We start from the raw sequence: 72089 nt of genomic DNA, 5'->3' as shown, positions 1-72089 counted from the left end.
GGGGTGGAGTGGGGCAGACGCTGAGAACTCAACCAACCATCAATAAAACAAGATCTAACCTATGCTTTTATTTAGAAGAAATTCTTTACTTCTGACACTCAACATAATATTGTACATAACTCAAGAGGGTACTTCAACGGGTACAGTTATCAGGGCAAGAATTCCTGGGAACTGGAAGACAGACTAGGCTACTCTGCTAGGACAGGTGTTCAATGATTGTCAGAGGCAAGTCAGGACAATTGCCCTCCTGGGGTAATTTGTGGGTAATGATTGTATGTGGCTCGCTTGGGTTCTCTGGACCCCTTTCAAGAGATATGGGGTAGGTCAGTCTCACCACTTGCACTGTACCAGTCTTTCCTCATGGTCTTGTTTGCAGGCTTGGCCTGCATGTGCCTGTGGCAGTCATGGGCAGCGTTGCTGCAGGTGATGTGTACCCTCATGGGCCCACCAAGCACCGTCGCATTGACAGTTACTTGGCTTGGATGGCATTGTAGTAGTCAGTGTCTGATTCGCACACCCTAGCTTGTCAAATTGTTATTGTAATTGCATTTATATAGGGCTTACTACCCATAAAGAGGTGTTGAAGCGCTTTTTCAAAGAGTAGCACTCTACCTTGGAACCCATAAGGGATTAGTGGTGAATTAGTATAGTGAAGTATGAAAGTAATTTGAGTGGTGGATATGTTAGTCAGTTATTTGGATTGAGAAGGATAGTGGAGGGATAGAAGGGGGAAAAGGTTGGCATTTATATAGTGCTTGCTACCCCTGATGAGGTGTGAATTGCTTTTTTGGCGAGTAGCACGCTACTCTACAACCCATAAAGGATTAGTGGTGAAATAGTATAGTGCAGTTTAAATTAATTTTAGTGGTGCAGTGCCTACACAAGTGATGACGAGGCTTCACTTGGGTTGCAGCAGCACTCACTGTTGTAAATCGTTCTTGGAGGATCTTCCTTCGGCACAACGCACATGGTCAGCGTGATAATCAAACTGAGAGCCCATCCTGGGTCACAGTGGTGGCTGAGAAGTGGTGGATAGCAATGACTGTGGAGAGTGATCCCATCCTGGTGCTGCCACCTCCCAATGCTTCAGTCCTTCAGGTAGGACTGCTGAGGGCGGTCATGATTTCCAGCATCAGACACAGATTCTGTCTTCTTCGATAGGTACAAACGTGATGCATGTCTATACTTTCCATGGGCGACCTACAGTTATGCGGGCTTCAGCTTCTGAGTATGCTGGTGGGATACTCGGATTCCCAGGCCTTACCCTACAGCCTAGAAATGCTGGTCCTTCTCTCGAGCCACAGCCGGCAGCTTCCATCTGCCACTTGCAGTGCTCCTCATGCAAGAACAACTCCAGTGTCCCTCAGAAGCGGCCAATCAGCATTGGAGATAGACCAAGGCTGCTCCTCCTGGCAGTCTGTAGAGCATCCCCGGCTTCTGGTCCCCAACCTGGAGAAGAGGAGTTGGTGGTCAGTACCCCAACCTGTACACCCTAAAGGGTTCTTCCATCACCACTGCTGAGACCCTAGATTCTGGGAGAAAAGTTTTGGCACACTGGCTGGAACCTTATGTTCAATGCTTATATCCAGTTTACAGGCTGCATGTGTGTATTCCACAGGTCCTCCGCCTCTGGGACCGGTTTCAGACAGTTCCTGACTTTTACGTATCTCTCATAGACTGGTACAATCATGGTTTTTGTCTTGCAGTGTCAGCAGGAAAGTGTGGTGGAGTTTGAAGTCTCCTGTCTCAGAAGACCCAACACAAAGACACAAAATAGGGAGAGGCTTCCCCACTTAACCAACGCTCTACCTGGCGTGCGTAACACTTATGGCAAAGAATCAAGCACAAAGGGGCAAGGGTTTTCCCTCCACTTCAAAGGGGCCCTCTGCCTCCTGTCCTCCACACCATGAAGTCTGCTGAATTCCAAAGGGCCCCTGAACATTTGCTGAGAAGTCTTGCAATCACATTGGTGTCTTGGACTCTCCGTTTCAGGTCCTGCGGTGGTCCAGGCCATTTTCTAGGCACCGTCTTGTCTGGACACCATTGCGTCATCCTCTTTAAGACATCCGTCCTCTATTTGAATCCCAGCCTCCACACAGGCCTTTAACAGGAATGTCTATTTGATCACATCTGAGGTTCTCACTGCAGAAAGCCCCTGCTGGGTTTGTGTTAAGTCTTTAAAAAACCTGATCCAAGCAGGAGAGATTGTTTTTATTAATTTCCAGACCAAAACATTGATTAAATTTCACAGTACTGCTTTTTTCTTCTCGATCGAAGGCCTTCATATAGTTCTTTCAGCGCAGCTTATCCGCTGGAAAAGGCTTGCATCTGGCGGCTTCTATCTTAACATGCTGCACAACATTATGATTTCTTTTGTTGGACTTCATAGCTTGAGATCACTGGCGAGAACTTTTCTTGTTGCTTTTGTCCAAGTCCATGCATTCATCAAAGAAGCCATCCTCTTATTGAAATATCGTTTAATCTTCCCAATCTGCTTTCCGACACTTGTCTGCCCTACATTAGAAGGAATTTTGCAAATTCACGATTTATGCCTGCCTTGAGAGAAGTCTCAGATTTTCGCTTCTTAGTTCATTGTCCCACAAATTTTTTGTTTGAAAGATACTGTGCAGATATTGAATTATATCACAATCATATTTCATCTAAAACCTCAAGGTTGCTTTGAATGCTAAGTTAACTATTATTTATTTATATTTTTTCATATAGCGCTCCGTCACCAACTGGCATCCTGGCCTTAACGGTTAGAGGTGATTCAAGAGAAAAAGAGAGAAAGGACCCTAAGAGAAAGACAGATCAGAGCTCCAAGGAGAGGGGCGACTCAATACTAGTTACTTTGGAAAAAGCCAGGTCTTGAGCAACTTTCTAAACTTTAACAGATCGGTCATAGCTCTTAGGAAAGGAGGAAGTAAATTCCAGAGCTTAGTTGCCAGGACCATACAGTAAACCTGGGCGGAGTTCGCAGAGTTCCAATACGCGGAACTCCGCGAAGTGCAAAGCAAACTCTGCTGCGCTACACAGAGCTCCGCAAGTGGCAGAGTTTCTTTCGATAAATGCAGGTTGCGGTGATTCTCAGTGCCAGGTGCTTGCCTGCACTGTGCAATCATCGTGAACAGCACCATGCACAGCGAAAGCGGGCGCTGCTTCCTTTCTGTGAGCAGATTTTTACTTGAGTGGCAGCTTCTCAAGGCAAACGGACGGTTTCTTAACACGAGCATAAGCGACCACTTGCAATGAGAAATCTGACCGCCCACGTTGAGAAATCTCGCCAGGAGGTTGATTTTCCACGCTCCCGCTCGCCAACTTGATGCGGACGATCGCGAACGAGGAAAAATCTCGCCAGGAGGTGGATTTTCCTCGCTCGCCAACTTGGCATTTTTGAACTCTGCAAGCTCCGCGTAACGCGGAGTGCAGAAAACTCTGCAAACTCCGTGAGCAGAGCGGAGTTCACCGTCCAGACTTACCATAAAGGTCCTGCCTACTTGCCTGAATTTCCTAAACTTGGGCTCAAAAAACAAATTAGCAGATGCGGATCGAAGAGATCTGTGGATATATCTCAATCTCTTATGAAAGTGGGCAGGGGGGGCTTTCTCTACAAATGTGTATGAGTGTACGTATGTATGCAGTGGAGTGTATAGAACATGAACTTAGCAACAGAACTACCAGTTGTGGTGATGCTACAATATTGTGTAAAGAAAGCTTAATACCAGAGGGATGGTCAATCTCATCTAAATTAGGCCTAGGTGGGAAGAGGGATGAGAAGTCCCTATTGATGAGGAATGAGATGGTCTTTGGGTGCAGTCCTCTTTAGAGTTGTAGGAATGAAGGTGCAAGCCTGATGCACACGGGTATGTAGTTCCATATTCTATATTAACGGGAGAAGTTTTGCCTCTGAGCTTTTTCTTTCATGTGGAACTTCGTTCCTAGTCTGGGAATGTTGCAGTTCCTTGCCTTGGGCTACCCCGGTGGATGTTAAGTTTTCAGCCTGACAGTGTAGTACTTTTTTCATTCATGCTTTGTATGTGATTAGGCATACTAAGTTCTTTGGGGGTGGGCGTGATTGGGCAGAAGGCTTCAGAACTTTGATGGGAAACGGTGTGGCTCATCCTCGTCGGTAGGGTCAGGGTGGAACCCAGAACCCCGATGAGATGTCATTGCCACCATCCAGGTGTTGCGGAACCTTGGCTTAACTTTCGCTGCAGAACTATTTGCAATGTTACAGTGAGGCGTGAGGAGAGCTCTTGGAAAATCAGGGAATGTGACTTTTCATGGAAACCTGTGATGGAACCCGGGCAGGAACCCTTTGGCAATCCAATGTAACAACAACATTTCACTTTGGTAACAAGTCGATATCATAATTCTCAAGAAACAATCTGTGTGCTGAAAATAAAGAAATCTAGAGCCTGTTTCTTGGCAATTATTATATATACATGCACCATGATGAAATATTGCGGTTGACACACCTATGTCGTCAACAACTTCTGTGAATGTTGATATATATTTGGCCAACAAGACACAGACACACTAAAAATAAATAAATGCTATACTAACGTTCCATGGAGGGAGCACACACACACACAGAAAAACAAAAGGCAAACTTGTTGTAAACTGTCCAACAAATATTTGTTATGTAAGAGGTTTATTAAGAAAAAACTTTCTCTTTCAAACACTGAATCCTGCAGCTTGTCTGTTCGCCATCAGATGCATCTTCAAGCCCAAGAAAGCAATTTTCAGGAAAGCAGAGAGGCGCGAACCTCTGGTGTCTGGCAAGCGGCCATGCAGAATACCAGGCTCTGAGCCCAGAGCAGATTGCATTCATTTTCATGGAAAGGTCTATCTCACAAGTGAATTAATACACACCAATCTCCACGGGGATAATCTCAGGTTGTTAGAAAGCAGCAGAGCTGAAAGAGAGCTGGAATGATTTTTTTGTCGGGCTGCTGGCCTTGTGCCTTCCTCTTGAGAATACCGAAACGGCACAATTAGCTTTCTGGATCAGTGGTTGCGCCTATTGATATGCACGCATTTAATGCTGGTAGGTTTGATGTTGATGAAGGGCGAAGCAGGTTTGGTTGCTGAAAAGGGTTCTTTGAAATGCTAATTTCTCTGTGGTTTTTTAATTAGCGCTTTAGGACATAGTGAGACTCGCGCTCGCGCGATCTCATCGGCTTTCGCTAACCGGCAAGTTGACTTCCGAAATGGCAGCCATCTGTCTATAGGCCCACTAATGGTGTGCGCTTGCACAACCTTTAACTCGTAAGCAGAGAGGTGGTGGGTAGGCCGAAGTATCAATGTAATCACAAGAATGAGTTCCGCAGCGCAAAGACTCAGAAAAGAGAAACAGACGGTAGACTTTTTCTTAATCTTACAGAAATTATCTAAGGTCCGGAGTATGAATGTTACAGTATTTCTGCCAAGCTCTGCCTTTTGCTTTCTCACATTAAGTGCGCCAGGTATGCCCAGACGTGGGTCCCGGGCTCACTATGTCACTGGTTTCAAGCTATCCTGGCTGATGATGGGTGAAAACCCTGAAACTGGCTGTAGGATGCTTGTTTCCAGTCCAGGGAGGACTTGGCTTGGCAGTTCGGGCTGGACTGTTCTCAAGAGCCACAGGGTCAAGACTGATTTGCATATGGCTGGGTCCAAACTGGGGTGGCATGGTGAGCAAAAGAACGATTAATTTAACCCAGATCTCTTGGATGGGTGTGATTTTTTTTTCTGCGTTCCATCCTTGTGTGTCTTGAAATTTCCTTCCTACTCATGTGTTTCTTCTTCATTCTCTTTAATTTGCTCCTTTTCTACTTTTCTATTACGTACTTTACTGCCCTCTCTTCCTCTTTACTTTCCATTCTTCTCTGCTTTCTCCCTGTTACCTTTAGTCCCTTTTCAGCTGTACCGTTATATTTTTCATTTCTCCTCCTTTTTCCAATTTCCTCCCTCCGCTTATCTTTTTCTCTAGCCTTCACTTTCCTCCCTTTCGGCGCATGCATTTTCCTCTCTTCCAGTCTCCCCTTCCTTTCTCAATTATCCCTCCTACACTCTGATTTTCTAAAGTTCGCCCTCATGCTCATTTCTCCCTACCGTCTGATAACCCCGCTCCCTCTTCTTGGCTTATTGTTTTCCTCTCCTCTTTCCCCGTGCCGTTTTCTCCCTTCTTACTTATATTCCTGCCTCTTGTATTTGCTTTCAGCAGTTCTCTCGCTTTTCCTCCTCTCTTCCAGTTTCTCCCCAACAACCCCCCCCCCTCCTCCCCTGCACCTTCTTTCCTTCTCCGTTACCCCCTTCTCCTACCTCTATTCTCTCCTCTTTATTCACCGCTCGCCCCCACTTCCGCCTGCATGACGTCCCTTATGTACGCGTGCCGCGGTACATCCGGCTCTGTTCATCATTCACCAGGCACAGCTCAGAACACACCCAGGGTACAAAGATGGTCAAGGAAGATGGGTTATTGCAGCTCCAGCCTCCTCGGGTCCCAGGGGAAGCAGCTTATCTGCTAGAAATTCCAACTTGATCTTATTTCCTCGGTCAATTTGAAGAGGCCCTTTAATTATTCATATTACTGTTAAATATGGGTCGAGCTGTAGGTTTGCTCTTCAACAATTGTGCCTTAACCTAGCAGATTCTGAATTAAAGTCTGCAGTTTCGCAGAGACCCGAACAAACTTTAATAAAGCGCCAGGTGTCACTACAGTGAAACTGACAGTAGGGTCCCACTTTTATTTCCCATAGGCATGTGTAGGGTGAGCAGATGGGACTAGGACACGCTTTTCCATTCCTGGACTTTGCTTTTATATACCATTGTTGGTTCAAGGAAAGTTAATGAAGACTACAACTCCCAGAATGCACTCTGTTAAACCCAAACCAGAACTGGAAAGGTTATGTCACGGTTACATGAAGTCTACTTTGTAACCCTCCGCCCATTGAAAGTGCTGACCCAATACGTTCTAAGCGGCACATTGAATGCTGGTGTCTGACCCCCATCTTCTACCCGTATCACATTCCCAGTACGTTATCACCACCCACCAATAGCCGTAACTCTGTGCTTCCCGACAAAAGCAAAGGGGAGGCTCAGAAATATGGCAAAATATTCAAGGACATGATCATTCACAAAACTAGTCCCAGTCTTTGGAAATAAGTGTTTTCAGGTGTCGGCGCCACTGTGAAGCCAAGAAGGAACAGTACAAATATTGTTATTGAGCATGCCTGGTACGGTTGCATCAAGTGAGGTCGTATGGCATTGAAGACTGGTAGTTTCAACATACAGAACACCAACCTATAGATGCTCCAACCAGAAGACAGCCATCTTGTGCAAAGCATCACACCCTTTTGTGCAGTGCCGTAAGAAGGAGACATTTCAAGTTCAAAGTCTGTGCTAGCCCGCATTTGGCATCCAAACATCCGTGAGAAGATCTCTATCTATCTATCGCTAAGTACAGTTATAAGGTCTTACTTTTGGTTAAAAAAATCCAGAATTTCAACTTTGCTTGGGATAAAAAACACCAAACACAAAATTTCAAATGACATTATAGTTAGGCATGGTAATAAGATTTAGAATATGCAGAAAAACTGAAATTCACAGAAAAAAACCAAAGGTTAAAGTGACGTTATATTGAAATGAGATCAAAATTAACCTTTAAAAACGAAGGCAACACAGACGATCACCAGTTCTAGTTTACAGAGCTAACTAGAACTTGCACCCCTGCCATGCACTGCTTATAACCTCACATATTGCATTACTCATGACATGTTAAATGACATCGCTGATGACATCAGCGTCCTATAGTTTGCGTCTGAGAGGTGCAACCCAAAAGGCTGCTTCATGGAGCAGAAGGAATGGCCTTGCCCTATGCAGGGGAAGCACAGATTTGTGCTGCAAACAACACTACATCCAGTCTTGCATGAGCCAAAACACACAACACGTTACACCACATTTGTTATTGTATGGTTGGCGTGGGTGACTTGTGCTTTCACCACAAACCTACCCTTTAACCAGGGGGTCGAAACTTAGGCCTGATCACAACCGTTCGCCAATCATAGGATTAATCAACAGAGTAACACGACTCCTATGTATATGTGTATATTGGAACTTCAGATCTAAATACAGACTGTAAAGGGTTTATTTTATTCCACTGTGATTGTTTCTAGTCACAACCACCTTTACCCAGTCCTCACGTGTTCCCCATCACACCTATCCTACCTAACTGTTTCCCTATTTCTATCACTTTGAGCGCGACGTTCATGTAAATAATTGGTGTACAACGTTTGTCTTGTTTCTTTATATGAAGCTCCTAAATGGTATATTCGTATGAGACCAATTTCCATTGATGCATATATGATTCAATGACGTAATTGAATAATTATATTTCTTTTGTCTGCATATAATGATACTCCTTGTATCTAGATACCTGTTGAATTGAACCAGGTACCTGTTAAATACTGTGCTGAATTGATGAATAAATAACATAAGCGCACCTTGGCATACAACATCATTTTGTTCTATACCTGATTAATTGCTTGTTTAACATTTATTGTTCTGAAGAATCGATAGACTCTGACCATTGTTATTGTAACTAACTTCACCACAAATCAGACATGTTAGCCCACTCACTTGGGCATTCAGATTGGTGACAACAAAGTTATGCTTTCATCTGCATAAGAGAGCAAACTAAAAGACGCAGATGCAGACTAGGGGAGGGAAAGAGGAAAAAAGGGGCTACCTAAAAATAGAAGAATGAGTTTCGCACAATGATGCCAGCTGATTATGACTGCGACACACCTCTAGATATAAAATCAGACTGTTCAAAACCCACCTAACCCATTTATGTAATAATATATACAATAGAAGAGTTTCTGTAGAAGGAATCCACAATATAAAAATACTGAAAACAGCTCAGAAAGAAACATACAGCCCAGCTCGCCCTGTGGCTTAGGGAACAGAAAGCGCATGCCCTTCTCAAAGGGCCTCAATTTCATGAAAACTGATGAGTTGAGAGACAAGAAATATTTCATGTTTTTCAGCTCCTGGATACTGCAGGGACTTGAATATTTCATTATTTTTTCCATTACCAGTATCTGTCTATGAGCTTTAAAACACCCAATTACAGTGATGTGACCCTGGGCTGCCTGCTGCCTTCACAAGTTACTTTGCTTCACCCTGTCTCCTGCAGACACAACCTGACAGAGAACACCTCTTCACCTGGAGGCCAAACCTCCCTGCCTCTGTACTCGCTGGCATTTATGTTAAGCCTGACCTCGTTTGGATGCGCATTTTGAAGGCTTTGATTAAAAAAAAGACCTTTTCCATCGCCTTATGGGGAGGAGGTGGTAGTGCGCCTACGCAGAAGACACCGCAGCAAACTAGAAAGTAGTTGGCAATGGGCCAGACATGGGAGAGGGCAGGGGGGGGCAGTAGAGAAAAGGCTGCGTGGAAAGATAGGAGGATATATATATAGATAGGAAGACAAACTCTCTTGAACCGCAGAAGTTGTGATTGGCGCAACCGTAATAACTTTGTCCGTCCCCCCCACATCAATTTGGGTGAAATTTGACAGCACAGTAATCCTGCTTAAATTGAAGCAGATTGGTCAAAGGATGAACATATTTTCCTAAAATATTGTTTGTTGGCGATGTCACTTACTGGACTGACCTATTATCTGTGTACCTAAGACAAAGCTATAAAGGCATTTCAGGAGTCAATTTAATGTGTTCCTTATGGAAAATAAAAAATGCCTTTTATAGTGAGTGATGACCATCTAAATTGGGCACATCCGCGAGTTCCTTTGTTTTGAAGACCTTTGCCTTCGGTTAAGTGTCGAAAATTGTTTCCGGTTCAGTGTCGAAAAGTGTTCCATAGGATCAACCCTTTGGTATCAGATACAAGGTGAGTGCAATCACTTTGCCAAGATTATTAAAGCACTAACCCTTGTACAAAACAGCAATCCAAGAATGCTCTAATCAAGCCTCTCCGTTCCTTCCAACACATCTCACACGATGAATTTATGGACCTAGTCAAAGTAAGCAGGCCTGCCGGCAGCCCTTCTGACACCTGTCCGCCACAAACTTTCAAGACAATATTTTTAACAACCCCTGCTGCCACTCCAGTAAGAAGAATCAACAACGATTCCTTAACTACTGGAATATTTCCAGAAGAACTCAAAAAGTCATACATACGCCCTTTACTGAAGAAAACAAACTTGGACCCGCTGAACCCTGAGAACTACAGACCCATTACAAATGGACCTTTCCTGAGCAAACTGATAGAAAGAGCAGTGTTCGCCTAGATCTCACAATTCATTAAAGAGAATGACATACTTTCAGACTTCCAAACAGGATTCCGTCCGGGAAGAGGCACTGAATCTGCCCTCCTTGTCATCTGGGATGACCTAAACAATACAGTGGACCACAACGGGGTTGCTGAGCTACTTCTCTTGGACCGCTCAGCTGCCTTTGACACGGTTCACCATGACACTCTGAAACAAAGACTTTATGAGGCCGGCATAGAGGGAACTGCTCTAGACTGGATTGCGTCCTACCGTCGAAACAGAACTAATGTCATCCATACCGCACCTTTCTCGTCCAAACCGTACTCCACAAAAGCAGGGGTCCCTCAAGATTCTATCATCTCGCCCATGCTTTTAAACATCTACATGAAGTCATTACCAGTACTGATCAATACATTTCACCTCATGTGATATAACTATGCAGTTGACACGCAAATACTCCTTCAACTGGAATGCCCCAAAGACCTCGGAAAATCACCAATTTTCAGCTGTCTCAGAGCCGTGGATCAGTGGATGACTTGGAGCCATCTCAAATTGAATACTTCAAAAACTGAAATACTCACGTGTGGCGATTGTAAACATTACAACTCGCTTGCCGCATGGCCTGATGAACTGGGGTCACTGCCTAAACAGACCCTCCAGGAATTGGCGATTTCGTGGTTTGCCGCGAAATCGGCACTTTTGTAAAAATGGCGCAATTTTTACAAAAGTGCCCACGAAATCAGCACGCTTTTAAATTTCTATGATAATTCTTCACTTCAACTCCTAAATTAAGCAAATCTTTGCACCCCCCAAAAGCTGCTGCCGCTCTCCAGTCTTCACAGTGTTATCTTTATGGCCAGTTTAATGTTGTTTAAACAACTGTGTGAGTCTAGGCGCAGAGCTTGAAGGAAAGCACAGCCGCATTTCTTGCTCACAGCCAGGTCTGATATGGCGAGTAATGCTTCTGTTATTAAGCATTATAAATAGCAAGAGCTATTACTGTCTAGTTTAATGTCACTGCACACAGCGACACAACCGGTGACCTGCAGATCCCACACAGATGTCACCAGCACCCTTTTATCTCACCGAGACATTCGACCCTTAAAAAAGTCCAGCCATCAAGCGACAGTAAAGTTCTCCGATCAAAAACAGCCAGCATTCACTAGTATGATTACAATACTAACTTGCAAGTCGTTTTTAACAGGAATGCATAAACAGAAACCAGTAAATATGAAAATAATATGAAACAAGTTATAGAAAAACAAGTCTGATTAGACTAAACAGCAGGTAACTATGATCCTGCGGAATAAGAAACAGCTTAGGGACAATACTATAAAAGCAAGCAGAATAAATAATACTATGTACTTTTCCTTAATCAAGATATCTCCAAAGGACAGCGTTTCTGAAGTTGTACAAAACAAATCCCTCTTGTCTCTCTCTGCCCCCATGGAATGGTGGGAGCTGCACGTTGTTGACTCTGGGGGTCACCAGCTGGATGAATTAACTATAATTCACATCAGAAGGAGAGGAATAACAGCAGTTAATATCAGTTTCACTAACACGGTCTGTGACAAGAAGCTGTTTTGGAGGCAACTCGAAAATGTGAAAGCAGAGAGCTAGGCATTGGTGGTGCAGAGAAGTTAATGCTTTAAAGAACTTGCACAGAGGAGACTGCTCTCCACATAGCTTTACTGTGAGCGTGCACCGAAGGTACGGAGCGCACTTAAAGCTATTGTTTTTTAAATCCCGGAAGGGCTCACAGCAGCAAGCGAATAAATTGCGGTGCCATTGCGGACGTTTCACATTTGCTACTAATTTGGGCAGGGGGCTGCAATGCAGGCACTGGTCTTGTTCGCAAATTGGGATATTTCAAATTCTCCGTGGAGACATGCGACTACACACAATCATTTGGCTGCTCTGAAGTCAGGTTTCAGGGGCCTCATCCTGAGTACGTGCCATAGCACTTCAGGGCAGAGTGCTGCTTAACAGCCCTCTGAAGAAAGCCCCTTCCCACAAAAATCAATCCCCCAGAGCATACACTAAGGTAGGTTCTAGAATGCCGTTTCCTATGGGATGCTACCAGGCCATCTTTGATGGGCTTCTCGGAACCTATACTAAAGAAAATGGAGGATTGCATTTCCAAGGGATAGCAGCCTTCACCTGCGGGCTGCTTCCTCTGTTCCATATCCCAGGTTGCCTATTTCAAAGTGGAATACTCTGCTAAAACAGTTTCCATTGTTTTAAAGCTGAAAATGAACGATTATGAGTAAAACAAAGTGCTGCAAAAATGCTGCTAAATTTCCATATTTGTGACGCTAAATTTCCATATTTGTGCTGTTAAATTTGCTAATCCATGCCGCTATATCCTGGGGGGTCTGCCTAAAGTATCCAAGGAAGTAATAAACCTCGGAATGGCCATGGATTCCAAGCTGTCGATGAATACCCAAGTGAAATGAAATTAAATGAAATTAAAAATTACACTTGTATAGCGCGTAACTACCCGGAGGCCTCGCAGCGCTTTTGACTGATTACTGTGGCGAGCTACAGGGTAGGTCAACACGCTTTAGCAAACAGATGAGTTTTCAAAGCTTTTCTGAATGACATTCGGTTATTATTCTCTCTAAGGGCTAGGGGGAGAGAATTCCAAAGCCTCGCAGCAGTGTGGGAAAAGGAGCGGCCGCCCCATCGGGCCTTGTTAATTTTGGTTGTGGTTGCTAGATGCAGTGAACTAGAGCGAAGGGCTCTAGACGGGGCGTAGGGCACCACTAAGGGGAACAGGATGGCGGGGCCTGTTCAGTGGAAGGATTTGTGCAGAATGCACATGGCCTTAAACTGTGCTCTGGCAACCACTGGGAGCCAGTGAAGTTCTTTTAAGGCTTTCTTGGCTGACTGCCAGGGGGGTATATTGAACAATAATCAGGCGGCATAGTTTTGCGTGACTGGAAGCCTATTGGTCACTGCAGCCAGGGCTCCTATATATAAAGCATTTCCATAATCCAGGCGGGAGAGTATCAGGGCCTGAACCATGATTCTCCTCGCCTGGAATGGAAGCAGAGGGAGCACTTTGCGGAGCATTTTCATTAGCCCAACACATGTGGAGGCTGTTTTAGTGGCTTGGACCGAAAAGTCTAGCGCTTTGTCGAGCCAGATTCCAAGGCTCTTTATCTGAGGTTTGGGGGGGGGGGGGGCGAGACATGTGGGATGAACTAGCAAGATCAAGCTTTGCTACTATAAAAACGCTGCGACAAATTTTCCCTCATTTAGGATTTCCACACAAGGTCCAAGCTACCATCTCCCTTGTTCTGTCCAAACTCGATTACGTCAATAACCTCTACCACGGTTCACCTTTAACGGCCATGAAAAGACTACAACGGATTCAGAACTCAGCCACCAGACCACTCTTACATTTCAAACAGCAGAGCACATCTCCCCGGCCTTGAAAGCCCTGCATTGGTCACCGGTTGCCAGAAGATCCACATTGAAGCTGCTTTTTATCACCCACAAAGCAAAACATGAAATAGGACCACTCTTCATCAGGAATAAAATCAACAAACACATTCAACAAAGGAACCTCCGCTCTAAAGGAGCATCTCGCCTCAAAATCCCACCACACAAGAAAAAAACCATGGGTGGCACATCCTCCTCTGTTCAAGCAGCCAAACTATGGAACTCTTTACCCCCCAACATAAGGTCCCCAACAACCACCCTATCTTCGGAAAACTTCTCAAGATTTGGCTCTTCCCCACATAAGCACCACACGCAAACAGAAATTTACAGCATATCCCTCTGTATATAAGCATTTGTTTTCACTATAGATATGTACCTATCTTATGTGTATTACTTTGTATAAACATGTAAAATAATTATGTTGTTAAGAAAAAAATAATAATAATAAATAAATAAAAATCATCTTTGGTCTACATGTACATACTTCCATTGTGCATCTATGTTACTTCCATGTACTTGGATCTGTGTGTATGTTACTTTTCTCCTGAAAAAGTATATCCAATGCACTACCCTATTTCTCATCCTGTGCCTCTATCAATATCTTTAATCTACATATACTTACCTCCTTTATGTATCTATATACTTTCAATGTACTTATGGATCTATATATTTATCACTTTCTTCTAATTTAGCATTTCCAATGCACTACCCTATTTCTCAGCCTATACTTAAATATATCTTCCAGCCCAACCTTCTGACTCATCTCAAACTTCTTTCTATTACTCCTTCCAATGCACTACCCTATCTCTCATCCTATACATCTATCAATATATCCTCTACATCCACTCTCTCATTTATCCCAAGCCCCATACCACTACTATGATCGCTAAAATAACCGTTTCTAGACTCTCTCCCACTCTACCCCCTCCTTGCATCATCGGTCACCTCTTTTTACTATACAGATCCACTAAAACAAACCTTTCTAAACTCTTCCCTCTGACTCCTCCCCTCCAAAACTCTGTTTTACTCAACCAAAAGCCTCCTCCTACTGCTAAGACCTTAAAAAAAATACTTCACTCTTCTATCCCTCCACGATCCTTTTCAATCAAAATTAACAGACTAACATGTTCACTTCTCAAATTCCATATTCAGCTATACTAATATACTGCCCAAATAACTGAATAACACACCTACTACTCAAATTACTTCATATTTATACTATACTAATTTTCAACACTAATCCTTTATGGGTTCCCGGAGTGGCGTGCAACTCGCCAGAAAAGCGCTTCAACACCCATCAGGGGTAACAAGTGCTATATGAATACAAATCTTTCTTCCCCTTTTATCCCTACGCTATCCTTCTCACTCCAAGTAACAGACTAATATCCACCACTGAAATTACTTCATATTTCACCATAATATTTCACCACTAATCCTTTATCGGCTTCCTGAATAGCATGCGTCAACAAGCGCTATATAAATACAAACCTTTGTCCTCCTCTATCCTTCTGCTATCATTCCAAATCCAAATAACTGACTAACCTATCCACCACTTAAAATGTACTTGCATGTTTCACTATACTAATTCAACACTATTCCTCTATGGGACCCGGAGTGGCGTGCTACCCGCTGAAAAAGCGCTTTGACGCCTTATCAGGATTTGTAAGCGCTACATAAATGCAATTACAATACAATGCAATTGCATTAAGGTGTTTTTGAACTTTGGAATTTTTTCAACGCTTGATTGGAAGTTGTGAAAATAAAAGGGAATCTGCCATAATTTCACAATACATTTATTTAAAAATGTTCTACAGCATGGGATCAATAGGAATCGCCCTGATGAAGTTCTGATGACAGAACGAAACGGGTTTGCTGGGCCGATCGAGTGATTTTTAAATTAAGTCTACGATTCGTAAAATGAGAACTTTGTCCTGATTATACTGTTGGAATCTTACAAGAGGGATCGCTGCAAAGTGAATGATATGGCTGAAGAGGATAATATGTAATGGTAGTTCACTTATGGAGTGCTTCCTCTGCATCATTGGTACTTCTTTGGCAATGTGACCTGTAGGTGGCTAAGCACCCTCAATTCCTGAATGTGCAATGCTATAAGCACAGTCGCCTGGGTTTGGGTTTCAGATTTTCTGTTTACGGTCCAAACTCATCCTATTTTTAAAGAGAAACTGAAAAGTAATAACCTACACAATGATGTGACAGGACAGAAGGTTTGTGGAGGACACACTTGCTGGAACACTATTGCTCCAGATAACTGTTACTTCCAAATAAGTTAATTGCCATACAGCTGAGGCTTATTCAGATGTTACATATCTGGAAAGCATTTGTTATACCATGAAGTTTAAACTGGAATAGCATGCCTCAGCAGATAAAAGAGACCCACGCCCATTTCCACAGCCTCACAAACAAACATGTCTCAGATCTTGCTTAAGTTCCATTTTGTGACTTTATTCCATTCATGCAAGTTCTTTTGGGATCACCCAACAGCGAATACTGGAAAGAGGGTTGTAAAATGTGCATGATTAATACGTACAGGGCAAGAGATCTGGAGCCCAGGGACAGGAGGTGCAGGACTGCTCCCAGGGAGATCTCTAGAACATGACATAAAGTCAAAGAACACAATATTTAAAAGTATAAAAACAGTGGCATGAAAAATACAGTACAAAAGTCTCCTCATCTCGATTGTTCAAACACCATGAAAAGAAGATTAGACTACTGCCTTCAAGAGGGAGACAGTTGTATCCGTGCTTTCTTTGCTTGGCTTTCCACGTTGTGGCAATCGGCTCTCCAGTGGGTTCCATTCTCTGCGTGTGCAGGCCTTTCCACCCCATTGTGGTGAGCATGGTGTTCAGGATCGCCTTTAATTGGGCGGTCCTCAGGACATGTTTTAACAAGCAGTTCAAGCTTTGTGGAATGTACTCTCTCCTCTTTTAGTGCCGGCGAGGAGGTCTCGTCTTCTTCTTTCACATGTGCTCCAGGAAGTGGCATAGTTCCTTCAACCCCATTCTCCTCCTCCTTCAAAACCTTGACTGAAGCATTGGTGGGGAGTCCAATGAGCCCTGGCTTCTCCTCGTCCTTCACCGATGTTCCTTCCGACAGCCCACCCCACTCTGGGATCTCCAGCTGCAGGTGGCTCATAAGTCTGGTCATGACGTCATCCACATATCCGTGGATTCGGATATCTGCATGCTTGTCCTGATTAAAAATTAAAATGAAATGCAAGTGTAAGGTTTCATGCCCAACAAAGTCAACCTTATATAATCAGGACATTTCCACTAAACATATATAAGACTTAGACAGATTTAATATAATTCATTGCACCAAAGTGAACAACCTCTTGCAAAATACATAACGGTGAACTATGAGCATCATGGTACTAAGAATACAAGGTTACGCCAAATCTTCACATAGATAACAAAATACTATTAATCCTGAGATCACCCCCTAGGAGTGCAGCCTACTTTGTGCTGCCCCAAAGAACCAAGAACGCTTAATATTTCTCATCTAACCTCTGGATTCCTATTGTCCATCTTACACGCAAGGAGCACATATAGTACCGCGTTTCGAACTGCAAGGTGTTCCATTTTCCTGCACAGATTAGAGCACCGGTCAACACATTCCCTGCTGCATTTTTCACAAGTAACATGCCCCCCCCGTTTTAAATGGATAATTTGGAGGTGAGCATAAATGGGTCAAGAGCCAAAAACAATACATGTCCCATATCCCCACCACTGCGTTTTCAGTGTGTTGTAGAGCAGCCACAGGCTCCACCCAAAGTAAACCCCTTACGGGGTCCTGCCAATGTTGGAAAAGCACTAGGAGAGTCGCTCATTAGAAGCCAGCGAGTTGGATTTGATGCCCACCGGCTGCCCTTTGCTTCTGGAACAATAAGGAAACCATGTGTGCCTCAGGCAGAAAACATGCAAATCTCTGTCACATGCTCGGAGATACTGCCAAGTTAGAGGGATATACTTGCCATGCGAACACCTGATTGGGGTGGGCGGGTGGTTGATCTTCATGGCTCACATAACATACGCCAATTCCAAAAGGGCAAAATTCCTGTCATGGTAGCTCCCGGACTGGCCCGAAAGAGCTACCGTATATGTTTCAGAGCTTCTGGCACTCTAGTATCAAGGATAAATATTGGTCATCTGTGTGCAGGGCAGGCCATTCACATACTTGGAAAGCCATCATGGTTCTTCTGACCAACCTCCAGAGGTGTGCATTTTCTTTGTGATGCAAGAATGCAGATGAGCCTCAGTGGTCAATATATCCACCCTCGGAGTAGAGAGAATGAGTGGTGGGGTGTCCACGCCGTAAGCTTCCTTTACTGTATCAAATATCAGTGGGGCATCAGTCCTGGACACTGGACTACCCGCAATCTCAGAATGCATTACACGGCTTCCATTTTGTAGTCTTCCTGTACAGATCACAGTGTAGTGTTTGGATTATTCTCCTGCACCAAGGTTTGCATCACAACTACCCCCAGCCTCACACTGCAGGATGTTTATCAGTGACCCACTTTGTGGCCCTCAGGTTCCAGCCGGGTAGTTTAGCATGCAGGGTGTGAAACTCACATGCTTTGTTGCTTGCAGGTTCACGATAACCAACTTCCCTCCTTTCTTTTTGGTCACGACAGGCAGATTACCGCTTGGTTTGATTTGCAGGGAGGTTCCCAGGGTGATGGCAAGGTCAGCTTTTCTGATGGAATAAACGAAGACAATCAGTTCATAAATGCACTGCAAACTACAAATCACTCCAGCACTCCACCCAGACAATTGCTGCTTTCACACCCTATGTCTAATCAGGAGACACATCACGAAACATCTCCCACTCATTTCTCTCTCCTTTTGATTATCATCGGAAAGGTCCCACCACACAGGTTAACAAATCTTCTTACAAATGAGCACAACCCCACAGCTGCAACAATCGTATCCATGAACACTCAACTCCTTCAACAGTCCGCACATGGCAAGACTTCCTAACTATTTATGGTCAATGTAAGCCGCATAAAACAATACCTAGAAGCATCTTCGGCTAAAGCGAGATCCCGATCCGGTAGCGAGTCTTCCCAATCCAAAATGGTGTCTCTTAACTTTCCTCTAGTAAAAAAAAGAAATTACCACAGTGATTAGTTTCAAACTGTGCTCTTCACCCACGCCACAGAAATAGCAGCTTCGCTCTCAGGATCTACTGGTTGCAATAGTCCTATCACTTTCTCTGCATGTACCCCAAAGGTTTACACTATATTTTCACACACTTTACCATCTAAGATTGCTCAATCTGGCTTCATCTCAAACCAATCTTTTTATCTTCTAGACGTGGCCCTCTTAAGTTTCCCCATTCCATCCCAAGCTCCATACCACTTACATTTATTATTTGTTGGGTGTAGTGAATTATCCCTGAACGGATCTCTCGGTGCCATAGCAGCAGATAACAGTTTGCAAAGCAATGCCCAGGTTAAAGATTGAACAGCCAGGTTTTTAGAAGTTTTCTAAAATAGTTAGATCAGTGAAAGAGCGAATGCAAAACAGCATCTGATTCCATCGGTGGGGAGCCAAGAAAGAGAAGGAGCGAGTGCCAAGTCTAGTTTAATGAATACTTTTGGGACACAACAATAGCCGTTTACTGGATCTAAGCTGTCGGGCAGAAATATATGGCTGTAATTTATTATTCAAATAGCATTGTCCCATTCCCTGCAAGGTTTTAAAAACCAGACAAAGGAGTTTGAAGGGGGCCCGCTTTTTTTACGGGCAGCCAATGGACAAGGCGCAGTAGTGGTTCGGATGGGGAACGGGGACGAAGATTGAGGGCGAGGTGCGCAGCTGTGTTCTGCACCACTTGAACCCTGGAAAAGAGGCCTTCGTTCATATCGACAATTAGGGAATTCTCATAGTCAAGGCGGCTCACTATCAAAACCTGGATCCGGGTCTTTCTAGCATGTAAAGGGGTCCAACTAAACACCTCCCTAAGCATGCGCATCAGGCCGAAACACGTGCCAGAAATAGTTTTAACGTGCTTATTCATACAGACATGGTCATCCAGTAGGACACCAACGTTTTTAACAAGTCAAGTCAAGTCAGAGAATTTGTATAGCGCACTACATACCCAGAGGGTTTCAAGGCGCTTAGGAAGGGGGGGATTACTTGTCAAATATCCAAGTTTTAAGTTGCTTTCTGAATGCTAGGTGGTTCTGGGTGAGGCGGAGGTAGGCGGGGAGTGAGTTCCATGTTCTAGCAGCCAGGTATGAAAAGGATCTGCCTCCCATGGTGGTCTTGTTGATGCGAGGAACAGTGGCGAGGGCTTGGTTGGAAGAACGTAGTTGGCGGGAAGGGGTGTAGAAGGACAGTCGTGAGTTGAGGCATTCTGGACCGATGTCGTAGAGTGATTTGTGTGCGTGGGTGAGCAGTCTGAAAGTGATTCTCTTATTGACGGGTAGCCAGTGGAGGTCTTTAAGGTGACCAGAGATGTGTTCGTTGCGTGGGATGTCTAATATGAGTCTGGCTGAGGCGTTTTGGATTCGTTGGAGTTTCTTCTGGAGTTTTGCGGTAGTACCTGCGTAGAGGGTGTTTCCATAGTCCAGTCGGCTCGTGACCAGAGCGTGGGTGACTGTTTTCCTTGTGTCGGGGGGGATCCAGCGAAATGTTTTTTTGAGCATGCGAAGAATGTTGAAGCAGGAAGAGGATACGGCGCTGACTTGTCTGTTCATTGAAAGTGAAGAATCCAGGATGACGCCTAGGTTCCGAGCGTGGTCTGTCGGGATGGGTGTTTTTCCGAGGGCTTCCGGCCACCAGGAGTCGTCCCATGCACATGGGGATGTACCTAGGATGAGGACTTCTGTTTTGTCTGAGTTCAGTTTCAGACGGCTTAGTTTCATCCATTCGGCAACTTCTTTCATTCCTTCGTGTAGATTAGTTTTGGCGGTGCTGGGGTCATTGGTGAGAGAGAGGATCAGTTGTGTGTCATCCGCGTAGGAGATGATGTTGAGGTTGTGTTGGCGTGCGATGGCCGCGAGGGGGCTCATGTATACGTTGAAGAGGGTGGGACTGAGAGAGGATCCTTGTGGTACGCCGCAGATGACTTCAGAGGCCTCTGACGTGAATGGTGGAAGACGGACTCTCTGGGTTCTTCCGGTGAGGAATGAGGTGATCCATTCAAGTGCTTTTCCTTGGATTCCGGTGTTATTGAGGCGTTGTAACAGTGTTTTGTGGCAGACTGTGTCGAATGCTGCAGAGAGGTCAAGGAGGATGAGGGCGACGGTGTCACCATTGTCCAGTAGAGTTCGAATGTCGTCTGTGGCTGCGATGAGGGCGGTCTCAGTGCTGTGTTTTGCTCTGAATCCGGATTGTGAGGGGTCGAGGGATTTGTTGGCTTCGAGGAAGGCGGTGAGCTGGTTGTTGACAGCTTTCTCGATGACTTTGGCCGGGAATGGTAGGAGCGAGATGGGGCGGTAGTTTTTGAGTTCGGTGGGGTCCGCTGTGGGTTTTTTCAGAAGGGCGGTGAGTTCTGCGTGTTTCCAGTCTACCGGAAAGGTGGCGGAGTTGAAGGAGCAGTTGATGACGTCTCGGAGGTGCGGTGCTATGATGGAGTCTGCTTTGTTGAGGATGTGGTGAGGACATGGGTCTGTGGGAGATCCTGAGTGGATGGAGTTCATTAGGCGGATGGTGTCTTCAGTGGAGATTGGGTTCCAATCGTTAAGGGTGTTCGTCGGGGGAGGATGATCAGCAACTGGTAGGGTGTGTTGGTTTCCGGGTTGGTTGTCAAAGCTGTTGTGGATGTCTGCAATCTTGTTGTGGAAAAATGTGGCTAGGGAGTCGCAGAGGGTTTGAGAGGGGGTGATGTCGTTGGAGTTGGCCGAGGGATTGGAAAATTCCTTGACGATGTTGAAAAGTTCCTTGCTGTTGTGAGCGTTGTTGTCAAGTCGATCCTTGAATGCTGTTTTTTTGGCCTTCCGGATTAGTTGGTGGTGAATGCGGGTGGCGTTTTTGAAGGCGTCCTTGGTGCTGGTGGTTGGGTCTTTTTTCCAGGTCTTTTCAAGGGTGCGGCAGAGTTTCTTGGACTTCTTGAGATCATCGTTGAACCAAGAGGCCTTCTTGCTGCCAGGTTTGTTTTGACGTTTTTTCAGTGGCGCTAGGGTGTCAGCGGTTTTGGATAGCCAGATGGTGAGGTTGGCGGCGGCTTCGTTAGCGTTGGATGAGAGGGCTGGGGTGTGTTGAAGGAGCGAAGCGGAGATTTGGTCCGTGGTGATTTTGTTCCAGTTTCTTTGCAGGGTAGGTTGGAGGTGGAAGCTGGGTTTTGGTTTGTTGTAGGTGAAGTGGACGCAGCTGTGGTCAGTCCAGAGGAGATCCGTAGTGTGGCTGAAGGAGACATGGTTGCTGGATGTGAAGATGGGGTCGAGTGTGTGACCTGCGATGTGGGTGGGGGAGGTGACTAGTTGTTTAAGTCCGAGGTTGGCGAGGTTGTCCACGAGGGTGGCGGTGTTGCGGTCGTTGATCTTTTCAAGGTGAAAGTTGAGGTCTCCCAGAAGGATGTAGTCTTTGGAGGGGAGCGCGTGTGGAGTGATGAAGTCCGTGATGTCTTCACTGAATTTTGCGCGGGGTCCTGGTGGTCTGTAGAGGAGGGTGCCTCTGAGTGTGGTCTTGGGGTCGATGTGGATCTGGAAGTGAAGGTGTTCCGAGTTGGCGAGGTTGGCGTCAGAGCTGGTTGAGATGCGGATTGATTTCTTATGGACGATAGCGATTCCTCCTCCTGTGCCGGTACGGTCCTTGCGAGTGATCTTATAGTCTTCAGGGATGGCAATGGTGATGTCTGGTGCGGAGGAAGCGTTCATCCATGTTTCCGTAAGGAAGGCGACGTCTGGAGAGATGGTGTCTAGTAGATTCCATAGGTCAATGGCGTGCCTGTGGTCGTAGCAGAGATGTTGTCGGTGCCGCTGAATTTGCAGGAGTAGCAGGAGAAAGGTCCATGGGTGTGTCCAGGGGCGGCTTGGACACAGTTGGGGTCGCGACCGGGGTTGAGGGCTAGGAGGGATGCGGCATCGTAGCTAAAGCGGGGGGGCTGGGCAGTGCGAGGGGCAGGGGGTCTGGCGCTGGGCGCGGTCCAGGCGCGGACGGGCGTAGACGGGCTTACCTTTGGCGCACCTTCGGCGTGTCCGAAGCGCGTGGACGCTGCGCGTGGAGTCATTGGCCATAAGTGGATGTAGGGGGGGAGGGGCGAGGGCGTCTCAGCTGGGAGGCGGGGCGGGCTCAGGGAGTGAGCAAACAACAACACCGGAGCTAAAATGGAGGGGGGAGCAAAGCAGGGCGCCGGGGCAAGTCGCGTTATAAATGCGAGTAAAGTCTGCAAATAAACAAAAGCACAGATACGCTAGCAACACTTAAAAGCAGCCAAAAGCAGAGCAGCGCTGATCACCAATACCGCGTTGTGGCAGGGAGGCAGACCAGGGAGCTACCACTCGGGCAGGAGCGACGAGGAGTCACAGCGCTTCGTGGTCTGGGGGGCGCTGAAGTAGGTAGTGGGAGGGCGTCTCAGCTGGGAGGCGGGGCGGGCTCAGGGAGTGAGCAAACAACAACACCGGAACACATTTTTTTAGGAGTCGGAGGTGGTCCCAGTTCCGGTGGTCACCAGTCTGAAGACCAAACTGAGTGGGCTTTTCCAAATAAGAGAATCTCTGTCTTATTGTATTACGTTGAAGAAAGTTAGCCGTCATACATGCAGAGATGTTTAACATGCAGTTTCCAAATTTAGCCTTAGTAAGTGTTGGATTAGTGTCCAAATTGATGATCAATTGGGTATCATCAGCATATGAGATGGTGTCACAGCCACATGATCTAATGAGCTTCACCAGAGGGGACACATAAATGTTCAGAATCGATCCCTGTGGCACCCCTTTGTCCAGAGCCATGGACTTTGAAATAAAAGAGCCTACTGCGTGGGTTGGTTCTGATAAAAAAATTCTAACCATTTTATAGCATTTCCACTGAGACCGATCTCCCTCAGACTTTGGACTAGCATCTGATAAGAGATGGTATAAAACGCCGTTGATAGGTCTAAAAGCATTAGCATGGATGCGGTCCCCATGTCTAGGGCCAGTTTGATGGTATCAGTGACTTTGGTTACGGCTGATTCTGAGCTATAAGAAGCACGGACACCGGACTGAGAGGAATCCAGCAGACAATTGGCTTCAAGAGAGAGAACACCACTAGGTGATTCATCAGTGACGCGAACATTTTGGAGAAGAAAGGCAGTAGTGAAATGGTTCTGTAATTCAACATATCCATAGGATGGACCAGACAATGGACATTAGGTCTGGCAGAGGTCAACATGAGCTTTTGGACACCCTCCCTTGTGCCCGCAGGACCTCCTCGGTTACCTCTTAGAACATACTTTCCTACATTCTACCCGGTGCTTTTGTCCTCAAATCCATACCTGCAAGCACGGAGTCCTCTAGTCTTGGGAACATCGCAGAGTCTCCCTGTTGGTTTCAGGCCCATGCTCCCCACGACAGTATCCCGCACGTACTGCCTGAAAGAGGAGACAGAATTATTTTTGGACGCATAAGCGAAGTCAAGGTTCAACAGCAGCATGTCTGAAAGACCTGCCTTACAACCTGAGGAAGTAAAGGTAGTTAAGTGTTTATGTTTTAGGATTATCATTACAAGTACTGTAGAAGAGCTTAATTCAATCTGTACGAGTACGGCTTGAAGAGTGAACTACCGTCAGATAGGTCATAATGCTGTTGTATATACCGAGGGAGGCTGAATACGTAATACAGGTGCAGTGTGATGACTAAGAATAATCATCCTGTACATCACAAGAGTTTGGTGCTGAAGCTTCAGATAGTTTTTAATTCTGGTACCTGGTGATAAATCCACAGGTGGAGTCTCCAGTATGTCATGCGGGTGGGGTCTGGAGGCTCAGGTGGAACCATGTGATGTCACAAGTGAACCTCTTAAGATAGACCTTTAAATATTACGCGATTGTGGTGTTGTATCCTCAGATGGTCTCATGTACATTGTGAGGAGTGGGTTTTGTAGCCTCACACGGCGTTTCATAAATATATCATAATGCGCTGTGGTATCCTGCATGCACTTTCATGCAGGTCACGGCAGTGGATATTGGGCACTTGGAATGAATCGCATGTCAATGATGCGTGATAGTCTCGTATATCCTCATGCACACCTTATTTCTTTATATTTTACTTAACATTTCTATGGGGCCCTACTCTAGCAGACAAGAAAGGTGTCAGTGTGCTGTACATATTATAAGCAAAACTACTGAGATGGGAACATACCTTATGCAGATGAAGTAGCAAACTTCACAGTACAAGAAAGCATATCATAGTTACAACAACTTACAAAGCCAAAAAAGATTCAAGTTTGTGTCAGGATAAAAAAAGGTGTGAGAAGTGGATAGATTTCAGAGCATAAGTGACATTTTGAGGTAATGAAGGCTAGTGGAAACTGGAGGGTGTGGGGAGAGGTCCGGGATGGAAGAGTGAGGAAACTCGTAGTTGCTGAGGACGAATGACGAATGTCAAAGTTTGACAGCAAGTCGAAGATTGGAGCGCTAACGCTAAAAAAAAAAAAAAAAAAAAAGAGGGTAAGTGGTGGAGCGCAAAATGCCATGTGAGGAGGTAGGGAATGAAATACAAGAAAAGCAAGAGATACGAGCAGAGGCAAAGAAAGACACAAAAACTGTGCATGGATTGGAACAGTAAAACACTAGTTACTAGTCCAGAATAGCTTTAAACATCATAATTTTTGTGACGTCTTCGGCCATACACAAGGGTGCCCCAAAGAGTAGCTGCATTAGGTGTTCTGAATATTTCAGTTTCGACTCCGAGTCCGACTGGACTTTGCAGATTCTTTATGCCACCAGACATTCAGGTTTTGGTTGTGGAGACTTTAAGGAAGATGTAGATGCCAATAAATCCTTTACAACGGAGGTAACATGATCATATTTTCTATTACCAGACACTTGACTGGAGAGTGATTCTAGAATGACACTGAGGGGAACTAAAGAGGATAGTGGAGTTCCCATTTGGATGGTATTCCGTAGGGCAAGCTGGGATAATAACAGAGCCTGAACTACATGGCAAAGTTCATTAGACTGCAACATGTGTTTATGTTTTTCTTTTTTTAATGGATGGAGGGCAGATCTTGAGGTTGTACTTGAGGGTGCTCAATTTGTGTGGACAGGGAAAGGTGTGGGGTGATCCACAGGCCCACTGATGTCACTTTGTTAAAAAGAGTAGAAAATAGACCATGTATGAGAACTTCTCGGAGTAATGTTGAGACAGATCGCGCAGAAGAATGACATCTATTTATTGTCGATTGAGTCTGAGAATGTTATTAGACATCTCTGTGTGGATGTGGAAGGTGGGTGTTCAGCGCCCATATGTCACAGACTAAGAATATTTTTAATAGCTCTGAATATCATCTGCACCATGCTGGTCTCAGTCTCCAACCAATAAAGGGTGGGTGCTGAGGTTTCACAAGGAGTATGCAATGAAGGTGCAACAAAGACCTGGAGACTCATGTACCTCATGAAGGTTGGGTGATATTTTGAGATAGATAGATCTTAAGTACATGACAAAGCTTGAGTATTGTGGCCTCCTAGTGGGGCACCTATGTTCATGCCAGGGCTGCTGAGTGCACAGGTTAATACACTGCAGTGAGCAGAGTACACATCATGTACAGTCCTTGGAGCAGTCAGCATTATCTGATTGGACATACCCACATATTTCCAATCCAACGTGGGATATCTCGCACATAGAATAGACTGCCTCGAATTTTAGAAGAAACCTCGGGCTTGACGTATCAGAGAACTTTCTGTTGCGACGCGATCTGGTGGGACAGTGGAAGACGCTGTTGAGTCCTTTAACTTTCCTAGCACACCACTACAACAAATCCAGGTCAGAAATATAAAATCTGAAGTAGAAAAAGCCAATAGTTTGAATGCAAAAGGGAGAACCATTAAGTTCAAAATTTAGAGCAGCATGTGTATTTTATCAACTAGTTTGAAGACAATAGTCCAATTTTCTAATTTCTCTAATATACATATTTTTACAGGTATGCGCGCATGCTAACCCTAAACCTCATGTTTGTCCCTAATGATAGCTAAATTAGTTGTCACTTGCAGTTGTCTATCCTAACATATAAATAGTTGTATACTTGGGTGATGTATTTAGTCAGTCATTCAAAAGGTGTATATGGGAGGTCACGGAAAACCTGCATGCAGCTTGGTCACAGAAAAAAAATTCAAGAAAAGGGACACGGGGACACAGAAATACCTCTAAACAGGGGTCACCAAAAACCGGTGTAGAGGATGGTCACAGAAAAATCTGTATGCAGGGGGGCAGGGGGGTCACAGAGTAATTTGTAAACGGGGTCAGAGAAAATCTTGTATAAAGGGTGATAGAAAATCTAGTACACAGGTGGTCATGAAAAAACGAACAGATGATGGTGAAAAGCATGTATACCAAAGGACTTGGAAAATCTTGAATACAGTAGATTATGGACAAACTTGTACAAAGCGGGCGATGTGTGCAAACCATGTTTTGGGATGCATTTGAGTAGCCTGCTGGCTTAGTCAAAGATTAAATAAAACATGAACAGTCCTTCAACAACGGACTACCTCTTATGTGAATGGAACCATTATACCTCTGAAATATTGCATGGCGTGCTACAAAAACTCAAAATTCTCCTTCCCCCTGACAAGAGTGATGATTAACGAACATGAAACGGTACTCGGAGGCAAGCGAAAGAGGACACAGAGTACTCTACGAGACCTCTGAATAAAAGAATTGCTTTGAAATGGTAAAAGCCAGAGTGTACCTGTAGGGGCTTGAAGCCTTATATTTGCTCGTTACACACGTCTCTGTGGTGAGCATATTAACTCACGAACACCCTTAAAAGCGAATCTGCTTTCCCTTCAAAGAGGATTAGATGCTGTTACGACATCAAAAATGGCAGCCATGCTGGGCACCTGGCGAGAAGCCTGAGGCCAGCCCTCCAGCAAGGTTACGCGCTCTGCTGAGCAGCTCGTCAGCTCTACTTCAGCCTTCATCTACTCAGAATTTGAATTGCAGGTTTGTGTCCTCGGGATGAGCTTTGAAACATCTGCAATTAGTCCAACAAGCGCGCGGAGTGACGTATATGCCTGCCAGTTACTTCTTTCCTAGCACGCGGCGTTATCCCTCAATGCCTACAGAGGTGCTGGTGAAGGCACCTAGAGATGGCATCAGATTGCTTTCAGTGCCAAAGAGCAGCATGCTCAACTGGACAATTGATGAAGTCTTCTGGTCTTCTGTCTTGCAGAAAATCAGCAATAATTCCTCACATTTTAAAGGTAATTTCACACTCCGCCAGTTCGAAGGCAAATCAGTGTTCCATTATGGTCCTGAAAGATTTTCCTTTCTCCCCAGAAAATCTAATAAGGGTTTTTCAAAAATCTCATCATTTGCAGTGGATGAACCCCAGGGGAACAGACCGTGGCGTTTTGATGCAAAAAACAGCTTGAGCTGCTCAGATATTTTGTACTCGTTAAAAGGTGCCTCTGTGAATGGATCCACATCTTTATCTTCAGGTACAATATGAACAACCGCTTAAAGATGGGCCAGGGATGCTAGCCGGAGCACTGTGCATGTAGCAGCCACAAGAAGGCTCTTCAGGCGTGCCATCTTTTATAATGAACAGGTCTCACAGGTCGGATTTCTTGAGTGAATAGCTGAAAATTAGCTGCTATCACAACACTGTGCACATTTATCAGAAGGACATGTCACCGTACCTTGACTTAATTTGTTCACTCATTAATTCCAATATGAGCAAAGGTACTATGTTACTGTGCCTTTTCCATTGTGTATATTTTAGCCACATGCTGTTCAATGCCTGAGTTCTGACAGTCTAATGGACTCCTTCTTTTGTTATATATTGCCCCACTTTTATGTTTCTTTCATTCTTTTCTTTCCATTCAATCGACTAAAATATTCTATTGTGAATGTAAAGCATAGGGTGCACTGTAATTCTGTGCTGTGTTACTTGACACGCTCGCTTGTAAGGGACCGCGGTTCCTCTAGAAACGACAGTACCACGCAAAAGCGCTTTTTTCACATAAACAATATAACAGCTGTGACAAGTTGTCGAGTAAACCACTTTTCACATTCATAGCATCTCAGAAAGTAAACATTGCTATGACAGTATACATACTGGTCCCAACACATCATGCATGGGGTTCATAGACACAGATCGAAGTAGAATGTCCAGGGGTCACAGATCCTAGCATGTTTGTTGAGACAGGTCTCCCCGGGTGCATTGCCTTTTCCATAATGGTGCATCATACCATCCTCTTGAGCTATTTTCGCACTGGTGGGCGTTGAGGAAGAGCCTAGGTTTAGCTATATCCTGTCTAGCTACTAGGAAAGCCGACCTAATCACATCTTGGTGTTTTTTGGAAACCCTCCTCTACCATCATTCCCCAAAGTACTAGTTTGGGGGGTAAAGTGACAGGAATTTGCCTTGGAGAGGGTCAGAGCTATTGTAGACCAATAACGCTGGGCAGGACATGTCACAAGAAAGAAGTCCACTCTCCCAGTGCTGCATCTAAATCATGTGGGGAGGGGATCGCCCACATCTTCCATAGATGCTATGGCATGAAATAAACTCTATGAATGTACTTAAAGCACTCCAAAGCGTAGCAAGCTTCCAAGAGAAGGAAGGCATCATCGGCGACAGCATAAAACACAAACGATGAACCAAATACTGCATCTCTTACTTATCTGAAGAATTCCCAGAGATCACAAACTAACTATAAGGGAGACCAGACTATCTGACTTGGACTACCATACATCTATCTCTCCAGATCACGGACGCAACTCCTGTCACGCCAAGGGCGTTTGCCTGGACAGCACCGGAAGTTACAATTATTCACCCGGTAGAAGAAAATAAAAGTAACCAAGTTTGCAGACTCAAGTCTGTGTTCTTTCACTTCGGAGGGGAGGACTCTCGGGCACTGTCCGTTCTGAGTCGATTAAAGAGTCAAGCCTGGGTTCTTTCAGATTACGCATTCACATGCCCAGGGGCGGCTCCTCAGCAATGACGGAGGCGCATCGCCCCACTGGCTCTGAGCCAGCTGCTGAAAAATAAAACGATATTTTATCATAGTTTCATTTTTTGGCAGCTGGCTCAGCCAGCGTGTGTAGGGAGGGGCGGGGCCAGGGCTATGGGAGAGGGGAGGAGGACTGGTTGGTGCACTTCTAAGTGCGCATGTGTGTTTGTCCAGATGTCTTAGGCCGGCCAAACACACAATCGCACTTATGTTTCTCCAACCCAGCTGTACTGCACATCCTGGTTGGAGAAACAGTACAGACTCCCTGTGCCCCTCGGGCCAATCCCTGCGCTGCTCTCATAGCATCAGAGCAGTGCGGGGATTGCACGGGGAGTTTGTGATGCTGTCCCAATGTCTGCTGGGATCAGGAAGCACAGGAAGATCGTGGGGCGAGGAGACTGGCAGCTTAAAATAAATCTCCTTTTATTATTATTACTAATAAACCTCCCCAGAGCTTCCTCTCCCATTCTCCCCCTGCACCCCCACCCCTCCACTTTTTGTTTGTGGCGGCCGCCAGTGCACACGCCATTGCTTTTTCTACACACACATATATAGGAGAAGGAGACGCCCCTGCACTGGAACAGATGATGTCCCAGATACAGGCACAATTTTATCATGCAGTACAGTAGGCGCCCCACTTTACATCTTAAACAAACAAGTTGTTCAGTACTGGGAATAATACGTACCCCAAACAGAAGAGCACATGCCCAGTTTGGAAGCCTGTGGGAACCCGCAGTTAGAGAGTACGGTCTTGTGAATGTATTACCGAAAGAAACTGATATTTTTCCCGTTGTCCCTTCTTACTGTATAGAAGAGACGTTTGTCAAATTGTCATTTACTATGATGATCGTATGGTTGCTGGACTGGTTACAAGAGTTGTACTCAGGTGGGCCTCTTTTCTTTCCCGCCACTTTACTTACTTATGGTGTAATCCTGCTGTTGGTCAAAACAATGTAGGTTGTGCTACTTCACTCTAGTTGTCCAAAATAAAGTTGTAAACACATACGGTCAAGTCTGCACAAACAAAGGCGGAGAGGGCTTGCACACATACAGCACACTCATTACCAGAATCTTTAAATTGCATTTTTGTAAAATTACAATTAATACACCGAGCGTCAGCAAGGGAAGGAGATGCAAGCATGATAACCAGTTCCTTGAGGACACTACATCTAGCTTTGAGACCCACTGCACCATCATCTGGTCTACGTAGCCTCACGTGGACCTGAAATTAGGCGCTTACTGGCAGAAGCCAAGAAGTGACGCGAAGTTTACTTACTTGCCACATTTCGTACACTCTTCCACAAACATGTTCCCATGAAGTTCCGACAGTCGCTCCCTGCAGGGAGAAAAGAAACAGAGAAGTTTCAGGTCACCAGTGATTTGACATTTTATCCCAGCCGCTCAAGCCTTTAGTGGTCACCTCGATGACCCGGACAGACACATGTACAATGGACTAAACATGTTCAACAGGATATTTCAGCAACACAATGGTATGCAATGGGCCAAAGATTAAAAGGCTTATGCTCTCTAAAGATGTACTAATTCAGGATTGAGTCAGCAATGATTATACTATGTATGGTTATTATGATAGTGTGAATGTTGTATGGCTTCTAGATGTTTTTTGAACATAATAAAAAGACATTTTTAAAACAGGGCTAAGCAATGATCTTATCAATTCAATTATATTGCCCGTAGAAATAGGAGCCATGATGCTCTGCCTGCTTAGTATGTGCTGCCTAGTCTATTAACACGATTACTCAATCTTCAACAACTCTACCGATTTTTTTTCATCAAAAAGTCGAGAGGAAGCGGTGCCGGCATATACAACACAGCCAAGACCTTAACAGGAGAATATTCCGACTTAGCAGTGGGCAAAATATTATCAATATCCTGCTGATTTCTTATGTTGTCTGGAGCTTCTCATCTGTTCTGTAGTCTGATTACTAACTTCAGGTAGCTGAAAAGTAGACTATGCACTCCTGCAGAGAACGACTCATGAACCCGCTCTGGAGCTTAAAGTGGTTGGATGCACACAGCTAGGCATATCTGATAATCGAAGTAGCTACCTGTGATCAACCGAACGAAGGTCAATGTAACTGAAAACGGTGAGCAGGCTGTAATCTGGTTCCTCATACGGGTCTTGAAAAGATCTCAGGTCTAACATCGGAGTGCCGAAAACATTTAGAAAAAAACAGGTCTTACAATAGGGACTGATCCAGGGTCCACCTATTAGGGAGCCTGAAACTAACCAGTTAGTAACTAAATTAATCAATTCATGGTCAGACCTGTTTTCCATTCCAGGAGTAGGACTATTGTCCATCAGTAGTCATTTGCAGTCACTTTTCAGTGCACTGGCAGGGTAGCTACCCTAGGAGGTAGCCTCATAATTTTCAGCAAGGTTGTCCATTAATTCTGCTTCTTCAGTCTTAGCCTTGGCTGATGATTAGGCCATCATCACCCAGGGCCAAGGAGGAGAGGAAACCTGGAGATGAAAAAATGTGAAGTATCTTACTCAGTAACGCCAGAGAAAGAAATGTCCGCTCCAGCCAACTCATCAACACCCCAGAAATTATGTGTTTAAAAAGGTTCTTTCAGTGGTCCTACCATCTTAAGACGACGCAATCTATTCTTGCTCAACACTTGATTTTAGAAAAATGCCAAGAGCTATGCTCCTGCATTATCCATTCATCTATGCTCGTGCATTATCCATTCATCCCAGAGCCACTCTATAAATGTGGGCGGCTTTAGAAGCACAGACGGTCGGATGCCCAGGAATCTTGCACTCTGTGTGAGGAGCTGCAGGAAGAGGGTCACCGTCTTTCTCTTGACATCCAATGTCATAGCTGCAGCCACTGAAACTTCACTCATTACAGAAATCCTCCAAAAGTTCAGAGCAGAAGGACAGTCTTCGAAGGAATCTTCACTTCTTGGTCAGTGACGAAGCAGGAGGGTTGTGATCACCAGTGAACGAGAGGTGGGCCTTCCATGAAGGCACCACCTTGGGTCTCCCAAACTTCAAGCATTTCCTTCTCAGCCTGCTTTGGGTAAGGAGCCAGTGCGTACGCAAACAGCTGAATGAAAATCAAAAAGACCAGCAGCAAGAGGAGGTCCCAGGAGGATGGGGCAGAACATTTACCAGCAGGCTCAGCATGAGTGGACTACACAATGAGTGAATCTCAATGGAAATCCAAGATACAAAACCCTCAGCGTGGAAAGCACGCTTCAATTTGCTGGGCTGCGAAAATCTTGCAATAGTTTTAAGAGAAGCTATCAGAAATTGTCACGGTAAGTGACAATCCATATATATATATATATATAAAGAGGAGTAGGGGTATGAGCCAGCAGTAAGGAGCTGTGAGAAAAAGAAGTTCACACTGCCTTGCAGCTCACAAGGGAGCTATATTACTCACCATGACTACCAATCCAGACTTCCATTTACCATGTAGTCGCTCTATCATTACATATCTCCCCATGCTGGTTTTACCTCATCTACCAGACCTAGGTTTCATTTCACAAATGTGTCTAGAACACCACGTTAAGTAATATTTCCTCACCCACCACCTATCCCTGCTTCTCCTAGCTCTCGTCATGGCTTCAGAGCATTCTAAAGCTGCTGGAAAGGGATAGGTTGTTTACCTGATGTATCTGGTGTTGTTTCATAAAGAACACCAACATAAAAATGCAAAACTAAAATGTGGCACCAAAAAGCGCTGTTACGCTCTGCCACTGGAAAAAGACTCTTTCCTAGGTGCATCAGATGTTCTTTCGTGAAACTAAATTTATCAAGATATGATCTTCTGCAGGAAAAATCAAGCCGCCGCCCTGTACTGAAAACTTGCCAATGATAAGGCATGGCAACTCAGAACCAAAACTGCACACAAAATCTCAGACTGAACAACCTACTGCAGTAACCAGCTACGCAGACTATAGTAAGAAATACCATAAAGTAACCTGCAGAGCTGTTCAAAGCTAACAGCATACTAAAAACCACAGACCTGAGCGTCTATCTCTAACGCTTCATCATCCAACACACTGCTGCGCACTGCCTCCCATAACACAATAACCACACCTCAGTGATCATCACGCACAACATGGAATCACTTTCCACATAGGATCACGACAAAATCAACATCTTTCCAACCACACGGCCTACGTGGTGTAGCATACTACTCATGCAGGCAAGTGCGTCTGCGCCCCACATAGGACTAGTAAGCGCTATATAAATGCTGCTATAGGATAGGATAAGCAGTTATAAAGAGCATGATGCAACCGCGTCTTGGCGCTGGTGTAAGTGGGGGAAAATTGCACGGATGTCAAACTATACTTGTGAAAACAACAGAGTTTTTAAATTCTTCCTGAAAGTTCGATGATTGGGCTGCAGTCGCATGGCGGGTGGCAGTTTATTCCACAGTTGAACTGCACGATGGGAAAATGTCTTTCCACCCCATCTCGCTCTCCTGATTTTATCTACTTGCATGAAGCAGGCATTGCTAGACCTCAATGTCCTGGCTGGAATATAGGGCCTAAAAAGTCTCTGCATATCTTTGGCCCCTCTCCCATAGTACGCTTTATGGACGATCATAAGGCCTTGAACTCCACCCTTTGCTGTACAGGGAGCCAGTGTAGGGTACTAATTTCCTTCGACATTGGACTGCCTTTGGGAATATTTAACAGCAGCCTAGCAGCTGCATTTTGCAAAGACTGTAATAATGTATTATTCTGGGCTTTATCCATTCCCAGAAGCAGTGCATTACAATAGTCTAGTTTAGACAGTGAAAGGCCCACTACCACTGTCTTTTGCAGAGCCTGGCCAATGAAAGGAAAAATAATTTTCAGTTTTTTATAAGGAAAAAGCAGGAAGAGGTAAGGCTGTTTACGTGAGCTGCAAAATTGAGCTGATGACTGTCAAAAATCATCCCCAGATTTCTGACTTTAGGCATCGGCTTGGGGCATTCCCCTGCCCTTGTTGGCCACCACGCAGAGTTCCACAGGGATTGTCCTGGCTCGAATCCCATGACCTCCGTCTTATCTGCATTGATTTTTAGGTAGCCCTGGTTCATCCAGGTCAGGATCTCCAAAAGGCACCCATGGAACCTGGCAGCTGTATCCTCAGGTTGTTTAGCCAACGAGATGATTAACTCTGAATCATCCGCGTAGGATACCATTGCGAAGCCGTGTTTCCTGACAAGTCTAGCCAGGGGGGTGACGTAGATATTAAAAAGGGTCGGCGAAAGCGCTGATCCCTGCGGGACGCCACAAGGGAGACTGAAACCCTCTGATTGCAGTCCCTCCCAAAACAGTTTTTGTTCTCTTCCTTCCAAAAACGATGCAAGGACTCCCAAGGCTGAACCCCCAATACCAATATCCTGCAGCCGTTGGACTAGCACCGAATGATTTACAGTGTCGAAAGCTGCCGACAGATCTAACAAGACGAGAATCGCCTTTCCCCCTCTGTCGTGGAATGATGGGATCTAAAACCGTGTTGAGTCGGGTCCAACAGATTATTAGTATCCAGGTACTCTGTTAGAGTGTTATTCAATGTTTTCTCCAGTACTTTAGCTGCCATGGGAAGGCCCGCTATAGGGCGATAGTTCTTAAGTTCTGAAGGATCCAACGTGGATTTCTTCAGAATGGGTCTAATTATCGCTTTCTTCCAGGCGGTGGGGTACTTCCCTGACTCACACACTTGATTAATTAGAGGTGTTAGTTGACCTACAATTTTACTAGCCCCTAAATGCATCATTATAGGGGGACAAGGGTCAGTAGGAGAACCTGATTTTATTGAACCTAATATGTTTAAGATCTCCTCTTTGGTGGCTGCAGGGAAACGGACTAGGCTAGAATGAACTGGTTCAGCCTCCGTGTATAGCTCCTCATCCATATCTATACGACTCTTCTGAAGGTCGTCATAGATAAGGTGTACTTTATTTTGAAAGTGTGCACCCAAGTTGTTACACATATCTTGGTCCGGCTGAAACCTCTCATCTTGCTGGGGTTTAGATAGAAGAGTGATCGTCTTAAACAGCTCTGTAGTGGAAGTGCTAGCCTTCTCAATCTTCTGTGTGTAAAACTGCTTTTTTGCCCTGATAATGGCCTCTTTATACTGTATAAGGGCCTGATTATATATCAATGTACTATCCTTATTGTAGTTTTGCCTCCAGAGTAGTTCAGCTCTCCTGCAGCTGACTTTCAGACCTTTCAGCTCTAAGTTATACCATGGCGCCGAGTGCTTGAGCCTCTTAGCCGTCACCAATTTCTCCGGGGTTACAATGTCTGCTGCTGACAGAAGCCATTGATTAAAAGCTGCTACTGCCCTGTCATTGGTTTGACTTACCCAACTCGGTGGCTGAGCCAATGCAGATTCTAAATCATTTGGTTGGACCTTATTCCAACATCTGAATTTTGCTTTCACTGCAACATTCTGCATATGACGTCCGGATAGAGAGGCTTGGAGTTTAAAATATACTGCTCGATGATCTGACCAGGGGAGGGCACTCACTTTGGTCACATTGATATCGTCGTTATTATAGAAAATGCCATCCAAAGTATGGCCCGCCTGATGGCTAGGTTCCATAACCAATTGGTTAAAACCAAAGGCTGCCATGTTATCTAATAGTCTACAGGTATCAGTATTATTACCTAATTCAAGATGATAATTGAAATCATCGAGAATTAGCATAGAGTCAGAATCAATATAGGATTCCAGATGTGTCATCGGGGCTTGTGAGAAACAGCTCTGGGTCCGGGTGGGCGATAAATAAGAAGTCCCTGGAGCTTCCAAAAGTTGTGTACCTTTATAGAGAAATAAAAAGCTTCTGCTGGTAGATCAGTCACCGCTTCAATATACAGTTTTAAGTGGTCACGATATAGAATTGCTAACCCACCCACCTTTATTAACCTCTCTGTCCTGGAACATCACAGCATATCCCTGTGGTGGCGCAATGTTCCAGTCCGAGCCTGAGGCATGGTCTGTCCAGGTCTCGGTTAAAAAGAGGATATCAGGCGTGGTATTCTGAATCAGGTCTTCAATTTGATATTTATGTTTCCCCAATGACCGTATATTTATTAACACACACTGAATTTGTTGAGTTGTGGCTTGCAAATGTTTCCCATGTGCGTCAGGAGTTGAAGTATTATGTGGTGTAGCTTCACTGTCAGAACTTTTACAAGCAGTGTTCAGTCCTACTGCCCCAATGTCCCCCTGGTTGCGGGCTTGAACAGGTCTGTTAGCTCTGTCTACAGAGCCAAAGTTCAGCCCAAAAGTACAGCTGCTACAGACAAACTTTTTCCGGTCCTTTCCCAAGGGCCAGATACCAAATGGCTTGCACTCACAATTGTCAAGGTCCAATAGCTGCTGTCTACTGTAAATAATTGCCTGAGAATGACCAGGGGTCTTGGCGCTGGGCGCGTCTCGAGCGCGGACGGGCGCAGACGGGCTTGCCTTTGGTGCGCCCGCTGCGCGTTCACCCGATAGCGCTATTTATACTTCCTGTCAAAAGAAAGTAACGCGCCAACCCAGGTGCAGTGCGGTCTCGTTAACATCCGGGTACCGCCAGGGTCGAGCAGGCTGGCCTCTCCGCACACACAGAAGCGGCAGAAGATAATGGCGCTGAGTAACAAGAACAATGTGCAAGAAATGAAGGGAAATGTTAAAATTGCGAAATGCTCGTAACTTTAAAAACCATTTAAAAAATGTTTGCTTCTAGCCCCACAAATACGAGTGACCTGCTGTAGATGCAAGTATTGACAGAAACACAGCAATAGCCCCACAGACTTACAGCCAATACAATACAATATACAAAATAATACCACAGTCTTGGCTGAGTCTCACTTTGGCACTAAGAGGCCTGCCCAGCTAATGTGGTGATGGAGGTAAAAGCTGCAGTTTCCATGCTGCTAAATATGAATGCACTCTCTTTTGGGGTGATGGAGGTTTTTCTTCTGAATGGTCATTTAAAGTCTGCCACAGACAAGAATGTTCCTCACCCTCTCATAATTCTACCAGCACCAGGAAACCCACAGAACGCCAGACTGTTCTGTCCATAACTCACACATTTACGCCTGCTGGTGATCCATCCAAGTGGAAGGGTCTGTTTCCTTCTTCTCTAGTTATTAGATCTGATCTCACATCCTATTTGTGATCCATACTTTCTTGTGTTTGTAAATGATGGTGCGCAGGGAGGGCTCTTGCTACCACTTTACTCATGAGCGCACAAACAGATAAATGGGAAAGACAGCATCAGAGAGAAAGAGCGCCACTAAAAACTGGGCCAATCTTACAGCCATTCCCCACAGGGAAAAGGAGGATGAAACTGCAATATGGATGTCGTGCATTAATCCATAAATGAGCAACCTGCGACTGGTGGCGGAGTCTCTTATGCCGTAAGCCTTCCAAGGGAAGCAAAGATGATTACTGGCAAAGTGTGAGACTGGCCCAGAGAGACAAAGGCAGATCAAAAGGTCCGAGAGATCCGAGGGGCGGCAAATTTCATCTACTATTTATCTCTTGTTCAAGGCCTTTCTTTGCAGACACTTTCCCAGCAGCTGCTTCAACTTTTCCATTAAGCCAAGTTTTTAAAAAAAATAACTCATTTAGCTGCAAGTGCGCCCAGAAAGCATCGCGTGCCACACAACGGTGCCTGGGAGATGCACTTAGCAAGGAGAACCCATGTTGGGTGGGATCTCCGATGACAGAAAAGGGGCAAAGAGTACCAACAAAATTAAATATACCAAGATCATATTGAGGGCAGGGCAGCACTACGTTGACATAATGGGGAGCGCTGAATCTGACTGAGTCGCAGAATATCCTATCCAATCACTGGCATTCCCAACAATGACTAGTGTTGATTAGGGTAAGGAGTCCATAGGATCTAAGTTTTTCACACAATATTGCCAAGTGAAGAGGCTTCTAGAAGTGGGTCCGGACCACTCTTGGCGGCAGGAGCAGTAAAGGGGTTGAGTGACAGGAAAAAACGCATCCATTCTTAGCGTAACTAATTCAGTATTGTTGAAATGGGGGGGGGGGAGGGGGTTTAAAAGAAAGGGGGGGCCAATGGTGAAAAATGTGCAAATGATGGAATAGTACATTGCTTTGGAATTGGAGAACAGTGGAGAATCCACTGCAGCAGGGCGGTCAAAGCACACCACGAGGTCTGTGCAACATCTTTCGGGATGACACTTACAGCCTTATTTAGTTTTTAATGAATACTTTTAATTACAAGTTATTGCTTCAAATTCTATCCACAGGCTCCCATAGTAATTCTGGTGCTTACCATTAAAAGCACTTTTGGAAGGATTCATGAAATAACAAATAATTTTAAAATAAATCGGAACCTGCAAGAGGAAAATGAAATGCGAACATTTATTTCAGATTTATGAAAAGGACTGTTGTCCATTTGCAATTCCAGAGATGGGTTTTATTTCATAGAACACAATAGAAGATCCTTCCAGAAAATATGAGGCACTGAAAATGCAATCATGGAGGGACACTTAAGGCTTTCCATATGTAAATCAAGAAAGGAGAACCTAGCTCATGTATAGGCACACCATGATGGAAAGCTTAATCAGAGGACCGCTCGGACTCTATACTCCATTTGGAATACGCAGGATTAACGTGAGATAAGTGTATGCTTCACGATCAGAAGTGTTACCTGTGCGATTAATATCATATATAAAGCTGCATAACGAAGGCTACAGGTTAGCAATTGCATATTCTGCAGCAAGGATCTGTTCAACTGAAACGCTTTGCATAAAGGAAAGAGACTTAAATCACATGGAGGCAGGTTTGAGACACTTGGTGCCAACCCTGCAACTTATTTATTTTTAGGATTGTATACTATCATCATCAACAGAGCTCTACATAAAAGGAAGAAATTAATAAAAGCTAAATGGATGAATGTGACAATCTTCAGAGCTTTGAAATGTAGGGTTTCAATTTCTGGCACAGGATAGGCGGTGCATAACATATCAAAATAATAGAAAAATCAATGAAAGTGATCAAAGATAAAGAACAAAAAGAAGTCAAAATCACAGCGTTGGTGAGGAGGGGCCATGAAGATTAACAAACGATACATATTTTGACTGGCATAATAGTCCAAAGAGTGGTGCTTAGCAGAGGAACGAGACAGAAAGCCATATTGTCCCTATTCATGCAACCACCGCTGGGATGCTGCTTAGGAATGAACGCGCTCCTGGCATACTTCGCAAATCCTTGTCGGCTAATTTACAGAACGGGCACATAGCTGCCACAATCCCGCTGGACCAAGATGCTTCAGATGGTTTGCTGCATCATAACTGCCTGAAGGTGACAAATAATTGATGAGTACTTCTAATCTCTGCAGTCGCGTCAGCCGAGCGATGATCCGTGCATACAGATGGAGTATAACCAGCCAGGCTCGCTGCAAAGTTGGTCTCTCCAAGGAATATTAGATTGACCCACCAACGCGAGGAAATTTGCATTCAAGTTGGAGAGATGAAGGGCTTAACCTTAGCGCCTACCCACAGACTAATACCTTAGTAACAACAGGCACTCCCTGGATAACTACCCTGCTTATGGCCCACCTAATACTCAAATTATTTAGTGGCCCTCTAATCGATCATACTCGAGCCAAGCTGTAGAATAGATGCTAATACTATATTGTCCTGATATACTGATATGAGTCGGACCAATAGAGGACATATATTCCATCCAAAGCGATACCCGTACCAATCAACTGCGACTGTACAGACATGTAATGTCTGATGCAATCGTATACATACTTTTGGCCACCAGCGATTTTAACATAATCCACCCTGCGTGTTCTGACTAACCCAATATACTCTGATCTCTCACCGGAGCAGGAAATGTCTTTGTAGTGCAAGAGGATTGGATTACTTACCCAAGATGTGGATTTTTCTAGTCTAACTGAGGCCTCGCCCAACAAGAGAGGCCTTCTCCTATGTTTGCAGGAGACAATATCTAGATGCAAAATGAAAAATGCAGACGCTGCAATTCTGTTGCAATGGTCAAAAAAACTATTTATCGATAATGCCCAAAACGAGGTCATAGTGTAAGTGACCTCTACACTACCTTACAGTAGTTAATATGTAAACTGATTACCACTAAGTAGACAATCATTGGTCACAGTGTGGATAATTACAAGTCATGCGTACTGATATTTGTGCCAGCCCTCTGGTTTTAGGTGGTTGAGACTTGTAAGTGTACGCGTTAGAGATAATGTACACTCAGAAATGGTGAATAGCCAAAAGTAGTGTATGTACACAAAAGTCTAAAATTACATTTACACAGGTACATTTACCTGCATAATCAGGCGCCAGAATTAGGAACTGCACACAGTACTGGCCTTGTAAAGCTGGGTCCAGCATGTCCGTTTCAATTTGGGATCTGGTGACGCGTAATTGAAGGTAGGTGGGGTAGAGATACAATATGCAATCTGTAACGGTGGGCTACTACCCCCCCCCACGTTCCCAGCAAACTTAAAGTGGGCCCAAGCAATGGGCTATTCCTTCTATCGCTGTGAGCAAAGCAGTCTAGTGCCTTCATTCTTTACAAAGCCACACTACAGCAAACAATTTGTAGCAGGGCAACCTCTATACCTAACAGTGAGTTACAGAATGCATGGTAACATGTTTACGTCAAGAGCAGATTTTGTCAAACTTTGTAAACTAGCAATTTTCACGAAGGAGGGAAATCTGTACAACTAGAACAGATCTACTCGGCAAATGGCATCACATTCCCTATCATTTGCTGAGGCAACACACAGAATATCCCGAGCCAGCCGCCTCTACGGGTTCAACAATAGAACCATCCGGAGAGTATCCATGAATACATACATTAATGTACTTAATGATTGACAGGCAGGCTGGCTGCATCGCAGTTAATATAAAAGCAGGGTAGTGAGCAAGCCCGAGGGATGCTGCGCTACATCAGAGTTTATAGTAATGAGGACCCTAGAGGAGAAGAGAAACGCAGCTATCGAAGATGCAAGACAACCCAATCTCTACGGAGAACGTCTTTGAAGGCCTCTCAAAGGCTTCTCAAATGGAGAAACTCCCCAGTACATTAACACAGCCACTGTTCTTCCTGGCGAAAGCTGAAGGTCATCAAGTGCTGCTGCTCTCGGCTAAAGCGTGGTAGGAAGCAAACCGCTTGCTTTCCTTGTAGCCGTTTCCTGGTGGTTCTCCTTGCTAATGAGGTCTCTGGCACCCTTGCGGGCAGCTTCATTCTGCAGTACTCATTTGCTTTCTCCTTCTTTCACTCCCAGTTCTTGCTCCTCCAGACACACAGCTGTCCATCAAATCTCATGCAGAGATGAGACGGAGGAGTGCGGTGCGGGTGTACACCGCACAAGACTGAAATCTTGAAATTAGGATGAACATAAAATATCAGACCTCAGGAGGATGATATACAGCCAAATTCATTAGAAAAGCAATAGCTCCACTGACATGCAATTAAAAAGAAGTAAGAGGTTTCATTGCAAGTGCTGGGCTCCTCATACATTGCATTCAAATATAAGTGGGCCATTAAGGCCAAGTTGTGGGTCCTTCATAACAGGAAGATGACTTAATCTATCAGTGTCTACATGACTTCGACAGTACTCTACGGTTTATACACACTTGTGAGCACTATCCGGATTAACTCAAGATGGCATGAGTCTGCACCAGCCACTGTGAACGGTCAGCAACACACTCTCACAACAAGCTCCTCTGATTAAAAGCACTTGTGCAAACAACACAAAACCATGCTTAATACAAACTGTACTCGAACAACAAGAGAGAAAGGGTAAATCAGATTACTCTCACACCCCTTGGAATAATTTATCAAAAACAACTAGAGAGTATCTCCAACTATAATACAAATAGAACACAAAAAAGTATGAGTGAGACAACTTATCACCACCACCACCAGTAAGTGCACTAAACAAACATTGACTGTGTCAAAATCAAGGTTGTGTATTCACAGTGAGGAAAAAGGAACCCTCAGTCACCCACACAAGGTAGGTAGCCAATTGTCCTCATCGGGTTCCAGTTTTTAGTATGTGCAATGATGCAGAACATTAAGTGCAAATTAAAAGGAGTATAGACCACTCCCTCAACCAAAACTTTTAATAGAGGGGTGATTCGAACTCAGTTAAAAACAAAGTGAAAAAATCGGACACATGAGGGTTATGTCAATTTGAACCCAATGTCCTAAAAAACAGTCGACATGTTTCAGCTTATGAGTCGTATTCGACTCAGCATTCCTCAGGACCAATAGTTTATTCTCACCTAGATGGAGGCACACCCTAAGGAACCTACTCAAACTAGGAGGAAAATTATTTTCTATTGAAAAGCGTTTACCAACTTGGAATCGCTGCACTGGAAAACTCAGATGCACACCCTCTAATCTCTGAGGGTTAAGGAATTAGGTTTATCCTGTTACCCGCTTCCTGGACACGCGGTGGGGGAAAAACCTTCACGTCAGCATTATATGGCTGACGATTCCCCGCCTGTCCACCTAGACTTTACTCTTCCGCGGTCCGTATACAGAAGTGCACAAGAAAAACTTTGCCCGGCCTTTAAATCAGCGAGGGCCGTGGTTTGGAGAAAATCTATAGCATCAATATTCCAACTTAATTTCTGTTATTACATTTTACAATTGCTTCCCACTTGGACACTTGCTTTTTTTGCTGTGCAGCTCCGATGCACTGCAACTTGATCAATACTGCTTCTTTTGTGCCTCCTATTCCCTTTGGGATTGTTTCACTTTTCGCATATGTGATCATTTAGCTGTCAAGTGGCCTCATGTAAACCTCATGTCAGTCAACCTTCTTTTTTAGCCACAGGCATTTGGCTTTCTGGGACGTATAGTCAACTCTCAGAGTTGTTAGTCTTGGCTCAAAAACCTAAGCATGTAAAGTGCAGTTCGCTGTAAAGACAGACCCCGGTGAGAGTGTCATACATAGGCACACTTGGCAAAGATGTGACCACAGAACTATAGAATACATATGCTTCACAGTGATTTTGACAGATATGCATAATTATCCATATATTTTAAGATTGCTCAGCTTTACAACGCACCCTGTCTCCCTTAGAAACTATTATATTCATAAGTGCGGACAGTGTTTTGTGTACCACCAAGTGTACAGTGGCTCTTACTGCAGTATAACATTTGCCACGCCAAGGACGATCACTTGCAGCAGATGTGCACTATTCTAAGGTGGAACAGCACCAGAGACAAAACTGAAACTGTTCACTTCATTGGGCGTATTCTGAACCCATTAGCAGTCCCTCTCCAACTGGCTGTAGACGCTGCAGCCATAGGGGCTGGGGCATCATCCATACACATGAGATTGTGGAAATAGAGGATCATTCCCAACTGTTTTCACTTGAGTACTAAGTGCAACAGAGCCTGATTATCATCAACTGAGTGCAAGCTTCACTCGCATGTTCTGAACATGTAGCCTGTGAAGCAGGTGGGCATGTGCAGCTGATCAACATGGTTAGCAGCTGTCCCAACTCTCCTCACACAGAACGAGTAGGAGCAGAGATTAGCATGAGGTCTGAAAGCTATTCTCACACAGAACAGGCATAGCTAGCAAATGGACTCATACCACATGACACATTCAGCTCTGGTCTTTTAGCCACCAATGCTCTTATCCTGGGACCCTCTCTATTAACATTCCAAGTATGGGCTCAAATCTCAGGATCTAAATTGCTGCTAGCTAAAAAAAAGAAACAGAAAAGGCTGAAAATGTTTCACACAGCACTAGATACATGGGAACAATTCACCTGTGCAAGACTCTTGGAAACCAAAAACATTCTCTTTAAGGTTCTCCAGCAATCAAAGAAGGTCTTGGGGAGGTGACAGGAGGTGGGAGTGGGGTTAGAGCATTCTTGTGGGGATAGTGATCCAAGGCTGAATGATGGACTAGATGCTTTGTGGTACTTGTGCATAACTGGGGGCGGTGGGGGGTGCTAAGGTTCTGTGTTTTGTGAAATTGCTACATTCTAGGAACATCGGGGGACTTTTAACGGCAGCTGCCGACTTGAGGATTTGCAATTCTTAAAAGAAGTTAGCACAGTGCGTGTCCCTTGGATGCTGCTTTTCAGATAGTACACAATAAGGGAGGTGGTGGACGGTGTTCTGAATGTTGCTGCTAGATTCAAGGACTCCGAGTACGGCTTGATAGTTGGTGTTTTAACACATCTTGATGGGAACTGCTGAAGAATTTCTGCGATTGTGAAAGGAGTTATCCTGCTTTGCAACATCTTGATTGCAGATAAATGGTTTGCTTACTGGTCCTTGGCTAAGAAAGGCTAATGGTGCAACTGCCAGGCCTTGAGTGCAGGCGGTTAGTGTGCTGCAGGTACACATGTGATCTGAGTCTGTGATCCATACTGCAGCTGGAGAAGGTTACAGTACATATTTCTGGGGCAGAGAGGTCTAAAGCTTCTCCCTTCTGTGGTCAACGGCTGGTGGCATGCATGAGAGGTGAATGATTGGCCGTAAGTTCCAGAGCTCGCTTCCTCCCGCACAGTGTGTCTGCGATTAGCACTTTCCAGCAGCCAAGAAAATATCTTTTTTATTACATTAAATATGGGAGACAGGAAGGCCCTACACAAGGGAATGGGGAGAATCCTCCCAAGTGCCTAAAAGATGGTCTCTGGCATAGAGGCAGCTTTTGCTTTTTGCTCCTTTATATAATGCACCCTACAACCCCACGACACTCTGAAACTGCTCACCTCAAATGTCTGTTTTTTCTATCAGAGTTTTTAAGCATAAGATTAATAGTGCCATTCATGTCGGGCAAGAAAGCGACAAAGCCTTTTCTCATTTTTACGGCTAAGTATTACTTACAGGTGAGAATCGTGAGCAACCTTAGAACACCAGCTTTGAGGCACTCAAACAATATATTACAAACAGTCTACCGGATTAAGTTACTTCGTGTTACAGAGGCCTAATGTACACATTATCTAAAGCCTTTTATCATAGATGGACAAGCACACTTAGAGGCATAATCCAGATTACACATAAGGTACAGCAGTGCATCGTTAAAAGCTGGTGTGCCCTAGGTTAGAGGCAGGACCCTGTGTTTGCAGAAGATGCAGCAGAGCATAATACCAAGTGGAAGCATAGTAGGTTCAATGTAGTGGCCAGCATTTGCGGCACATGCAGCTTCATACCGTGGGAAACCAGAGCGCACATGCAATCCGTCGACATTCTGGCTGACCAAGAACTTTAGGATGCCGACTCTCTCCAGCTGCAGCAAGGCCATATGAGTCTTCGAGGGGCGCGCATTTTCAAAAGTGGTGTCAAACTTGGGGTGCAAGCCCTTCTCCTCCATCGTCCATACGCCTGTTGGTCCCCTGAAAATAAAGAAAAAAAGCTTAGTATAGAACGAAGAAAGGGGAAGGACACAACCTGCGATACAAGAAGATTTAAAAAAAAAAGCCTGCTGAGTAACAGCACATCTATGCTTTTAAATTCCAAGGCTCAGCACAACCAGGTACCCCACACTCAATGTAAACTCACCTGAAATCAGGTATGCCCGAAGCTGTACTGATGCCTGCACCAGTGTGGAAAACGGTGTAAGAGGAATTCTTGACCAGCTCTGCAAGCTCCTGGACTTTTCTTTCAACTTCATCTTGGGGATCAAACACCTGACAATGAAAGTTACAATGGAGGGAGTAAATAACCGGCATGAATATGTGCAGCACAAGTCTCTAAGCCGGTCAAAAAAACATCAACGAAACAAACTGTCTCTCAGCTCTCTCTCAGTAACTACAAAGCTCCTGCATGCAGGTTGTGAAATATCAAATTTAGGGCCGATTTAGATCCTGGCGGACAGGTTACTCTCTCACAGCGGTGACGGATATCCCGTTCACCGAAATATAAATCCCATCATATCCTATGGGATTTATATTTCAGCGGACGGGGTATCCGTCCCCATTGTTATGAAGTAACCCGTTTGCCAAGATCTGAATCAGGCCCTTAGTTTGGAATGGTAGCAACTCATTGCCTCAGACAGAATCACGCTAAGCTGAAACCCTATTAAATTCACACCAAGGTAGAGAGGCCTCTGCTAATACTCCAGATCAGTCCTACAGGCCTAAAGAACAATGGGAACTCCACAAAGTGGTTCAGAGGCCTATAAATGCCCAATCTGCTACACCAGACACCCTCTAAGCCCACAACCCTTTGCTCATTCACTGAAAAAGTACAAAATACTAGGTCAGCTACAGCAATTGTACCGAGTACACCCGCCCCACGCACAGCTATCATGGTACTGCTCCGATGCTCCTCTTTTCATGAGGCAAGCACAAAGAAAACCTTGCCATACTAAAATTCAGACCCAGTAACGAATCTGTAGGGCTCTGCCCTGCCATCAATGCTGAATTACAAGTGAAGGTACTAGCCTCATTCAAACTCCATGAAGGCAAGAAAGTACCCCACAGTTCCGAACCACACCCTATCCCCTCCTCAAAAAAGCAACCCTGAACCCAACACACTGAACCAACTATCACCCAATTGCAGGACTCCCATTGTTCCCACAAATAATGGATAAAGTAGTCACTGCTCAACTCCAAGCCCACACAGAAACAAACAGCATCCTAGGCAAACATACACAGACTTATGCCCCCAAGTCAGGACAGAAACATCACTACAATGGGCCAATGCACTGTATGCATGTATGTGGTACTTCTAGAGCAGGAATGTAGTCAAAAGGTAGAGACGAGCTTGGCAGGGCTAAAACAATAACAAGTCAACAATTAACAGAAGAGGTAGTTGGTTAGTTGACTGTTAAAGCATAGTGGTATGTTCATTAAAGGCATGTTACTTCAACTCCTTCCTAAATAGAAGCAGCATGGTATGGTCTTGTTGAACACATGTATGTCATTACAGATCCTGGGTGCATTGATGGGAAAGACCTCCTGCCTTATTTTTTCATTTTACATTTATTGGTTTGCAATCTGTTGGTGTCTTGGCTGCATGAGCACAGACAACCACCACAAGATGGCGAGCTTGTGGGCACGCCAAGCAGGGGTGCTCGTCGTGATGGTTTTATAAATAATGCAGTAACCATATGTATTCAAGCCTGCGAGACACATGCTTAGGCATGTGTGATGCCCTTAGTGGGGATCTAGTGAGGAGCCTAGGAAATTAGGGAGCAGGGCATCCCCACTAAAGAGATGAAAACGTACAAGAGCTGTAGAGCACTTCTGACTCTATTTTGTGAAGAATGTGTTGGAACTAGTCCGTGTTTATTATTTATGCAACATGTTACTTTTTTTTTTAACTCTTTATTCAAGACTGAGTAAAGCAATGTATCAGTGTTACAAATTAGTACATGTAATGTTTATCAGTATCTTTTTCTTCTTTTCTCCCCAACCAATAACTGAAGGAAACAATACATCTTACCAGTCGTCACATTGCCTATAATTAATCCTGCAACAGGAGAGACTGTCTAGAGATATATAATACTACGGCTGAAGTCCAACATTCTCATATTAGTGCCCAATAGTGACATATCCTTCCAGCTCCACCATGGGTAGAGCCTGCATTTGTCATCCAGCTCCTTCATACATAACAAGAATAAAACAACCCTTTCCCCCCGCCCAGTACCTCCCTCGTCTCCTGGTCATAGTGAAATATCTGTGATATAGTGCCTCCTGATTCATATCTTAATCATGTAGAAAGACCATAGCATAAGTATACAGATGGCCTGTACGCTGCCCCGGGCGTCATAACATCCTGTCTCTCTAGTACAATACCCCGTGTAATGCAACATGTTACTTGAGGATGAAGCTGGTGTCCAGGCGGAAACACAGTGACTTGGCATTCAATGAAAGTTGGGGATCCAAGTCATCAAGGTTCAGGTTGTTGAGTAAGGTTTGTAAAGTTTCTTGTTCTTGACAAATAACAGGAATTCTGCCTTGTTTTGGTCGTGCTTCAGGTAGGAGCTGGACATCTGTGTCTAGATGATGCATAAGCAGTGCTTGAGGCACTGGATTTCTGAAATAACGGCAACTTCTAAGTAAAGTTGTGTATAATCTGCATATTGGTGACTCTTCATGCTGTTCTATGTGGGTAGCGCAGCAAAAGGCTCCATGTGGAGGTTGAAGGTGAAACAGGGACAGTGCAGAAGCCCTGAGGGACTCCACAGGTGACAGGGATCTTTGGGGACTTGGTGGTGCAGAGGTGAATAAACTAGGCAAGAGAAGTACCAGCCAAGGACACTGATGCTGAATCCCATTCGAGACTCCAGAGTGCACTGCATATGCAGGTGGGATGTGTTGCATGCAGCTGTGAGAGCAAGCAGTATCGGGAAGCTGGTGGCATCTTTATCTGTGGTCAAGTGGTCATAGTCTACAATGTGTAATGAAGCAGTCTCCGTGCTGCATTGTGATCAGACGTCATTCTGGAAGTCGTGTAGGAGATGGTCAGAATTAATATGGCCTTGGAGTTGAACACAAACTGCTTCTTCAAGGATTTTGCAGAGGAACAGTAGGCAAATGTTGGGCCATCAGTTGGCTCAGTCGACAAGGACTATTGTTGGTTTCTTTAGGAATGGGAGGATCTTACCTGTGTTGCAAGTTTCTGAGAATATGCCTTGGCATCAAACACATTGACAATAGTGGTTGGGTTCATACAGAATCATCAGAGAGACCTTTGATGAAGGATGAGGGTAAATCATCTTAATAATAAGTGACTTTGATGGAGTTGAGTATGCTGGCAAGCTCTGTGAGAGGTGAGGCTTAGAAGGCTAGAAGGGTTACTCTGCATGTCAATTCCTCTTGCCCTCACAGACGTGATTGATACCATGAAACACATCCCACTTTTACACCACTTGCAATTGGTTCCACACATCCCAGTCCACTCCCTTAAACGTTTCAGAAACTTCCTTGTGGAACATGCTAAAATATCAAGCCAGAGGACCTCGAGTCCTTGCCAAGTACAGACACTTGCAGAGCCTCAAAATGACCCCCTATGCCACTCACTTTAATATCTACCTCCAACACTGCTTACAGACCACCTCTGAACCCATAACTCAGCTACGACTCCTTCATCACACCAATCTATTTACTCGAGCCATGAGGCAAAGACTAATTCACAAACATATGAGATGGCCTCAAAGCAGTGCCCTGACACATCTGGTTTATGGCAAAAATGGGGAAAAAATGACTGCTACTGATCAAAGTCATGGTCTGCTAAGGCAGGAATGTCACTCAGAGATTAAGAAAATCCACAGTCGCATCATCAAGCGATAATGTTACTCAAACAGCTCTAAATGTGTAGATAAAAACTACAAGGAAAAGAAACATCAAATGCAACCCAGTCATCTATCTCACCCAAACTGTCTAGCTTATTTGTATCGCTGCAGCCACTCACAAAAACACAGGATGGAAAGCTACAATGCCCTCGAAGCAAATAAGCAAGGAATTGAACACTATATAAATCAACATAATAGAATGAAGTCTCAAATTCGTGCTCTGCAGTTATAATTCTCCCACTCCTCAACAGACATCTTCTGATGTCTCTGCAAGCACAAAATGTCTACACACAGAGCACTGCAAAATGATGATGGAAAGGTGGCCACCCACCCACCACTTTAACCTCTGTTAATACTCGAGTCAAGGTTCAGTGCATTCACTTGCTGTACAGACAATCCCATCACAGGGTTATCTGCACCCCTGGAATAGGTATCCTATCCACCAGGGCTGTCCCATGTATGCACCCCTTGATCACTTGTCCCTGAACCCCCTGATCGGTTCTCTCTCTCTCACACACCCCTCTTACATTACTCGGTACCTTCACTCCCCAGGTGTACGGACCAGGATCTCAGCCCCTGCATCTCTGATCCCTGCACCAAACACCCCGCCTCCTCTGGGAAGGACTTCCGGCTACCCAGAATTACCCCCCCCCCCCCGTGTCCCCCTCCCTGCACCCTTCTCTCCAAGACCCGCTTCCTCTGTTCACGCCTTCTCCCTTCCCTCCTTCTTTTCTCTCCAATCCACACCAGTTCTCCTTCCTCCCTCTTTGTCCCCATTCCCCCCCCTCTTCCATCCCCCCTCACCTCGGGCAGGCCGCACTTTCCCTTGTCGGGGTAGGGGGAGAGCCCAGCCGCGTAGTTCACAGACATGATGAACCGCAGATCCTCACTACAATCTTCGGGGATGCACTTCCGGCCCCCCAAAGCTGAGCATTACCTACTTCCGGCAACGCTGCAGGTGTTCCTGTTTGAGAAAACAGAGTGATCCAGCTACGAGGAAAAACAACCCAAACGAAGACCCGCCCCCAAAGTGATGTGAAGAGGATACGCGGGTGGGAAGGAAGAGCCATAAACAGTAGATCATGCAATGAAAAAGTGAGACAAACACATGTATTTATATCGATTCACAGAGTCCGCATTTTAAATTAATTTATTTTTGTGTTTATTTTTGTATTGTTTATGTATGTATTTATTTGTGGGTTTTGTGTAGCACAAAAATGTGCTCCTACTTCAACACTGCTGAAAAATACTCTTATCTTTTCTATAGCAGTTTCCTACTCCTTGTCGAAGTGTTCAAAGCTCTTTCCAGCAGTCAGAGGAGTAACTACCACATTTGTAGATCAGGAATAAGAGGGTGTTATAGAAGTTACATCAGAGTTCTGGTGCTAACTCATAGTTGCCAACAATTGAAAACAATTCCAGGGACACTCTGCAGCACAGCTATCAATTACTTACTTGAAAATGTACTACACTTACTGCCCAAAGCTCCGCCCATTCAGCCCAACCCACATAATTAGCATAATTTAACCCCGCCTACTTGAACATTACTTCTGTGATATGCATGATGCACATTCTTTGCAGCAGGCACCATCAACCCCCTGCGCTACTGTTGAGTCAAATCTTGCGCGAGACAAAACTCCAATCTCTCTCCAGCAAGAACATTAAACAACACGCTCTCTTTGACTTAGCAAAGGAGTTGTGGTAGCGCTCTAGTTGTTCCGCAGCCGGAACAGGAAGGGGAGTGGGAGGAAGCGGAAGGCGGCCATCTTGGTTAGAGGCGCCGACCGCTAGAAGAGAGGTCGCAATTCCCGGCGCTCCGGCAATAAAGAAGTTTCTTAAGCAAATACGAAGTCTTGGTGTATAAATCTAAATTCCACAATGGCGACGAGGAGTAGTCAATGAACCCGCGCTCCACCTGCTTCCTAGTGCAGCGCCACAATCAGGGGAAAACGCCGGAGCGTGGCAGAGGTCCCGACCTGACCCAGCAAAAGGGCGCGAATCGGCGCCAGCCCTCCAGAAGGCGCCACAAGGCCAACAAGTAAGCGGTACCGGGCTCTGCCTACGAAGGAAAAGTCTGGGGGGGAGAAATTAATGTCTCTGGTGCACAAAAACACAGGACACACCACTGAGCCCTGAGAATTGGAGCTCCCCACCCTGACATACAGCAAAAGCGGTGTGGCTGCATACTTAGACGGGGGCAGCATAGAGGAGCATAGAGGGGACGCCTGACCCTCTCTTTAGGAGAGTACCATCCCAGGCCACGCAGAGTTACACCCGGCAAGCTGGCGGAGCAGCAATCAGGCACGGAAGCACCTGGCCTTTCAGACCCAGACAGGAGGGGTAGTGTGCAGGCATCACCTAGCCCCACTGAAAGGGAGAGTGGGGAAGATAGCGACGGCGATCGCAGCGAGAGGGACGCAGCTGAGCAAACTACGCCAGGGAGTCCACCCAGTCGGGCGATCCCTGCTACTGCAGTCCAGAGATGGGTGTTCCCAAAATGGCGGTCCAGTCCTCCTCCCTCACCCAGCTGGTGCCATTCCTAACGAACAGCGGGGAGCCAGAAAGACAATGGGAAGACTGGAAGAGGTACTTGTTGAACTACCTTGACGCCCTCGAGGAAGAAGGTGGTGCCCAGTTTTCAAGCAAGAGAAGGAAGAAAATTCTGCTACACAACTTGGGCCCGGAAGGAATTAGAGTATACGACACCATAGTAAAAGAAGCGAGGGACGCCAACGACACAGACGTATTCAGCCATGCCATTGCTGACCTCGACGCACATTACCGGCCGGTGGTGTGTGTCGCCATTGACAGACACAACTTCTTTCAAAGGAAGCAAAAGAGCGGTGAGTCAGTGGACGAGTATGTGGTGGCCCTCCAAAAGTTGGCCCTGTCGTGTAAATTTGGCACCCTACATGACGAACTAATCAGAGACCAAATCATCATGCACACATCAAGCACTCACGTCCAAGAGAAACTGTGGGTAAATGGGGATGCACCCCTCAAAGAAATCTGGGTGATGGTGAAGAAGGCCGAATTATCCAAACGATGTGCACAAGCAGCCAAGAAAGAAACTGGAGGATCGCCAACCGTGTGCAAGATAATGACACCGGGGAAGAGCGAGCGGCCAAAGCCAAGAGACCAACAGAAGAATCAAGAGGGACGACGCCCGGCCCCAACCAATCAAGCGGACTAGAGAACGAATAAAGGAGGGCGACTAAGCTGCTACAGGTGTGGGAGCACAGCACATTTAGGGAACGACAAAGCATGTCCGGCATTCAAAGCAAGATGCTCCTTCTGCAACGTGTTCGGACACTACGAGAAAGTGTGCCGCCAGAAGCCAAAGGGAGCTATGGTCAGGTACGTCGACAAAGAGCAACAAGAGAATGTGGACAACCAAGACGAAGAGGATGACCTAGAAGAGGTTCTCTACATTGACGTGCAAGTGTTGGAGATGGATGGCTCAGAGTCGGACAAACCCCGGCTGGACATGCACATAGGAGAAATTCCCATAGAAATGATTGCAGACAGCGGTGCCCCCATCTCCATCATACAGAGGCGAGTGTGGGAAGAAAAATTTGTCTCCAACATTGAGGAAGATCTGCGCCCGATGGACCTGAGGCCGGTCACATACACGGGACAGAAGATCCCCATGTTGGGATACTGCCCCCTCCTGTTCGAGTTCAGGGGTCATCACGCACAGTGCAAGCTATACATCGCAGAGAAGGGACCCTCATTATTGAGCTGGAAGGACCAGGGAGCGTTGGGGATACAGCTCAACCCAGGAGGCATTGAGAAAATCCTGCTAATGGATTGGGAAGAGAAAGATGATGCGGAATCATGGCACAGAGCATACCCCAAAGTCTTCAATGGACAAGTCGGAGAACTATCGAAGTACAAACACCTAATAAAACTCAAGGAAGGGGCCAAACCCGTAGTTCACAAGGTGAGAAACATCCCATTCCGTTGTAGGGAAGCAGTACAGTTGGAACTGGACAGGCTAGAAAAAGAAGGGGTGATCAGAGCCATAGAGAGCGCAGAGTGGCTTTCACCACTGGTGGTAGCCCAGAAACCCAACGGTAAAGTGCGGCTATGTGTCGACCTCAGGGAATTAAACAAGAACATTGTAATCGACAAATTCCCTCTGCCCCGCATAAATGAGATGCTGGCGAAGACAAAGAACATCAAGTGGTTTTCCACAGTAGATCTATTGTCGGCCTACCACCAAGTGAAACTGCATCCATCATGTTGTCATCTCACGTCCTTCATCACGCCCTTCGGCTGCTACGAGTTTGTGAGAATGCCCTTTGGCCTGGCCTCAGCAGCGGCTGTATTTCAGAAGATGATGCACAGAATCCTAAGAAACGTTGAAGATGTACAGTTTTTTCAAGACGACATCTTAGTCATGGGAAGAACTAAACAGGACCACAATGAGAATGTAGCGATTACGGTGTCCAGGGGTCGAGGGATGGTTCTGCTGTCTAGATCCCGTAGGTGGTATGCGTGTGGGGAAGTGTGCAGGAAAGGACGATTGAACTACATTGACCAGCATTCCAAGGGGCAAGTCAGAGGAGTCATGGGACCTAGGGCATATTAGCACCTCCCATCCTCGCGGACGGTGCTTGTCAATTTGATTCCAGAGACTGTCGGAGTGGCGGATGGTGTTCCCCGCCGGATTCCAGCGAGAAGCCAGAAGTTACCGAGGAATGAGAAGCCGTGCATCATCCAGTGTCTTGCACCCCCGCCGAAATCCCGATAAGTACCGGAATACTGAAGCGGGCTCGCTTTCGTTGCCTACACTAGCGCTTGTGCGTACCTTAGTTAGATAGGGAGATTTGGTACGGTACGTTTTGCCTGTTATGTACTTTCCTCACGGAGGACTCTGTGGCGAGAGCGTTCTGCTATTAAGACACGCTTTGCTGTTTTGCCGTGTACGTCTCTCCCGAGAGGGTTTCTGGGAGACGTAGTCCGGATTCGTTTTGTCCCTACGGGAATACCCTGCCAAAAGAGACAGAGACTCTGTTCCAGCCCTATTCCTTGTTTATTCGTTGACTCTTTTTCATGGATGAAAGTTGGGAACGGCTTGTGCGTTGAACAACCGTTACCATTTGTATTCTTTTTGTATACTGCGTACAGCAGTCCTGAACTCCTGAAAGAAAGGAACATTGGTCTTGCAGGATTGCTGTGGTGTTTTCCTTCCCGGCCTGGGTTCTGTATGATTCTGGTGAGTGATGTGCCTAAGAGTTGGGATAGTATAAGTTGGAGACACGTTGAGTGTAGTGTTAACGGTGTTCCTTACTCTTCCCTAATCAGGTGGGCCATCTCAAGCTATTCTGCGCCTCTTTGTGACCAGACTCCAGGGGATCCCAAGGAATCATCACTACCCATTTATTATTTTATCCACTTACCCTTTCCCGACTAGGTACGTGTACTCACAGTGAGCTTCCCTTCCACTGTGTGTTCCGTAGCTGGCAGGGGGAGGAGAACTTAGCATCTGAAGTCGTTTCTGCCGGACACCCTGAGCAAAGGTTAGTGGCGATTGTGTGCTTGCGCTACTGCCAATCCACGACAGATTGACAAGCCCAAGTTGACACACCGGCCCGAACGATGAATGCTGAAGCAGTATTGGCCTCCTTGGTAGAAGGCCTTGCCTCTTTACAACAGGAAGTAGCTACTTCTAGAGCCGAAAATCAGACACTGTATAAGGAAGTGGGGACTTTAAGGAGAGAAGTCGCAGGATTATTCCAGAAAGGGACAGGAGGGAGTCCTTATCTTAAACCAGCTACATTACCTCCTCCTGGCGCTAAAAAACCCTTGGAAGCAGAAGGGGGTGGGTTCTCTGTTCCCCCTCAAATAGCCACCTCTACAGCCCCCTCGACTGATACTGCTCATACCGTTCATGTGGTACAGACAGTAGGCGTTCCCTTAGCTTCCCCCGAACGCTTTTACGGAGACCCCCGCAAATTTGAAACATTCCTGAATCAGTGCAGATTACATTTCTTATGTAAACCTGGGGTTTTTCAGGACGATTCCGCTAAGACGGCATTTATGATGTCCTACATGGGGGGTAATGCTGCCAGTTGGAATATCCCATTGCTGGAGAAGAACGACCCAGTGTTGCACGATTTTTCTGCTTTTTGTGTTGAGTTGCGCAAGCTTTTTGATCGGAAATCCCACATGTTGACCCTGGATAGGGAATTGCTAACCATACGTCAAGGGTCTCAGGACTTGTTATCTTACATCACCTCATTCAACAGGCTGGTGGTTGAGACCGACTGGCCCCCTGCAAAACGCATTTCATTGTTTTATCAAGGCCTTCGTGGAGAGTTAAAGGACGTCCTGGCACAAGTGGTCCAGTTACCCGACACCTGTGAAGACTTCATAGATTTAACAGCCCAGTTGGATCACAGGCTCCTAGAGAGAAGAGGGGATAGATCAAGAGGGGACAACCATCCATTCTATCCTCGCTTTAGGGGACCTATGGAAGAACGTGTCAAATCCTCCGAAGGCCCTGAACCCATGCAAATGGGTGGTATCCGTGGACCTCTGACACAGGAGGAGAAGGAGAAAAGACGTCGCCTGAAACAATGTCTATATTGTGGGAAAGGAGGTCACTTCATTAAGGACTGTCGAGCAAGGAATACAGTCCCCGCAAGAAACCCCGTTCCAAGGGCGCAAGCTCTAGTACAGTCTGATCAACCGACGGAAAACTGAAGAACCCAAACCAGGAGGAGGTCTCTGTCTTGGGTTGTTTGCCGCCAATGATCTCCCCATGTCTTGCTAACACATTGCATCCTGCTGTGGCGCACATGAATCTCCAAATCATCCTATGGGTCACCCCTCAGAAATCATTGAATATAGACGCTTTAGTAGATTCAGGAGCCACCGGAAACTACATTGATCAGGAATTCGCCTTGAAGATAGGGATCGTCTGTGAGAAAAAAGAAAAGCCTGAGTTGGTGAAAGCAGTGGATGGAACGGTTTTGTCATCCGGTCCAGTGGCTTACCACACCTGTTCTATGCTAATGCAAACTGGCCACAATCATCAGGAATACATCCAGTTCGATCTCATTGATGCACCCCAATTCCGGCTCATCTTGGGAATGCCCTGGTTAACTCTCCATGATCCAAAGGTCAGTTGGGCAGCACGCACCATCACTCTGTCATCTGATTATTGTCAGGAACATTGTACTCAGGTTTCTTCAGTCACCAGCATTACTGAAATCTCATCTTCTCTCTGTCTGGCGGCTGCATGTTCCCCTGAGCGATATTGTTGTGCTACCATACTCCCCGTGGAGTATCAGTCTTTCTTCCCTGTGTTTGACAAACAACAGGCTACCCACTTGCCGCCGCACAGGGTTTATGACTGTAGAATCGACCTCATACCAGGAGCCGACATTCCATGCAGTCGGGTCTATGCCATGACCGAAAAAGAAACAGATTATCTGAAGACGTACATCGAAGAGAACCTAGCATCGGGATTTATAAGACACTCAACTTCTCCTGCCTCATCCCCTATGTTTTTTATTCCCAAGAAGGATTGCGCGGAATTAAGACCCTGTATAGACTACAGAGCTATTAACCGTGTGACCATCAAAAACCGGTACCCTCTCCCTTTGATACCAGTGCTCATGGACCAACTCAAAGGAGCCAGATATTTCACAAAACTCGATCTCCGTGGAGCTTATCATCTGGTGCGTGTTAAAAAAGGGGACGAGTGGAAAACAGCGTTTCGAACAAAGCTGGGCCTGTTCGAATACAGGGTGATGCCTTTTGGGCTGTGCAATGCCCCCGCAGCATTTCAGTTTTTTATGGATGAGGTTCTGCGTGGATGTCTGGAAACCTATTGCATTGTCTACATCGATGACATCCTGGTGTATTCCACCACTCTTTCAGAACATGTCTTGCATGTGAAGTCCGTGCTAGACAGATTACAACAAAACTCGCTGTACGCAAAGTTGGAGAAATGCTTATTCCACGTACAGGAAGTGTCTTTCCTTGGGTATGTAATCAATGCAAAGGGCTTTCAAATGGATTCAAGTAAAGTGGAAGCAATACTCAATTGGAACCCTCCGAAGACCGTGAAAGCTGTACAAAGCTTTCTCGGTTTTGCAAACTACTATCGTAGGTTCATAAAGGACTTCTCCAAAATCATACATCCGATTTCTTGTCTGTTGAGAAAAAATATGCCCTTTGTGTGGAGTAAGGAAGCTGATACATCCTTTCAGTATCTGAAGAAGCAGTTCACCCAAGCTCCTATCCTACGTCACCCTGACCCGCAATTGCCGTATATATTGGAGACCGATGCCTCACAATATGCGGTGGGAGGAGTGCTTTCTCAAAGACACCCAATTACTGGCCAAGTACATCCTGTCGCCTTCTTCTCTAAGAAACTCACGCCCTGTGAGGTTAACTATGCCATAACAGATAAAGAACTCTTAGCCATCAAAAGGGCATGTGAGGAATGGCGTCATTACCTACTAGGGGCGGTACATACAGTAGAGATCTATACTGATCACAGGAATCTGTTATTCTTGAAGACAGCCAAGGCCCTTACTCCCAGACAGTTACGGTGGTCTCTGTTCTTTTCAGACTATGACTTCATCATCAAATACAAACCTGGACCCCAAAACGGGAAGGCAGACGCACTGTCGCGTTTGGAGGATGGAGAACAGAGAAAGACCGAAGAATCAGAAACACCTTTGATTCTTCAGGAAGCAAAAACAAGCTTAGGATCCGTAGCCCTCATGTCATCAAACAACTTTCTTGAGGACGTGAAGATAGCCCTTGCAGACATGAACATACCTGAATGGATACAAGAAGACCCGGAACATCGCACAGAAAAGGATGATCTCGCCTATCAGGATGCAGCGTTGTTTATCCCCACGGAAGCCCTACGGCAACGAGTGTTGGTTTGGTCTCACGATTCTGTTTTGGGCAGACATATGGGAATGTACAAAACTATTGCTATTGTGGAACGTTCCTTCTGGTGGCCCCAACTAAGAGATGAAGTTCGGTCTTACGTGAGGAATTGTGCCATCTGTACACAAGGAAAAGCTGTACATGCTCGACCTGTGGGACTGCTTAGACCTTTGCCCATACCACCCCAACCATGGCACACTCTCTCCATGGATTTCATCGTTGAGATGCCCCCGTGTAACGGGTTGACTGTGATTCTGGTTGTAGTGGACCACTTGACCAAGATGGGCCATTTCATACCGCTGGCAGAGCTACCTACGTCAGCGGAATTAGAAAAAGTGTTTCTCCAACATATAGTCAGAGCCCACAGTCTTCCTTGTGTATTGATCACCGACAGAGGTACTCAGTTCACGTCTCGGTTCTGGAAAGCGTTATGTACCACCCTGACCATTGATGCCCGTCTTTCCTCCAGTTACCATCCACAGACGGATGGAAAGACCGAACGCCTGAACCAGACATTGGAACAATATCTTCGGTGTTTCTCTCTGCGGAATGATTTGGACTGGACCGTGTTACTTTGGATGGCCGAATTCGCATACAATAATGCTGTGCACTCAACGCTGGGTTGTTCTCCTTTTTTTTGCCTCCATGGGTATCATCCAAACATCCTTCCCTTTGAGTGGCCTGTCCATTCCCCTGTTCCTAGCATCCACGAACACCATGCACATCTCAGAGCGGTGTTGTTGGATGCACGAAATAGCCTGGCCGATGCCCAGTCCGCGCAGAAACGCTTCGCTGACAGGAAAAGGAGGGTCGAACCAAACTATGGGGTGGGAGACAAGGTGTGGCTCTCCACCAAGAACCTCCACATTAAGGGGAATACCAAATTGACGCCCAAATACGTGGGACCCTACAGTATAGTGGAAGTGATTAACCCTGTAGCTGTGAAACTCTTACTCCCGGTGGGTTGGAAGATACATCCAGTGTTCCATGTCTCCCTCCTTGTTCCTTGCCCTCCCAGTATGAGACTCCCGGTTGCGCCTCTTCCTATTGATGTGGATGGGCAGGAGGAATATGAAGTGCAGTCCATTCTTGATTCCCGGATGGTAGGGGGCCGTATCCAGTATTTGGTGGAGTGGAAAGGTTATGGCCCAGAAGACAGGTCCTGGGAGCCTCTGGGGAATCTGCACTGTCCTGAGTTAGTTGACCGTTTCCATGCCCTGCATCCGGGTAAACTGGGTCGACCGCCGAGTCGGCAGTCCTCGAGAGGGGGTTCTGTAGCGATTACGGTGTCCAGGGGTCGAGGGATGGTTCTGCTGTCTAGATCCCATAGGTGGTATGCGTGTGGGGAAGTGTGCAGGAAAGGACGATTGAACTACATTGACCAGCATTCCAAGGGGCAAGTCAGAGGAGTCATGGGACCTAGGGCATATTAGCACCTCCCATCCTCGCGGACGGTGCTTGTCAATTTGATTCCAGAGACTGTCGGAGTGGCGGATGGTGTTCCCCGCCGGATTCCAGCGAGAAGCCAGAAGTTACCGAGGAATGAGAAGCCGTGCATCATCCAGTGTCTTGCACCCCCGCCGAAATCCCGATAAGTACCGGAATACGGAAGCGGGCTCGCTTTCGTTGCCTACACTAGCGCTTGTGCGTACCTTAGTTAGATAGGGAGATTTGGTACGGTACGTTTTGCCTGTTATGTACTTTCCTCACGGAGGACTCTGTGGCGAGAGCGTTCTGCTATTAAGACGCGCTTTGCTGTTTTGCCGTGTACGTCTCTCCCGAGAGGGTTTCTGGGACACGTAGTTCCGGATTCGTTTTGTCCCTACGGGAATACCCTGCCAAAAGAGACAGAGACTCTGTTCCAGCCCTATTCCTTGTTTATTCGTTGACTCTTTTTCATGGACGAAAGTTGGGAACGGCTTGTGCGTTGAACAACCGTTACCATTTGTATTGTTTTTGTATACTGCCTACAGCAGTCCTGAACTCCTGAAAGAAAGGAACATTGGTCTTGCAGGATTGCTGTGGTGTTTTCCTTCCCGGCCTGGGTTCTGTATGATTCTGGTGAGTGATGTGCCTAAGAGTTGGGATAGTATAAGTTGGAGACACGTTGAGTGTAGTGTTAACGGTGTTCCTTACTCTTCCCTAATCAGGTGGGCCATCTCAAGCTATTCTGCGCCTCTTTGTGACCAGACTCCAGGGGATCCCAAGGAATCATCACTACCCATTTATTATTTTATCCACTTACCCTTTCCCGACTAGGTACGTGTACTCACAGTGAGCTTCCCTTCCACTGTGTGTTCCGTAGCTGGCAGGGGGAGGAGAACTTAGCATCTGAAGTCGTTTCTGCCGGACACCCTGAGCAAAGGTTAGTGGCGATTGTGTGCTTGCGCTACTGCCAATCCACGACAGAGAAGCTTCACAAAGTGCTGCGCACATTACAAGACAATGGACTGACAGCGGAATGGATCAAATGCAAGTTCGGAGTGAAATCTGTCACCTACCTGGGTCATGAGGTGAGCGAAAGGGGGATTGAACCGAAGAAAGCCAACATAGACGCCATCCTACACGCCCCCACCCCGAGCAAGAAAGAGGACGTTCGGTCATTCCTGGGAATGGCCGAATACTACAGCAAGTTCATTCCTCACTTTGCAACGAAAACTCATCTCCTGCGCCAACTACTGAAGGTAAGGAACAAGTTTGTATGGAGTCAGGAGGAACAGACAGAATTTGACACCCTCAAAAGAGAAATGGGAGCCGCCATTCCACTTAAAGGTTTTGACCCAACTGCAGCGTCTATCCTCACGACAGACGCCAGTGACCGAGGTTTGGGAGCGGTGCTGATGCAGAAATCCGATAACGGAGACATGTCCACAGTCAGCTTTGCCTCAAGATCGCTTGCGCCCAACGAAGAAAAGTTTAGCGTGGTGGAAAAAGAAATGTTGGCCGTTGTTTGGGCCATGGAAAGATTCAGGCAGCACTTGTGGGGCGCAAAATTCCTGGTGAAGACGGATCACAAACCCCTGGTCAAGGTGCTGACCTCCAGTGGCCATGCCCATGCGACACCTAGAATCGCGAAAATGACACTCAGACTTTTGGACTATGTGTATGAAGTAGAGCACATCCCAGGGCCACAAAACAAAGTGGCGGATTTCCTTAGTAGAGCAGCAGCCATGGAAGAGGCGAATAACCCGGAGCAACATAAGTGGGAAGGATTTGTGGTGGCCACCATACAGGAGACAGAGAACGTAATCAGTGCTCAGGAATGGGAAGAAGCCTACAAAGAGGACGACGACTTGGAAGCCATCAAGGGATATGTAATCCATGGGTGGCCGGAAAAGAGGCACCTCAGGGAGGATCTCAGGAGATTCTGGTAAGTAAGGGAGGAACTGTCGTTGGCAGAGAACCCGATATTCCTATTGCGAGGCGACAAAGTGGTTCCACCCCGAGGCATTCTTAATCATCTGATGGCCTTAATGCATGAAGGACACCAGGGCATCACAAAGACTAAGGCCCTTGCTAGACAAGCGTACTGGTGGCCGGCCATAGATGCTCAATTGGAACGATATGTGCGACAGTGCGAATCTTGTGCCAAGGCGGACAAATCACAGAGCATGCTGCGGCCACCCTTGGGAAGGTTCCCAGTCCCGGATGGTCCTTGGGAAATGTTGTCGGTGGACATTATGGGCCCCATCCTCAATAGTGCAGGTACACAGAAGTACGTCATAGTTCTCATTGATAGATTTTCCAAGTGGCCAGAGGTGGAGGTGACGGAGAACGTTGACACGGAAGCAGTAGTGAATTTCTTGCACTCCACGTTTGTCAGGGAAGGAATTCCGAAGGTAATCACGAGCGACAATGGACCGCAATTCACCTCAGCCAAATGGGAGGCCTTCACCGCCAGGAATGGGATAGAGGTCAAGCACACACCCATCTACCACCCGGCCGGTAACGGCCAGGTAGAGCGTTTCAATCGAGTGATCATGGGCACCATTCAAGCGGCGATCAATGATGGGTTGGACTGGGAGAAAGAACTGGAGAAAATGATCTGGGCCTATCGAATCACCCCAGGGAGCACGGGCTACAGCCCGTTTAAAGTTCTAAGAGGAAGAGAAGCATTCACTAGAGACAACGTAGCATGGAGAAAACTAGTGGTGCAGAGCAAATGGTCACCTGCAGGGGTCAGAAGAAATCTGGAAAAGGCTCAAGAAACGTACACTACACACTTCAACAAGAAACGCAACGTACAGAGTGCAGTGCTGGAGAAGGGCGATTGGGTAAGGGTAAAACTAGCCGTTCTCAAGAAGAAGGGAGAGAGCAAATTCTCACCGCCCTTGCAGGTACTGGAACCCTACGCACGTTCGGCCTTGCTCAGTGACGGGAAAGTGTGGTCACAGGACAGAATGGCAAGGTGTAGCAAGATCATCAAATGGAGTAACGAAGAAGAAGAAGGCGCAGAGTATGTAGGAGAAGAGGACGAAGAAGGATGTGACAGAAGGCGAAATGAGGAGGTCGAAGAAGGAATGCAGCAAGTGAAAGACAGTGAAGGTGAAGGAGGAACGAACGAGGGAACGAGGAGCTGGTGCAAAGTAGAAAGCAGTGAGGAAGTGATTGACAGAGGAGGAGAAAGTGATGGAGGAAGTCTGAACAGGAAGGAACCGGGAGAAGGTGGTATTGAAGGGGTGAGAACCAGAGCGGGAAGGACTGTAAAGGTACCGGAGAAGTTCAAGGACTTTGATATGAACTGGAAGTAAGGACTTTATGTTACATTGTTTGTATTGGTTAAAAGGGGGGAGATATGTGGTAGCGCTCTAGTTGTTCCGCAGCCGGAACAGGAAGGGGAGCGGGAGGAAGCGGAAGGCGGCCATATTGGTTAGAGGCGCCGACCGCTAGAAGAGAGGTCGCAATTCCCGGCGCTCCGGCAATAAAGAAGTTTCTTAAGCAAATACGAAGTAAATTTCACAGGAGTCACTGACAGTGCTGGGAAAACACCTTCTCCTGCTCCGCCTAGTCCCTGTAGCTCAGCTGCAGTCTGTGGAGTTACTTTTGCGTCACATCTAACCTACAGTTGAGCTTTTGACTGAAGTCAGGGTCATTAGGTCATGGCGCGGGACACACTGTCTTTGGTGTCATACTCTGTGGCTTTAGATACTCGACACAGTCGAGCCCCCTGGCGACCCCCCAAGAGCAGTGCAGGCATCAACTGGACAAGAGCAAGGTCATCGCCATCAGCCCCATCGACACCTCGTGCCAGTGCTGAGTCCAGGTACCAGAGGCAGGGCCTCTGGGTCACATAGAGCAACAATGGGCAATACACTGCCCTCCCCTCATGGAAGTAAGCACCAGCAGCCCAGGGGTGAGGCAGAAATCTAGCCACTGTATGGGACAGTCGTCAGCTACAGACTCCCCGGTCCTGCAGCGGATCTCTGATCACAGCACCAGAGACAATGCCAAGCCCCTGACCGCTCAACCCCAAAACAGGTCGCCGGCCACCACTGAGGCGTCTTCCTCTAGGGCCGACAGGGAGATGGTTGGAAATCTATATGAGGCGGCAGGCAAGAGTAGCATAGTCGCTTCCTCAACAGCACTCAGCCCGCCTCACAAGAGTCCTTTGCAGGCCACAAATCCCATCAGGCCGCCTCCACTTCATTCCTTACCTCTAGCAGGGTCATCAGCAAGCGGGCTCTGCTGCCACAATCCTACACGTAAGGCCAGTAGCAATCTCCTCCATTGCACTACCCCGAAGGGCTGTCCGAGTGCGCTGTGCAACTCCCTGAGCAGCGTGCAGCACATCCACCAGACCAGAAAATAACTCCCAAATAGTCAGAATACTGTTCATCCTGGTAAGTTTCTCAGTGGCGTCGAGGGGAACCCCAGAAGCAAGGCATCTGGTGTGTGGGCATTACTAACAGCAGATGTGTCACACTTGGCTGGAAGTGCAATTGCCAGGACTGTCCCGGGATAGGGAATTACCCAGCACAGTCTCCAACTTGCCGGAACTGTCCTGGCAAAAACTGGACACTTGACAGCTTTGTGCTGTGTGAGTCCCAGAGGATGTGCACCAGACATGGCACAACTGCATGAATTTGCAGCTTATGGTTGTGGTTGTACAGAAAGTAATGTGAAGATGTAATCGTAAGCAGTACATATGACCCACTCAACAGTTGTGGCATGGTACTCATCAGAGCCACTGATTTCCACTGTAGACTGCTGCTTTCTTAGCAATGCTACAGCCTACTGTTACCTCAGCTTCCATTAAGAAAACATTCAACTGTCTTAAGATCAAATGTAGGTTTATTAAAAAGATACCTCAAAGATAACAACCAGCCCCCTCATCAACTACCAACACTCTAGAGCAACACTCCACACTCTCCTTCCAGACCAGATCTTAAGAAGGCGGATGCATTTTCAAGACAGCATCAGTTAGAGAATGACATTCAAGTGACTGAGAATCCATTGATTATGTCAAGAAATGGGCTTTGTAAACATTCTATTGCATTGATAACTGGAAATTCATTTTGGTTAAAGTATGGTCAGACAGCCAATTCCTAGATAAAGAGAGTTGGTTAGTTAAAATTTTTTTTTTTTTTTATATAGAGCAAACTTGACCCAAATCGGGTATCAGAGCGCTTTACATAGCACCAGTTGCATTACATGAGGACACATTCATTTTTGTTAGGCACGGGGAGATTAAGTGATTTGCCCAGAATGACAGGATGTTCAGCGTCATTGCCGGGTCAAGTTCACGCTATATACAACTCTGTAAAAAAAAGATTGATGATATATAGAACTGAATAAACTTGTATTTGTTTTCTTGCCATTAATATGTAGTTTATATGCCAATGTCTAGAGTGTAATATATTTTCTATTACCATTGTTGCGTGTAAGGAAGAGAGAAAAGAGAAGGCTTGAGTGGGCCATGATACTCTTTCTCCCTCTCAAGAAAGGTAACAAGTAGCATGTTACAGTCTGCACATCTGTATATGTGTTTTATGCTCTTTTGTTGAGTTTTGTGACATTCATATAGATCCAGGCTACAATGCAAGGGATAAACTGTTGCAGTGATGTAGAATCACACTTGAAATGCATCTAGACCCAAGGATCAAAAGCGCCAGAAGTGGAGGTCGGCTTTTCGCTTATAATGCCACCAAGCTTTGGAACTCTCTTCCTTTTCAGCTGCGGAAAGAAACAAACCATATGACCTTTCGCAAGCTGTTGAAAACCTGGCTCTTCCCTAGCTAGATCTCAAAAAGCTTCTGTCATTCTTAGTGCTGGGATGGCCATGGGTAGCCATGCGCTCTATAAATGTCACTTCTATTCTATTCTGTTCTAGACCGCGGGCAGAGTTTTCCTCTTGTAGGCCATTGTTACAGCGTGGGACTGGAAAGTCCCTTGATGGCGTATGGGTGTGGACCCCTATCCTGAGTGCCCGACTGCAGTGAAACTAGTATACTGATATATTTTGGCCCTCATATCACACTAATCTAGCATAAGCACAGAGGTCTAGGCCTTTCCAAGATCCATGCAAGGTACAGGTCTATCAGACACCACCAGCCATATTAGGATGCATGGGGAAACATGCTTTTCCACTGCGGCTTTTCCGCCGCGGAAAAGCATGTGGTCTTTTCTGTTCGGGGCCCGTAGCGGGCCCCCAGGGTGTCAGGGGGTGGGGGTGAACATGGGGGGTACCTATGGTACCCCCATGCATTTGCATGCACATAGCGGCAGGCACCGCGCGGGGCCTGCCGCTTTGTGCATGCCAATGCACTGCATGTATTTTTAGCATTGCGGCGGGTGCTGCTTCAAGCAGCACCCGCCGCAATGTTAAAAATACAGGATGTGACCGCCAGGGTGGCGGTGACATCCTAATTCGCACGGAGGGATCGCCGCTGCCCCTGCGGACGGTCCCTCCACCTCTGGGGTGGCGGACGGACCCAGGTCCGTCCGCCATCATAATGACCCCCGTTGTTAGTAAGGAACTGCTGATTTGATCTGGCTGAGCAGTGCCATTTGGCTGAAGCCGAGGTTAGAGGTGGGACTGCAGTTCTGTAAGAACTAAATAAATGAGTTGCACATCTAAACCTGTGGGGGTCAGAGTGAACTAATCAACACAGGATTATTTATTTACTTATTTATGTACATATGGGTGTATTATTTAACTAATGCATTCATTTATTGCAGTTTTTTTATCATGTGAACTAGGCCCAAGGGCAGTAGAGCACTTTACCTGAGAACCAGATGTTACACTTTCTTGTCAGTGACGGGGAGATTAATTGATTTGCCCAGATTCACAGGATACGGAGTCAAGAAACTTGTTCCTCAATTCCAAAAACAGCAGCTCTGGCCACTAGGCCACCTGTACCTAATTTACGCCTCTGTCCACAGTATATTGGTATCCATGGATCGAAAACAAAATGCTTTCAAAAAAGAGAAAGAAGGGTCTGGTTTCAGACTAGACCCCGCAGCCAACCGCCATTGAACAGGCCAATACAAGCGCGGCCGGCCACCGACGGAGGGCTCTTTATAGCTGAAGCCCTTTTACAATGGGGGCTATCCAGCGGTTGATGGTGGAGCGCATGGGTCAATCTTATTTATCCATTGGTCAGCTCCGTTATCATTCTGCCCACCATAGCATGGGGCAGAGGGGCAATGGACCAGCCCACTTCACCTGCTGGCTGTCTCCCTTGCAAAATCACTGATGGCATTTTTCCTAATCACATGTTAAATCTGCCTGAAAAGGAGTGCACTTCAGTGTCTGGTTGCTAGGTCACCCTTTTATTTTTGTTTTGTATATATGGTTGCCAAATACTTTTTTCATGCCGCATATGTTTTCCAAAAATATTTTTTTTTTAAATTGCACTCTTCCCAAACCTAGACCTGTTAGCTTTCCCAGGGCTTGTTTCCCTTGAAGCAGCTCCCACCATAACAGTGGAAGCTAATTTTTGGGGGGGAAATGCGAGCTACAGTGGTGACAGTCCCACTGCTGACTATGCAGGAGAGACATCACCAAAGACTATCTGGGGGTACTAGGACAGAAAATAGGCCCAAGCACCAAAATACAAGTGGCTGCATTAGTGCACCACAAAGGTAAAACAAAGTGGGTCAAATTTGCAAATTAGGGCAGTTTTGAAGTTGTACAGAAATTCTGTTTAGGTGTTTCACAACATATGGGAGACTGCAATTGTTTTTGCTTGCTGCAGGCAATGTTTGTGGTAATATCATAGAAATCAATAGTAAAAACTGCCCACCAGACCATAAAACAGGCCCAAAATAAGCATAAACTGGCGCGCTCACTTAGCTATCTGACCAGCTATTCAGGCACTGTCAGATTGCCTGAATAGGCAGAGCCATTTCAATTATGTGATTCTATGACTGTAGCTTTTTCTGCATAATTATGGAATTGCTCTTTTGCCACATTATCCATTTGTATCAAAATCAGCAGATTTACTCCAAGGTTATTTTTGGTTCTAGAGCAAACAGATCAAAAGTTACTAAAAACACAGTGAAACGTGTTGCTGTGCAGTGAAAGGCCCTTCCCAAAGGTTGACTGGCCCTCTATCAGATGCGTACTGCTGTATTTGGGCATTCAACTGGTACTAATAAGATGAAATCGTTTCCCAGACAGTATTATCATGTGTAACAAGCATTGGAAATGCAATAGGTCTCGCATTAGGAAAGTTTGAGCTATTGGTATTGTGTAAATGACACTTTTTTTAATTTATGTGTTGGTTTTGAAAGTAGCACAATTAATAGCTTTGTCAGTTACAATGTCAATAGTTTTAACTTTTGTGTTGTATTTACGTGACTTAGATGTATTGATATTACAAATAACAATGGCTTTTAATTTTGTAAATAATTAATACTTAAATAAAAGTTATTGTAATTTATAATGGCAATAGCTTAAACGTTTGTAAATAACTTTTGTGAAGATTATGTTCAGTGTATTTTATTGTGACGAAAATCCAAGAACATTGCATTTGCACCTACACACACACAGAGCCACACACATATAGATGTGGTGGTGGTGGATCTGGGGGATATGGTGCTGGTGGATGTGGTGGATGTGGTGGATGTGGTGGTTGTGGATGTGGTGAAAGTGGTGGTGGATGTGGTGGTGGATGTGGTGGTGGAAGTGATGGTGGTGGGTATGGTGGATGTGGTGGTGGTGGATGCGGTGGTGGATGAGGTGGTGGATGCGGTGGTGGATGTGGTGGTGATGGTGGATGCGGTGGTGGATGCGGTGGTGGATGCGGTGGATGTGGTGGTGGTGGATGCGGTGGTGGTTGTGATGGAGCAAGGATTTGCACGTGAAGCGCCTTGCCCCGTGCAAGAACCTCGCCAAAATGTATAATATTACTAAAATCATTGTTGTCGTTTATTACACATTTTTTTCCAAACACGCGGGTGTCCCCGGATGCTTGCCTGTATGTCTTTCTCATATTAACGAAGCTTGCACTAAGGAAAACGGCTGCTTCGCTGAAATTCAGTCTGCGCATGCGTCGGTCATACCCATATGATGTGACGCACTCGCATTCTGGAGGGAGTTCTGTGCACATGCGCACTATTGCTAAATGGCCGCTTGACTCTCACCACGCTCTCTGCTATTGCTGTTGCTTTAGCCTATCTATCTTTTCGCACTAAAACTTAATGCTATAGTCATTATAAAATAAGGGTGGGATAAGATTTTTCATGGTATACAGTGTGATCATTCTGGATGTGATATTAATTTGTTTTCGCTTACTTTTCATGTACCGCGTCTTTTGGGGCTGGGAGTTCTTAAGCTACACCATATTTGAAGCTCCTCTGGGTTTTGCCATGTGACCTGGGAGAAACTCGACTGCGCAGAAGCTGAACCAAGCCAGCTGGCTCCTGAAGCAAAATGCGCCTGAGAACCCAGCACACAATATGGACAATCACCTTGAATTTAACAAACTTGTTGCAACTGTCTTATGCGCTCATACTTTCTGTTGTACTCTATGGATGGGAACGTGAACCCAGGGGGCGGGTATGCAAACCTGAATATTAAATCTGGGAAAGCTGAATTTTAGGAGGTGGTAATAATCGCACCACCACTCCTGACCAATCAAAATATGGGAAACTGTCACTTGCAACATTAGTGGGTGGTCTGAGGGTCCCCCGAACTGTATAATTACTCTAGTTTAGCTTATGGAAATTGTCCGACTTGTCCGAGTAGCAGACCTGTCACTGACCCTACGATCTCAATAGGTGCTCATTCTGAAAGTGCTGCGGAGCACTTTGTCCATACTTTCCACAAGCTCCTAAGGGGTGGAAATTCCTAAGTGCTGGCGAAGCACTTTGCTGGGAGATTCGAAAATCCAATCGGGGTTTCTGGCGGATTACTTGCAGAAAGGGGTAACGCAGGCGTTGCTGTCCGAAGCTGTGGGTGTTGGTCGTTTCCCTGGGAGGCCCAGTCCTTCGACCCGAACCTGAGGGGTATCCTGTCCTGATCTGTCCGTGGGGTGTACCTGTTCGCATTCTGGTGTGCCTTTCCTGAGGGTCCTTGTCCCCGTCTTCCCAACTGACCCGTGGCCAGGGTTGGTCTCAAATCTGAATTAGGTAAATATTGTCTGTGGGTTTGCGTATTCTTGGTATCTTGTTCTCTCTCTCTCTCTCGCTCTTTCGTACAATCTATAAAAGCATTCTACCTGTGATATTGCTCTATTGCCGTTGAAACATCCAGTATATGTGTCTGATTTAGTTGGGTTCCTTCTCTCCCCCCCCTCCTTTAGGAGTTCATTGATTTTGTCATAAATAATAGATTGTTCCCATTCTTTCCCTTTCCTTTAGTGGTTTGCAGTGAACTTAGTAAGAAATAGTCTTAAGTGGTAAGGATAAGTACATGTTTTAGGTCCCTCCACAACTCCTGTCTTAGTATAAAATTGCAGTGATTAGTTCTATGCCAAATCCCACCTCTAGTCTTCCCATATATTTTAATGGTCGTGATTTTCTTCGTGCAAAGTTACCTATTGGTGTTGATATTAATGTTTGACATAGTGTTCTGCATATCGCTTATTGTCTTGGCATCTTCTTTTTGAATTTTCATATAAAGTGTTAAACTTCATCAGGTGTCTGTGGTCATTTTACAGAAAAGTGGGTAAATATATGGACGTAAAAGAAATGTTTTAAGGTCCTGTCTACTATTTTCCCTTTTAGCTCCAGGTCCATCGTAAGTTTGTGCCTGTGGTAAGTCAGGTGCATGGTAAGCAGAGGTAATTCTGAACCATTGATTACTCATAGTAGCGCACCAGGATCTCACCCGGTTCACGAGAATCACTGATTGGAATCAAATGCACGCCGGGGCCCAGTGCGTGTAAGAAATTGGTGACCCGGGTGAACTGCGCGCTCTATCAGTAATTTTCTGGCAAGCAGAGGATGGTTTGGACTAGCTAGATTAGGTAGACAGGGAAAGTTAAGAAACAAACCGTGAAAATAATGTGCTGCTGATTTTTTTATATTGCTTGAAATTTTTTTTTTTGAAATGTTTTAAAATTTTATATGTAAATGTATATGATTTTTACATTGCTGCTATAAATGTTGAATTAACCCAGAATTGTTTGTGGATGTTCAGTGTAGTCCGAATCCCCGGGGAAGTATTTTAGCTAACGGTGAGCAGAATCCGGTTAGCTGTTGAAGTCACTAGGGTCTGAATCATTAGTGCAGGGTTAAATGAATAACTAGAAGCACTAATTAGGATCTTTTGTTATATCTGAATAATTGATAGCTACGAGTCCGGTATAAAACTTTCATTGCGATATCACCTAGTAAGGGTCGCATACGGAAGGAGTAGTAGGGTCTCCGAGGCTTGTCTGGTAAGTAAAATAGTTCACTGGTGAAATCCCGGCTCAGTACATATCCCTGATGACAGTGGGTGAGTCGGAAGAATAACGGGTTCTATATTACTCGAGTGCGAGGTTAGGCAAAGAAGTCTACCCAGAGTGAATGAGAAGTAGACATAAGTGGTTTACTTGCAGTAAAAGGAAGTTTTTCTATCTTTTTAGAACACTCAGACATAGTGGCAGACGTTGTGTGTTAGTAACTAAGTTTTGCAATTGCAC

At 45.7% G+C, this 72089-nt stretch overlaps 1 protein-coding gene across 2 annotated transcripts; it reads right to left on the bottom strand.

Annotated features, from left to right (window-relative positions):
- Positions 1-16165: 16165 nt before the first annotated feature.
- SIRT6 (sirtuin 6) lies at positions 16166-51095 on the bottom strand. Of its 2 annotated transcripts, none has more exons than XM_086947083.1 (8): positions 50902-51095; positions 46359-46486; positions 46010-46192; positions 31122-31181; positions 24167-24262; positions 18760-18840; positions 18316-18439; positions 16166-16933 (listed from the first exon to the last, which is right to left on the bottom strand). In XM_086947083.1, exons 1-8 carry the CDS (start codon positions 50965-50967, stop codon positions 16460-16462), a joined length of 1212 nt encoding a protein of 403 aa, XP_086803209.1. In that variant the 5' UTR covers positions 50968-51095; the 3' UTR covers positions 16166-16459. The 2 variants fall into 2 exon arrangements, with proteins under 2 accessions (XP_086803209.1, XP_086803210.1); XM_086947084.1 differs by lacking the exon at positions 50902-51095 and adding an exon at positions 50637-50733.
- Between the last annotated feature and the right edge of the window lie 20994 nt (positions 51096-72089).

Source organism: Lissotriton vulgaris, chromosome 12 (assembly GCF_964263255.1).
Source record: "Lissotriton vulgaris chromosome 12, aLisVul1.2, whole genome shotgun sequence".
Taxonomy (NCBI): Eukaryota; Metazoa; Chordata; class Amphibia; order Caudata; family Salamandridae; genus Lissotriton; species Lissotriton vulgaris.
The sequence above is the reverse complement of the archived record's forward strand: the minus strand, read 5'-3'. Positions and strand labels throughout refer to the sequence as shown.

What these genes read in the sequence shown, in the direction of transcription:
- SIRT6 (XM_086947083.1), bottom strand. Translation starts at nt 50,967, where the DNA reads ATGTCTGTGAACTACGCGGCTGGGCTCTCCCCCTACCCCGACAAGGGA. An exon ending in TTAGCCGAAGATGCTTCTAG is followed by an intron (nt 18,440 to 18,759) that starts GTATTGTTTTAT and finishes TTATTCCATCAG; the next exon opens with AAAAGCTGACCTTGCCATCA. An exon ending in ACCTGCAAGCAACAAAGCAT is followed by an intron (nt 16,934 to 18,315) that starts GTGAGTTTCACA and finishes ATTTTTAATCAG; the next exon opens with GACAAGCATGCAGATATCCG.